At 32.6% G+C, this 72,089-nt stretch overlaps 4 protein-coding genes and 1 long non-coding RNA gene across 7 annotated transcripts in view; 2 read left to right on the forward strand and 3 right to left on the reverse strand.

Moving 5' to 3' along the window:
- Positions 1-2,301: 2,301 nt before the first annotated feature.
- On the reverse strand, positions 2,302-5,970 carry LOC143042203 (uncharacterized). Of its 2 annotated transcripts, none has more exons than XR_012967906.1 (5): positions 5,526-5,766; positions 3,890-3,968; positions 3,333-3,445; positions 2,758-2,854; positions 2,302-2,447 (listed from the first exon to the last, which is right to left on the reverse strand). XR_012967906.1 is itself a non-coding variant. In XM_076214470.1 (5 exons), the coding sequence occupies exons 1-4, from the start codon at positions 5,580-5,582 to the stop codon at positions 2,787-2,789; spliced, it is 303 nt and encodes a 100-aa protein (XP_076070585.1). In that variant the 5' UTR covers positions 5,583-5,970; the 3' UTR covers positions 2,302-2,447; positions 2,758-2,786. The 2 variants fall into 2 exon arrangements, 1 of the variants encoding a protein (XP_076070585.1); XM_076214470.1 differs by having other exon boundaries at positions 3,347-3,445; positions 5,526-5,970.
- An 11,841-nt stretch (positions 5,971-17,811) lies between these two features.
- On the forward strand, positions 17,812-24,369 carry LOC143042204 (uncharacterized). Its single transcript, XR_012967907.1, has 4 exons — positions 17,812-18,493; positions 19,361-19,959; positions 23,091-23,246; positions 23,808-24,369. It is a non-coding gene; the product is annotated as an uncharacterized LOC143042204 (long non-coding RNA).
- A 24,739-nt stretch (positions 24,370-49,108) lies between these two features.
- Positions 49,109-55,681, reverse strand: LOC143042205 (uncharacterized). The gene is made up of 4 exons (XM_076214471.1): positions 55,599-55,681; positions 53,448-54,162; positions 52,356-52,462; positions 49,109-50,273 (listed from the first exon to the last, which is right to left on the reverse strand). The coding sequence occupies exons 1-4, from the start codon at positions 55,656-55,658 to the stop codon at positions 49,887-49,889; spliced, it is 1,269 nt and encodes a 422-aa protein (XP_076070586.1). The 5' UTR covers positions 55,659-55,681; the 3' UTR covers positions 49,109-49,886.
- Positions 55,682-60,928: 5,247 nt separating this feature from the next.
- LOC143042206 (uncharacterized) lies at positions 60,929-65,775 on the reverse strand. The gene is made up of 3 exons (XM_076214472.1): positions 65,269-65,775; positions 64,177-64,283; positions 60,929-62,093 (listed from the first exon to the last, which is right to left on the reverse strand). Exons 1-3 carry the CDS (start codon positions 65,618-65,620, stop codon positions 61,707-61,709), a joined length of 846 nt encoding a protein of 281 aa, XP_076070587.1. The 5' UTR covers positions 65,621-65,775; the 3' UTR covers positions 60,929-61,706.
- A 3,870-nt stretch (positions 65,776-69,645) lies between these two features.
- Positions 69,646-72,089, forward strand: part of LOC143042207 (uncharacterized) — a 175,917-nt gene continuing 173,473 nt past the window's right edge. For both annotated transcript variants that reach the window (XM_076214473.1, XM_076214475.1), the window contains exons 1-2: positions 69,646-69,972; positions 71,810-71,862. In XM_076214473.1, the coding sequence (XP_076070588.1) occupies positions 71,839-71,862 (24 nt within the window). In that variant the 5' untranslated portion in view covers positions 69,646-69,972; positions 71,810-71,838. The remainder of the gene's footprint in view (positions 69,973-71,809; positions 71,863-72,089) is intronic.

Below are 72,089 nucleotides of genomic sequence, written 5' to 3' on the forward strand. Positions count from 1 at the left end.
TCCTATTCTATGTTTTAGCCGGAAATAACGGCACGGTGACCCTACAATTGCTAACTTTGACTACACTGTGTCTAACACTTGATGGAGAGTTGTCTCATTGGTATTCCTACCACATTTAAAAAGATATTCCCTCTCACATTTGACAAATTCATTAGGATAATCTAAACATTGAATTTGAACTGAAGTTGCCTTGTAAGTTTCTTATATTGACCTATATCCTTTTTCTCTCTTGCTGGATAGTTTTATACTAGTCATTTGGGGGTACTGTGTGGTCTACTGATCAGTTAAATGGCTCAAAATCTCCTTACGCTATTTTACACTGAGATTTTACATTTTCGTACTTAATATATTAAAACCGAAAATTTATCATCTGATCGTCTTCAAGAAATAATAATTATTTATTTTTATTTTGACGAACATTTTGAAGAGCCTTGAATACTACAGGAACATTAGTCCGAGATTACTCTGACGTCCATCGGCTGTTTTGCCAGACAAGCTGGGGCTGATGACGTAATCTCGGACTACAGGAACATGTAGTTAGATAATCTGTTCCCTGACCCAGATAACTATATAATAGAAATTATTTATTCTTATCGCTGTCTGCATCTGTCATCAATCGGTGTCGATAAATAGACAACACGTTAAAAATAAAAAAGGGAAAATAAATAATTCCCGTTTTGGTTAAGTTTTCATATTTCCAACTCAATGAGTGCTGAAACATTGTGTATAAGATTTTTTTCATATAGAAATGCGTATTGATGTCACGGTTCAAAAGGAAAATTAAATATAAAAATTATCATCAATGCAAACAAAATTATCAAGTTATCCTTTTATATGTACGAGAGTTGTGATACTCAAATACGATTACTTTAATTTACATCTCCTCTTTACAACTGTCTTCTTAAAGAATACTGGCGCTGTTTGTCATATGCGGTTCCTGTATGTCTTGACTTTCAGAGTATTGTCTAGTACTATACGACACAAGTATAATACCACAGAGTATCGCCACTTTTAGGTTATAGCTCTTTTTGCTAAAGAGTATTAATTTTTTGGCAAATATATTTTCAAGAGTAGCGATACTCAACTAAGCATTGTTTACCTCCAGTTTTAGAATATTCCGGTAATAAAGTTTTATAGTCCAGGAGAGGCAGTATTTTAGAAGCATTTTTTTTAACATCTACACTTTAAATAATAAAAAAAAATTTGAAGGAGTATCGGTACTCTTTGTAACTGTTTTCTACCTCAAGAGAATCAATATTCTTTTAAACAGGTTACATTGAGTGTGTTGAACATGTTGAGAGTATCGACACTCTTAAAAAACGTTTTCTAACCTGAGAGTATCAACAGCTTTTTTTTACCTTTATTGTTTTTATACCCTTTAAAACAGTTTTCTACCGTAAGAGTATCAATACTCTTTTAAAAAAAAAATTATCTTGAGAGTATCGATACTCATTTAAACAGGTTTCTACTTTCAGAGCATCGATACTCATTTAAACAGGTTTCTACTTTCAGAGCATCGATACTCATTTAATCAGGTTTCTACTTTCAGAGTATCGATACTCATTTAAACAGGTTTCTACTTTGAGAGTATCGATACTCATTTAAACAGGTTTCTATCTGAGAGTATAGCTACTCATTTAAAAAGGTTTCTACCTTGAGAGTATCGATACTCATTTAAAAAGGTTTCTACCTTGAGAGTATTAATACTCCGTGAAATTGTTTGTGACCTAGTTCTGACATTCTTGAACACCGTAAGGTGACCTATAATTGTTCATTTCTGTGTCAATCGGTCTTTTGTAGCGATATTGGTCTCATTGACAATCATACGACATCTTCTTTATATAGATCTGAGCATTAATGAAGTTCAGCTACTAATTGTTTTTTTCGATCCATAGATGAGAATGGAACACACTTACGAGTCTTAAACTTAACCTTGAACTTTGAGGTAGCTAAAAAATGAAAAAGGGCAGCTTTACGTATTTGGTTATCAGGAAGTTGATAAGTGATGGATGTATATAAGGCTCACATAAAACACCATTAAAAATTTCGAAGACCTTGATGTGTGATTTCTGGGAAGAATGCAACAAAAAACAAAAAAAACAAACATTATTATTAAAAGAATTAACCAGAAGAAACAAAAGTTGAGGAGCATTGAATTTTTTTAAGTGCATGACAGTGTAAAAATTGATGAAATGCGGCTTGACATCACATTTTTTAAATTAATTGAGAGAAGTTTCTGAAATAAATGAAACTCATGTTCTCCTCCTTTTGGAACAGGGGAATACAAATATATAACAGAAGTTTATAAATATATACACATTTTTTAATTAACATTTTATATGGATTTTGACTGCAAAAGTATCATCTTTTTCCAGTCTTCTTCTTTTTTCTGTCCTTTTGCTTTAGAACTCTCTCTACTCCATCGAATACAAGTTTTACAAAGTATCCTGTAAAAAAATATACATTAGAATTATGATTATTATATAAGTTATTTAGATTCTTTTAATTGATAACGTTACTGAATCAAAGAAAATTGAAAGAAGAATTTCATTCTATAATCTACGATATTGGACTTTAACGGCTATGCTGGTGAAAAAAAGTGTTTATTTAATTTTCAACCTTAAACTAAAATCGTTTGTATTCTAATTTCTAATTTTTTTTTACTTAAAATATCGATCAAAGGTATATTGATACTGTTGGTGATGTATTGTTTGCTGTCTAGAGCTAAAAGTTGATTGTATTGAAGACATCACCTACCTTTACTCCTTTTCTGTATGATATCAGCTTCATACCACTTCTGGTCCTGTTTCCAAAAGCATAAAACTTTTTCTCATTCCTTGTACTCCGTGTTTTCCTAATAAAACAACACAAAAACAACATAGTTAATTGCCAAGCAACTGACTTCTATGTAAAAGGTATTACTTGGTTTTTTTTTCTTTCATAAAGTAAACCCCAAAATGTCTATAAAATATATAAACCAAGTATTTTTCACAACATAAAACGTATTAATTATAAGAAAAAGTTGTGGGTATCCAATATTCTGCACAGTTAGCGTGAGATTATAAAAAAGCATAACGGCATAATGAGAGAACTGATATTTATCAACCAAATATATAGTGTAAAAGACTAAACAAGAAGTAATTCATTGTAATCTTTATTTTACAGAGTATAACAACATGTTAACATATGATTAGAACAGAAATAAACGTTGTGATTATATGCATATCAAACATGATAGTAGGTGATGATTATTTTAAGTGATATCCAGTATAATATAGTGATTCGTTTGTAAATTAAGCAAGACCGAGTCAACACAAAACCTTCAAATATACCTCATTCGTCTGACCTTTCCTTTTCCCATCATATTTGTCTGTTTTATTTTCTGTACAGAGTTTTTTTCTTGGGGATGGATTAAGATCCACAGATATATTACTGGCACAAAAATCTGAAAAGAAATTATTTATAGTACTTGTTTCCAATATGAATTGCAAAGGAAGAAAATGCTTGAAAAAATTCTCAGAGATACATGAAGTATGACTTTAATAAACCATAGACATATTGAACATACAATTTCCTCACAGATGAACGACTTAAACCATAGTTATAGTGAACATGTAATTTCCTCAGAGATAACATGACTTTAATAATTAAACAATTATAGGCATATTGAACATACATGTATGATTTGATAAAAGATATAGAGACATAAACCGCATGCAATGACATATGAAACATATATCTTTTTCAGAGATAGAATTACTCAACCATGCATAGACATATTGAATATTCAATTATACTTGATATATACATGTTTGTACACCAAATCTTCTTTCGTCATAATTAAGGAAATAACATGACACGTAAGAGTACAAAAAAATGCAATTCATACCTGTCACGGATGCCAACTTCCGTTTGTTTATGTCTTCTTTCAATTCTTTGTTTTCTTTGAAGATTTTACCTAATTTCTTCTACAAAAGATAATTAAATATACATATTAGTTTACTCAAGTCTTACGAGAAAAGGAAATACTGTATTTTCAGAGAAAAATCTTTAAAGTTAAATTGTTTCTCATTATTTGAGCACGCTTAAAAAAAACCATTCATTGTTCGAGTTCAATGCGTGCAATGGAAACTATATTCTTTAATTGAATGATAATCAGGCAGCTGCATAAAAATAAAAAAAAACTTATTTGAGACTGGACTGGCTACAACATGTGCCTATTGCAATTCCAGTGTTAAAAGATAGGTTAAGCAGCAATTATTGTTTAGTGATTATATCTCAATTATGATTGGTTCCTAGAACTGTAATACTGTTTGGAGATTTGTCTAGCTATAAGTCTAGAAGTTGGCAAATTTGTTTATACTTTTTTTTATTATTAATTATCCTTTCTTTGAAAATACTGTCGAATGCTGATAAAACGGATGTCGACAAATAAATCGTACGCTATATATATAAACGGACATGAAACGGATATAGACGGACGTCTAACGGATAAGAACGGACGTCTAACAGACATGAATGGATTGAAAAATAGGTATCCTTTGGACAACCATTCGAGCTATCCGTTTAGGTGTGACCGAAGTTTAAGATTTGAAATTTCAACTATGAAAAAAAAGTTTAATGCCTATTATTTTTTTTTCAACATCACTAAAACGCTTTCGTAGAAATGATCCTTGGTTATTTACTTTTTGAATATTTTCTTTAAATATTAACTATGATAATTGATACCAGTGGACTATCGGATTTATCCAATCGACATAGTTAAATTGTCAATTTTAAAGTCTGATCCTCGGCGAGGACTTTACAATTTATAATTAACTATCGAGACTATCTCAGTCTGCTAAAAAAAATTATACAATACATATTATGCAAACGCGCAAACCCATATAAAATCCGACATTCTAATTAAAACTTTTAATAAAGAGAACTTTGAAAAATATCCTTTTAGTTCTAAAATAAAAAGTAACATTCAACAGCCTAAAATAGTCGAAAAGTTTTTTAACATGTAGCCGCATACATTTGTTCTAGTGTATCGTTTGTGCATACATAGTTTCAATAAATAGTCTGATTAAAATTTCTGAAATAAACAGGCAAAATTAGCATTTCGCTATTTTTTGCTCATTTTGCCAAAGCCAATAAATAGCCCACTGACAAACTTTTAACATATATTTATTCAATATTTATACAAATCAAATACTATTAATAGTATTTGCCATTATCTTCAATGAATTCACAAAATCAGCAAATAATCGATAATTTTCGTGTATCTTTCACATTTCATTCCCTATCATATGATAACTTATTAGAAAATTGGTTGCAGGTACGCGCAGACACTGCCTTATAAATGCTTGCGTACATTCTGGGATATATTCCTTTAGTTTGTTATTTGAACTAAAAGATACATTTTTTAAAACAGAATTTATAAAATTTGCGGTAATTTCGAAATTTCAATAACTATGCAATAATAAGTATATTAATATTTTCACATGAAAACATATTTTGCATTTATGAAATAATCAACTTACCTTGATACAGTTAACATTGTTCGATTTTTCTAAACCAATGATTTCTTCGTCTGGCATTCCATTTCTTGTCAAGAGAGTTAAACCGTTCTTCCTGTCAAACGACGGGACTGCGGTCAATATGAAAACTACAACTTATGTACAACCTGACGAAAACATTCAGATCTCATAGTACTTCACTCTTATCATCTTTGCATCAAGATTAATACAACTGACTGACCCCAGATGCAGGACAATGGTTATCTGATTAAACAATCTACATTACGTAAATTGTTCCTGCTGCTATCGTAATGTCAAGTGGATCGGATTAGCTTTCGAAAAATATCCCCATAGTGCATAGTCGGCTGGCCTTAATATCACGTTTATCTATTTTGGGGACTGCATCTTCATCTTGCGTGTTGATCACCTACTCTATTTTTTCTTGCAAATTATTATAATATTTCAAAAAAGTGCAGACATAGTTGAGTCAAGTGAAATTTAGTAAAACAAAATATTATTTTTTATTTAGGATCTAAATTTGTACTCCTGGTACGGGATTTTCTCCCTATGTTGGAGACTTATTGTATGGTGGCCTTTGGCTATCTTCTCTTTGGTTCAGTTGTTGTTGACATTTGACCATTGTTAAATATAATTATTATAAAATGTATCAATAAAGATACCCTCCCCCCAACAAAATCTAAATAGAGGTTTAAAAGGTGCATGCTGATACCCAATTGACCTATATAGATATAGGAAGATGTGGTATGAGTGCCAATGAGACAACTCTGCATCCGAATAACAACTTAAAAAGGAAATCCATTAAAGGTCAAGGTATACGTACGACCTTCAACACGGAGCCTAGGCTCAAACCCAACAGTAAGATAGAAAAGGCCCCAAAAATTACTAACGTAAAACCATTCAAACAGGAAAAACAATATCGGACCCGAAGCCGAGCTTCAGATGCGTACAATAATCTATACTAGAATATCGAAATAGACGCCACACTAAACTTACATTTTAAAATGAAAAAAAAAAATCTGTCTCAGATTATTTTTTAAACCACTCGATGTATTACATCTATGAATCAAACAACTTTTCATGAACATGGCACACCATACAATTTACGTGACTGTTTAAACACACAATATGCAATGCAGAGTTCGAGAACATAATTATATGAGATGAAATAAACACGTGAATAGACTTTTTGAAATCTAACCGGGGGTCAAATTTCCAAAGTAAAAATTGCTTTAGTAAAAGGTTGAATGGTATAGTTTGTTCGTTTAGAGAATAATGAGCAGTAACAGATGGCTGCGTTAAGGAGTGATATTATTTACTGCCAGTAATAGTATTTAGTAATAATTTAAACCCATATACAAAAATGTATGTCAAGCAAACACAAATACAAACATTTCTAAAACTACAAATATAAACGTACAAAATATAGTTATAAATGATACTGTAATATTTGATGGACATGGACCTCATTTTTTGTAAAGATTGCTTTATAAAGTCACCAAAATCTGTCAAAGCTCAGATTAAGGATTTATACTTCTTATGTTCCTTGTCACAGATTTACTTGTGTTAGAGCTGTTGTCGGATCGAGTTGTTGTCGCTTTGACACATTCCCCACTTCCTTTCTCAATTTTATTATCATATTCGAGTGTCGTTAGCAACGAATTTATGACACAATCACATCTGATTTGATTTGATTTGTCTTTCTTCTGGTTCAACTGAACGTTTTCTTGATAAACTACAAGACTTCTATACATATATGTATTAGATTCACATTTATGACATTCTGAAGCCTCCGTTTGATTTTTAGAACAAGGGAGTTGAGGAGGGCTAGGATGAAATTTGAAAATAAAAGCAAAGACAGGAGTTTTGAGTAAAAAAAATAAAGCCCAGCTTACATACATGTACATTTATATGTACATTATATGTTATTCAGATCTCAGGCAGGGTATATATATATACTGTGACATTCCCGGCGGAGAGGTCGTCTCAGGGGATATAGGCCCTAATAATGCAGTCCTATGAGGCCACAATCGCACTAAGATTTATGAAATAAATGCAAATTTTGATCATCGTAGTACGATCGTGTAGATCGTGTAGATCGCAGTAAGGTCGTATCACGACGTGGTGAGGTCTTCAAGATCGCGATGAGCGTGTCCAACTTTCAATTGTGGTGCGGTCGTGGCGTAAGCAAGTCGTAGTATACTAGTCAACAACAACAAAAACGAAACACGAATTATGTGTCGATTTATCATTCAACTTTGCGCAAAACTAATTTGCACCCTATGATCGTTTACACGGAATTTAAATACTTTCCAACAAGTTTTGATTTTCATTATCAAGTGTGCATGCATTGCAAATGAAAGCTTTTTAAAATACTAGTAGTGTATCTCAATTTTGTTTTCTATTTAATACTTTTTGATAAAATTTATTCCAAAGTCGTGTATCGTTTCTTTTGACCCGGCCAAGTCCACCTGTATTTTTGTCCATCTGATAAAGCTTTTTTCAACTGATTTTTATAGTTCGTTCTTATGTTGTACTGTTATACCACTGTCCGAGGAGGTAAGGGGAGGGTTGGGATCCCGCTAACATGTTTAACCCCGCCACATTATTTATGTATGTGCCTGTCCCAAGTCATGAGCCTGTAGATTCAGTGGTTTGTTTATGTGTTACATATTTGTTTTTCGTTCATTTTTTTACATAAATAAGACCCTTATTTTTTTCGTTTGAATTGTTTTACATTGTCTTATCGAGGCCTTTTGTAGCTGACTATGCGGTATGGGTTTTGCTCATTGTTGAAGGCCGTACGGTAACTATAGTTGTTAATGTCTGTGTCATTTTGGTCTTTTGTGGATAGTTGTCTCATTGGCAATCATACCACATCTCCTTTTTTGTAGTATGGAGGCGTAGTGAGAGCGCTCTAATGTTGTAGTAAGATCGCATAGGTCGCTGTACTATCGCAGTCACAGCGTAACGAAAGCGTGATTCTACTCGGAGATACTGCACTACGGTCTCATAGCGATTTATTACGACCTCACTACGACCCCGCGACCAAACTACGCTTTCACTACGACTATACCACGTTTACACCACGCTGTTCAAGACCGTAGTACGATTCTAGCACGCCCTTGTCGTACTCACCACGCTCTTCTTACGACCTGACTACATTCATACTACGACATCATTCGCATTGTCATTTTTATATAAAATATATTATATATCTTTAAGGTTTGCTTGTCTGTATGTAATTCTTGTCCATTTGCTCTAACAGCTCAACCATGCGTCTCGTTTGAATGGTTTTACACTAGCAATTTTTTGGGCCATTTATAGCTTGCTGTTCGGTGTGATCCATGGCTCCGTGTTGAAGGCCGTACCTTTGCCTATAATGGTTTACTTTTATAAATTGTTACTTGGATGGAGAGTTGTCTCATTAGCTTTCATACCACAGTTTTCTATATCTGTTGACACATCTGTGTCATCTCTGCTATTGTTCACTAACATATCGTCACTATAGTTCACCATACGGCCTTCTCTGAGAAGTTTGGGGAAAGTTATATCTATTAATGGTTATTGAAAGTCACTCTAAAGGGAGATATACTTAGTCTAGTATTTGATAATAAATTTCCCCCAATACTTTTCAATATTTTTATCATTCACAACAGAAAATACATTCATCCAACTTCCGTTTGTACTATTATTTGAACTATAGTAGTGCAAATAAAGCTTAGAGAAGGGGAGTTGTTTGTGACTTCATTGAACTTTATATAGATAAAGATAATAGATATAAGAAGAGGTGGTAAGAGTGTCAATATCCAATTCACAATTTGTAAAAGTAAACCAATATAGGTCACAGTACGGTCTTCAATTCGGAAGCTATTATGGGCCCCAAAATAACTAGTGTAAACCCGTTCAAACAGGAAAACAAAAATTTAATCTATAAAAAAAACGCGAGAAACTAGAAAAACTTATGAACCATATGCAAACGACTTCGGACACTGTTTGTTTTAACCTCATTGACTTTAACCACACATTCTTTCTATTTCAGCACACTGTTTTTTTATTCTTTGAAAAGAAGTAAATTAAATTACATATAAGAATATTTTCCCGTAATATAAAATGTTGAAACTTAGAATTTGTATCTGAACAAATCATCCGAGCGGATTGAGGCATACACAAGTAGATAAGTACTAAAGTGTAGTTGCTGCAGGTAATATATATGTTCCAGATCATATGAGTATTTGGACTGTACGCGTACGGTCCGGACCGTATACGTATACTCATACGGTCCGACCATACGCATACGGTCGGACCGTATGAGTATACGCATACGGTCCAGTACGATCTTACCATACATGTTATTTGATCATATATGGGTTAAATTGGAACACTCTTTATTTTTAGTTTTACAAATTGTTATTGATAATTTATTACAATTAGATAGATTAAATGAACAAACGAACAATTGAAATTAGGTATTTGTTTAATTGTATATCTGAATCCTATGTTGTTACTCTCGCACAAGGTGACACAATTCAAGTAACGTAATATTTTCAGCATTTTCACGGTCTGGAACATATTTTTTATATGACAATTCAAAAAGGGTACACCATTACCATGAAATACAATAAAATGAACAAATGTTAGATATTTCGGATAACAGATATCCTTCTTCGGTAATACCACGATATATAGATATAGGAAGATGTGGTGTGAGTGCCAATATATATAAATATGTTGGCCACAATTACGTTTATTGTTTTCTGTTTAGTTATAAATATATTAAGATCCTTTTTGTTACATCTCGTGATCAATTTTTATTTGGCTATCGCCAATGGCAGTCAGAAGGGTTAAAGAACATCAGTTGTTAGACCTGTTAGTCAAATGCATTTTGTTTAAATATGTACTTTTTCACTTTTTTGGTCTTTTGGAAAATGTTGTTTGTGCTGTATTTAGACCCTTCTACAACGAAATTTGTTTTACATGCACACGTATTAAAGTTGCGGTTTTTATCCAACGTAATCATAGGTTTGAACGTAGTTTTCAGTTTAGATTTATATATGAGACATCTGAATCAAGTGTTAGACACTTCTGCTGAATAATCATATGACATGTACTGATTTACAGTACTCATCAATTTAGTTATATTCTTGCATGTTTGAAATATAGAATCCCCCCATATGAAGTATCGAGCATTTAAATACCCCCTTTCTATTCCCAAAAAATTAATCCCCCCTTTTTTCAGGTAACAAAGTATCAGTCCTTAGTAACAGATTCATCATTAATTTTTCTGTACACGTTTTGCTTCAGTCATGAGTTATGGCAGGGTAGATAACGGTAAAGTGTATGACATCAATTAATGCGTAGTATTAGTCCAAGCCGCGGGACATGTGGTTGAAATGAATATGCTAGTGCCAATCCCTTCTAAATCTACAAAGGTTCCGTTATCTATCAAAGAGATCATATCGATACTGACACATTTACAGGGAGAAACAACTATAACTAATGCGTTTAAGGATTGGTGAACCCTCAATGTTATATACATGTATGTGCATGTTAAAGGCATTTTCTAAGTTTTTGTAAAATGTTTTATTTACATAATTGCTATTTGTTCTAGACATTTTACAAAACGCTGTTTTATGTATGATAATTACTGAATATTAAAACTTGCAATTTACCATATATATAAATTTGTTGACAGATTTATTATACAATAATTTTCCTGATGTTTTTTATAAGCGCATTGTTTGAAATCTGATTAAACACTCCATCACATTAATTTTGGAGAAACCTGTTTCAAAAACGGTCTTGTACATGTATGGCCAATAACGGGAATTTGTTTGGATGTGAATGTTCGAAGTCTCATTCTTTCTGAATTGGGACATAACATATATTGCCGCATGTTAGTAAAGTGCAACAGTATATGCACGCTAAGAAATCATTAACCTTTCTACAGATGGAATTGTCTGATCCTATCCAAAATACCTTCATTTCAAGCGGCAGTCGGAATTCCTGTACTTTGTCCATATATAATGTAAATAAAATTGAGAATGGCAATGGGAAATGTGTCAAAGAGACAACAATCCGACCATAGAAAAAACAACAGCAGAAGGTCACCGACAGGTCTTCAATGTAGCGAGAAATTATAAAGCCTTTCATAGACCAAAATAGATGTTATCGCCTATATCATAATATCATTTGCAATTTATTTATTCTGCTAATCATGGGAGTCATAATTGACAAATTCAACTATTCTTATTCTTATTCTATGTCTCATTAGATCATATAAATCATACTTCAAGCATCATGCATCTGTATAAATTATCATATATATGAGATTCTTCTTGAACGAAATCAGAATAAAGACAGTAAAATCGTAGTGAGGTCGTACTTGGGACGGCAAGCGCCGGTATAGTAGCAGCCTACTTCCTCTTCGTAGTACGGTCATGGTATGGTCTTCATGATCATGGTGAGCGTGACCTTTTAACATGTTAAAAACATCATGGTGTGGTATAGTGGCGAAACTCCGGTCGTACAGTAGAACGTGCCGAGAGCGTAGTGGGGTCTGGGTAGTATCACAAAGTTGCTGTACCATCGTAGCGAGAGACGGTAGTGAAAGTTCGATTCTAGTCGGAGAGATTGCATTCTGGTCTCACAGCGACGTTACTACGACCATCACGTTATCCATGTAACCCAGCACTGCTTCTACTACGACAATACCAAGTTCATACTATGCTGTTCAAGACCATAGCACGATTCTAGCACGTTCATGTCGTCTTCTTTACGCTGGTCTTACGACCTGACTACGACAATACCATGACCATTTCGAGCTCTAGACATGTTCATTTTCATTGTCAAATAAACATATAAAAGCTTTCCATGTTGTGTTAAGATATAGGAAGATGTGGCATGAGTGCCAATGAGACAACTCTCCATTCAAGTCACAATTTATAAAAGTAAATAATTATAAGTCAAGGTACGGTCTTCACGGTGCCTAGGCCCACATCGAACAGTAGGCTATAAAGGATCTCAAACACTACTATTGTAAAACAATTCAAATGGGAAACCCAATTGTGTAATCTATAGGATAAACGAGTAACGAGAATAGTTATGAAACATATAAAAGACGACAACCACAGAACATCAGATTCCTGACTAGGAAAGGTGCAAACAACAGCAGCGGGATTAAACGTTTTAATGGTACCAAATCTTCTCCCTTTTCTGAAACAGTAGTATAACATCCCATCATAGAAAGACAAATCATATGTGTTTGACTATATATGCAATTTAGAACTAGTGTCCATATTTCCAACACCTCAACTATGCATGCATGCATGACACATCTATGTTAAACCAAGGTTGGATTGGTTGATCCGACATCTTTACTGAATCAGGACTCCTGTCAGAGGTTACTTCGCTATACATTTTGTACCTCTTACCCTACCACTACGTCAACGAGTTGTGATAGATTTTAATGGCATGTATGCCTGTGTTATTTTCGAGAACTCTACGTATTAATTATGACAATTACAAGGAATGGACCAGTATTTATATGAAATATGATGTTGACATTACATTATGTACCTGCATGGTATTGCTAAAAGCGTAGAAAGATCGCGAGATGAACGTGATCAGATCGAAGAATGATCATGGTAAAAGTGTGCTAGCTATTATCGCAGAAAAAGCTGGATGAGATTGTTTTGCAATCGGATAAATCGTGGTGTGGTAGTATTGAGAACGTGATAAGTGTAGTAAGAACGTGATAATAGAAGTGAGGTCGTAGAATAAGCGTGGCGAAAACGTAGTTTAATCGTAATTAATAGGATCGTTGTAGAAACGTAATGAGGACGTATTAGCAGTGAAAATAACGTAAATCAACATTTTCTTCCCGTTCATACCGTCCATACAGCGACCTCGCTATGATTTGAATTTACCTTAGATCGCGAAGAGCGAATTGTGCGATCGTGGTCTATAGTTTGACTAGGGCATTAGGTCGTAGAGAAATATTTTCCCCCGATTGCACAAAGTTTCTAATGCGATTCTTCTGTGCCAATGCCGATCTTAATACGTCTTTACTTCGTCCTTTCTGCGAGATTAGAGATTGTCCGTTTCATTTCTGCATGCATGTGAACATAATTCTGCATTAAATTTTATTTTTACTAGGGTCTCACATAAGTTCCTGGATTACGAAAATATCATTTAATATACAGATTGCGAAAATGTCACGCCCCATCGTACGCGTAAAAATGAAGTGTTTGTAGATTTCGAAAAAAAAACAAGTTCACTACGGAAGGTTAACTTTCCCCTATTCACCAATCTTCGCAGTTTCTCGTTTATAGTTTTTAATTTAAAAAATTTACAGACTTAAAACCAAGAAATTGCTTCTTACATACAAAGTGACATATACATCGACATGAAAAGCTTTGAAAACGTAGTTTGAGAAGACCTTCGCACTGCAGCGTTATTACCATCGCACTTCCGCGTAGCTATCAACACTATAGCCGTCACAATGCCACCATCGCACTTCAGCGTAATCATAAACGAACTCCAGATTCAAACCATCGCACTTCAGCGTCACCATCGCGGTTTAGAGTCCTACATATCGTCGCTGGGGTTCCAAAATGTTGTAAATTGATTTTTTCAAGAAAAAAATATCTCACAAATAGGCTTTAAAAATTTTTGACAAATAGCATGATTCCACTGTTGTTTTTGAACTTAAACATTTTTTTTTCATGAGCAGTGAAATAAAAAAAAACTTTGACATTTTTGGATTATCAGAGAACTTAGATTATGTTCACAGAAATAAAAAAAAATGTACAATTATTTCATTCTCAAAGCCATTATACAACGATTTTCAAGTTTTCATACAACATTTTGGAAGCAAACTTTACAAACAACTGACATTGGTAATTTTGTAATATGTCTTATTTAAAATGTTTTGATTGGTCTAACTTCATGCTTTTTTGTAATACCAAAGATTTCCTCCCGTCCTGACCATTGGTGTCACAAAGTATTTTTATCCTAAAAAATCATATACGACATTTTGGAAGGCCAGCGACGACATATGCTACAACTAATGTTGGTCATAACTGAACTTCGAATGTTTTGAGCATGTTCAAAGTTTGTCGTTGATTCCACAATCATGAAAAATTAATTGGTACGTCCTCAATACGATCTCACCATATGCAAAACCACCGCAATCGTTCTACGGCTTCCAAATTTTCATAATTTCTGAGGTTGTAGCAGGATCGTGGTCCTATTGTAGTGTGGTTATCATGTGTCGTTCATGAAGGGCCGATTATAGCTCCTGTTTAATATCAGACACATCGGGTCGTATTCGACAGAATCGAGACGTTGTCGAGACAGATTTTGTAATTGTTGACCATTGAAACGATACACATACTATAGGATTAGAATCGGATAGAGAACGGGATAATCGGTACAAATTAGGATGAAAACGGCTGAGCTTGGACACATCCTATACAACATATTTGATTGCTGTTTTAATAAATGTTTCAATTCACAGGATCTTGCTTAGACGTTTGACAAATTTTGAAATTTTCAATTTGATTTAATATGTACAACTTATGTCAACCGTTCTCTACATAATATACAGTGGAGATAACTTCTAACCCTTTATTAAATCTGTCAGAATCTGTCAGGAGAACTGTTCTAGGACAGTACGTAGAACTGTCAGCCTGACATCTTTTAGTCAGTTCTAGCTAACACAGTTCTAACCTAGAACTGATTTGGTCAGTTCTACCTAGAACTGATTTGGACAGTTTTACCATAGAACAGTTTTAGACAGTTCTAGCTAGAACTGACCAAATACTTCTAGAACAGTTCTAACCTAGAAATGATTTGGTCAGTTCTACCTAGAACTGATTTGGACAGTTCTACCTAGAACTGATCCTGACAGTTCTACCCTAGAACAGTTTAAGACAGCTGTAGCTAGAACTGACCAAATACTTCTAGAACAGTTCTATGGTTAGAATTGATTTCAAATTCTACGGCTAAAATTGATTTATAAATTCTACGGCTAAAATTGATTTATAAATTCTACAGCTAGAATTGATTTATAAGTTTTAAGAACTCTTTGTCTAAATTCGGCAAAATAGCGATTAATATTATATAGAGTTTTGCTATTTTGGCGGTTTTATTTCTGTATTTCAGATTAATAATCGGCAAGAGAACATGTTTGACCCCGCCATATTCGGCATGTATGTGCCTGTTCCAAGTCAGAAGCCTGCAATTCAGTGATGTTCTCTGGTTGAAGCGTTACATAAATTATTTGTTTTACTTTCATTTTTAGGCCGTTGATATTAGGAGGGGGGGACATTATTATTTGAATTGTTTTACACTTGTCATTCCGGGAGACAGGATGGCTCGTTATCACATACCAAAATTATCTGACCTCATTAACCAAATGTAATAACTTGTTTCCCAATACATCTCTTTATCACATTAGCATATATATCCACTTCTCCTAAACCAAAATGACACGTCTTTTGTGTCAAATATATGTTTAAAAGGGAGTTAATCGGAAACGAACCCTCTGTTTTTTTAAATGCGTATTTTATGTAATGGACACCTCAATCATATGTCTAGTATAATCTTCGTGATATTCTAATGAAGACAATTTGGATCGTTATGAATTTAAATATGAAAATACGAAGATGTGCTACTATTGCCAACCTGAACTAATGACACCAAAGGTAAAAATATAGGTTACCGTATATCCTTCAACAATGATCTAAAACCTATACCACATAGTCAGCTTCAAAAGGCCTCGAAATGAAAAAGGCAAAACCTTTCAACCTTGATGCATGTACGATACAATGAATGAAATACAAGTATGATATACAGAAATAAACAACGTGACTGTAAAATACATAAAGTGAGAATGTATAATTAGTAAAGTTAAAAAAAACTTTAAGTATGGCAGCTATCATTGACTTTGAACAGGCACATACAGAATGTTGCGGAATTTTACTTGTTGGCAGGTAATGAACCCTCGCCTTAATAATGAACAGTGGTGTAACAGCACAACACCTACATGTAAAAAAAAATTAAAATTCAGTTGAAATTATCTTATATTCATAGCCTGCAATAAATCAAGCAAGAGCTACTTATATCATGATTAAAATTCATCTTTTTAGTCTTTTTATGAATTTTTTTTTATCAAAAACTACCCCAAAAAATCAAGCTCTCAAAAAGCGAAATGATCAAAGCTAAAACAAATAACTGAACTATTTAATTTTAAAAGAATTTTAGAATTTGAACATTATAATGATTTCAAGTTTGAAAAAATTTCCAAATTTCAAAACATTTAAAAAATTGGGATAATCAAACATAAAAAAAAATAAAATATAGAATTGTTTGGTATTAGAAATGAACACATCCCAGTTTTACGTTGACATTTCTTTCGTTATTTTGAAATCACACATCTAATTAAATTTTACGTGTTTAGTTAAAGTTCGTGTTATGCTATTTCATTTCTTTATCACACTACGGTACCCTGTAAATCTGATTTGTACATTATGTGTCTATCAATAAGTATAATAGGATTATTAAGTAATTTGTTTGAACCAGCATTAACAGTTGGTGGTGACTTTGCAACGTTCATCAAGTTGATTTTTTAAAAGGTGGTATTTCATGGTATTTGTGATCCTTCATTGAAATATTTATATAACATCTCGGTACTAGATACTATTAAATTTAAAGCTCTCGTTCCACAAAACGACCGCATGGATAATAAGTATCTATACTAAAAATTAAAACAATCTCGAGATCTAGAAATGGTGTTTTCAATATAAATGTCGGAAGCAATAGAGTTAATAAATTTGTAATCTTAATTGTATTTATGTTTCTAAAAGAAGATTCTGAATTTATTGTTTCCTTGCCCTTGAAGTTTGGTTCCAAATCAGTTCGTCAAATGATTTTCAGACACGATTTTTTTTTAATTCAAAATATTCATGTGTATCACAGAGCATGAAATAGTGACTTATTCCAGTGGCTCACCCATGCCACTCATCACATAGTAAGTGGACCCCCTCCCCCCCAAGAATCAAGAATTTTTGGTTCTGCATAATATTTGAGATCATGTGAATAATACATAGACGTTAATACATGCATATAATTAAGTGTTTTGAATGCAAATAGTATTATGTTCCATTGAATAATCTTCTTGTGCAAGCAACTGTGTTTGTTGGTGATTTTATCAGATAAAAGGCAATCTGCTGCTTATCATAATCTTTTCTTTATACGTAAAATTGATGAATGTATGATGACAAGTTTATGAAGCAGTTTTGTGAAGTATAATGTGACTTCTAATGTAACACGAACATGGATGATACAAGGGTCATGTGACTAAGGTACTGTGTTTCCTCAATGAGGTATACTTTCAAAATGGTGGTTCTTTATTACTCAAACTAAAATTAAAAAATTAAGATTACCATGGAAAATACTGTAAACGATTCAAGCATAACAGAAATTTCAAGTTTTGAAGTGTCTTATAATTCTAAAAATAGTGAAACCTTGGATGTTACTGAACACGAGTGTTCGATTGAAGAAAGATCGGTCTTTGTGCAATCTAGTGAACAAACTATGGCAAACAGTGTGGGTTCATTTCATAGAAGAAATTTTCAGGAGAGTGACTTAGAAACATCAAGTATTTGCGAAAACAGTACTGAAGAATTATCACTTATACAAGATAATATGGAGAGAAGGCACATCCACAAGGTTTCCAGCAGTTTATGATTTTATTGATGATGAACCACCGCCACCCGTAAGAGCACCTGTTTTGTGCGAAGAAGATCTTTTTGAACGGAATTCGGATTCTAATAGTACAGATACTTTGTCCATCATTAGCTCAACACTGCCAACAAGTGGATCTTCCACACAGTCGGAACCTTTTGATTATTTGGAATATGAACATCCTAATTTCAAGAATAGTAAACCAGTTTCAAAGGGACGTAGAGGTTCGTTGCATTATTGATTAAAACCAATTTCTTGGTGTTATACGATTATATTACAAATACAGTTTGTTTTATTATCTTGTTCAATCGTTAAATAGTACGAGAAGTAACTTTTTTTCTGGTTTAACAACTGATTAACTAGATTCAAGTTATAAAAGAATCAATCCGGTATATCTATCAGTTTCAATAACAAACTATTTGATACGTCGTTATTACTTCTTGTATTTTATAAATAATTGACATAAATCTAAAATTAATTTTCAAATTCAAATTCAAATTGAAAGTTTTACTGCCATATAAACTTTACAGCATAACAACAACAAAAACAAATGAAGACAATAATTAAGTAACTCAATATATATATTAATGTAAAAGAAAAAATAGTTTATTTTGAATGTTTTAGTTAATAAAAACAATTCTTTTTATCTTTAAATTGTTTATGGAGTACAATTTTTTTATGAACCATTTCTACATTTTCCCCTTGCTGTCAATCCCTTAAATGTTTTTGTTAACGAATAACATGGGCTTTGCTCACAGTTGAAGGTCGAACGGTATAGTCCTACAGTTGTTAATTTCTGTGTCATTTGGTCTCTTGTGGAGAGTTGTCTCATTGACAATCATACCACCTCTTCCTTTTTATATTTAACGGCTGTATATTCTTCAAACACATGTAAGCATCATATAAAAAAAGAACAAACATGTGTAATATTTCAATTTATTATTGCCGGTTATAGATCACTAAAAGTATTTCATTCGCAACTAATGTTATACAAAAGTCAAATCAATTTTCAAAATAATAATGGTTTCTAGTATGAGTTCTTTAAAAAAAAAAAAAACTATATTAAACAAAGGTTCATTTTACCATTTCAGATAAAACCAACACAACGACTATGATAATGAAAAAAGTAGGTTCTTTGGCATTAAAGAAAGCTACGAAAAAGTGTGGATGCGAAAGAAAATGTACTTCTAAAAAATTCTATGAAAGAAAAGTTATAAAGAAATTGAGAACATTATATTGAACTCTAGACACGGAAGAAAGGGAGCAGTGGTTTTCTGGAAAATTTGAAGACTTTCAACCATCATCTGAAAGTACATGTAATCAAAGGTTTACTTTTCGTATAAATATGGTTTGTCAACAAGCATGGTTACAAGGACATGGTATAACATAGAGTAGCTTTTACAGATACAGGACAAAATGGCAGAATAGTAGCCTAACAAGAAACTCGAAAGCGGGCCAGTCTTTCAGTGAACAAAAGCAAGCAGCTATCCATTGGTTGGGAGAATACATTGCTCAACGTGGAGAAAGGCCACCTCATCAACAAGAAGTCTGGTTGCCTTTTGGAATGCGGAAGACAGAAATCTATATAGCATATAGAAACGAACAGATAATGGATTTCAATAATTTTATGTCTACAACATGTTTTTACGCCATTTGGAGGAAGTTTTATAGTCATTTTAAAATCAGATCAGTAAGTTTTGTTTATGATACATTTTGATTGAGATTAATTCATTTTCATAATTTTATTCTAAAAAGCAGCCCATGCAGTCATTATAAGTACACGTATGTTTTTGAGAAATAAATGACACGAACAAAATTTATGAATAATCATGTACTTATACATGTTGTATATATCTTTATTCTCAACTGTCCATGTTTTTGACAAAATTTTTATAATTTTAATCATGTGTTCTTTTTTACGATGGAATAAGCTTTTATATGCAAAAGATCTTCCGAGAATAAGTCTTTAATTGTGTAGTTTGTCTCCGTACAATTTTTCCAAAAGACGAAAGTACAAACATTTCTAGCTTAGAGACAATATATGTCTATATAAATATAGAAACGTTTTTAGTGGTTAATTGTTTCTGTAATATTTTTAAACAGTGTGCATTTTATATAAAAAAAACACATTTATTTCAGACAAATCTTTTTACAAGGATGAGGCAATAAAAATTGATGCAAAACTCTTAAACAATGATAAAACACAACACTTTTCAAACCCTTTTAAAATAAAGGGCATGGACATTTTTACCTAGGAATAATAATGGCCCGAGAACACAGTTATTTCGTAGTGCATTTCTTTTAGACAATAAATTCAAATTAAAAAAATCGCACCTGCTCTTTCTCAAAAAGATTTTTACAGTGTAGTGTACTACCAGTGAGACAAATAATATCAAAATTATAGAAACTTCTACCAGCTCTAACTCAAAATATTGACAATTCTGTGTTAAGGGGGTGTAAAATTCAGTTTGACAGCTTCAGACGTGATAAAATTTGACCTTTTAGAACTGGACCAATTCACTACTTAACATAAAGATTCAGCACCAAAATTTGTTTGACATGTAATAACATACCCCTACTTAATATTTCATGCATTTAATAGCAAGAACTTCATTGGGAAAGTGTATCAAATAAAACATGCAAGTTATACACTGTTTACACTAGGGACTATATTCCTAATGACATGGACATGATTTTCTAGGAAAATTAGACTGGGAATATGACTTTTATTAAAAATCAAAATGCACATCTCTTAAATAATTATAGAACATTTGAAGTTCCATTGTTCATATGTAAATGATTTGATTCATAAATATTTTTATGATAAAAAAAGGACATGGACGTTTTTATCTAGGAATACGATGAACTTGAATTCCTAGGAAAATTATTATTTATAATTAGTCTGGGGACGTAAATTACTAGTCAGTTCTGTAACCATGGACTTTTTATACTAGTAATAATGCAAGGGTTGGAATTTTTTTGTATTATTATAAGTTGTAGTAATTTTAACAAAACAAAAGATCATCTGAATGTGTTATTTAGGCAGCAACCATTTGATTTTCGGGGGGGGGGGGGGGCTATGTTTTTTTTCTGGACATATTTACAGTGACTTGACTGTAAGTGTTGCTGTCCACCAATTGCAATTCATTCAAAATTTTGACCAAATTGCAATTTGTTTTATTAAACCAAATTGTTCAACTGGTCAGAAATTTGAACCAACTGTTGTAGAAAACCACAGTCAAGACTGAAAGTGCAAGGTGATAAAATAAAACATACTTACAATCCTATAAGACTTTAACTCCACTTTATTGATGGTATTTTTAAATCAGTCTATCAATCTGTATAGTTATATTATAGCCATTACCATACTAAAGGTGAACTGTTTTATTTTTAATTGCTATAAAAATGTCCAAACTAAGCTTTTATATAGTTTTTCTTTCGAAAAGTATTATATATTCATAAGAATCACACATTATGTGAATAAAAACATTTCATATTCAGTAAAATATTTGTGAAATTGCAATATGTTTGTAGGAAGGGGAGATAATCTTTTTTGGTTTCAAAAAATCTTTATTCAAAAGAATAGTATTTTAGGTTATCTCCACAAGGAAACTTATCAATAGCATATTGTTATTTCACACATATTTTACTGAATATATGATGTATTATTTTAAATGATATATGATTCTTATAAATATAAAATCCTTTTCAAAAGAAAAACTATATAAAAGCTTAGTTTGGACATTTTTATAGCAAGTAAAAATAAAAAGGATTTTATATTTATAAGAATCATATAGCATTTAAAATAATACATCATATATTCAGTAAAATATGTGTGAAATAACAATATGCTATTGATAAGTTTCCTTGTGGAGATAACCTAAAATACTATTCTTTTGAATAAAGATTTTTTGAAACCAAAAAAGATTATCTCCCCTTCCTACAAACATATTGCAATTTCACAAATATTTTACTGAATATGAAATGTTTTTATTCACATAATGTGTGATTCTTATGAATATAGAATACTTTTCGAAAGAAAAACTATATAAAAGCTTAGTTTGGACATTTTTATAGCAATTAAAAATAAAACAGTTCACCTTTAGTATGGTAATGGCTATAATATAACTATACAGATTGATACACTGATTTAGTAATACCATCAATAAAGTGGAGTTAAAGTCTTATAGGATTGTAAGTATATTTTATTTTATCACCTTGCACTTTCACTTTTTGACTGAACAATTTGTTCAATATTCTGACCAGTTGAACAATTTGATTTTATAAAACAAATTGCAATTTGGTTAATATTTTGAATGAGTTGCAATTGGTGGATAGCAACACTAACAGTCAAGTCACTGTAACATATATATAGAACAATCTATTTTTTTCGCGACAAGTCGAAAACAATTTTTTCCTTTCAATTTTATCATTACATATAGTGGCAGCTGAGGGTGAAACAAACAATTTTTTTTTCTCAGAATCAAAAACAAATTATTTTTTTCTCCAAAAACTGGAAACAAACTTTTTTTTCCAAAAAAAAACATAGCCCCCCAGAAAATCAAATGGTTGCTGCCTTATATACTCATAGTTATTGTAGTATATATTATAAAATCACGACATTAAAGGACAGGATATCAAAATAAGACAAAATTGTATGTTATTTTATGATGATTTTTCAACAAAGATATTTTTTTAAAACTCGTCATGGTAAAAAATGATTGAAGGAAAACAATCATGTATTGTATTTTTATATTTGAGCTGAACTTGAATTGTCTTAGGTCAGATAGAAAAGCATGTAAACATGTTTTTATTTTGCAGGACCTTGCTTCAACCATTCCAATGAAAACACACGTAACTGGTGCCATTAACCATGGCACACATCAAAAATTTGTTTTCACTGTTATTTATCAGTATAAACATGATTCCAATCTGACGTTGAACATCTTGATGAAGTTATTGTGGGAGGCTTCAAAGGTAAATATTAATTTGTAACAGATGTTGACATACACTAAGTTTATTTGTGGATTGTAATTGACACAGTTTCCATCAGAATAACACGTAAATCTGTATGTATAGTGAGGCATTCTTAATGTCCAGTGGCAATTATTACGTGCATACTGAGGGCGAGAAAATCTTTAAAAAATATACAATAGGTATATGCTATATGAGTAAGCACGACATGTATAGTTCGGAAAATTTAAAGCAACTCTAGAAAACTATAGTAGATAGACCAGAAAGTTTACCTTTCAACAGACCTCTGAAAGAGTGGTTGTGATGGTAAAAAAAGTTGCATGTATATCGGGTATATGATCGGGTTTAAATTTCATGTTCCTAAAGGCATTGTAATTATGCACCGTTCTATTATTTTTTTATTCAAATTGATATATACAGATAAAGATTCAATTTAAGACAGTTTTACTGTGAAGCAGTTTTCAGTTTCTCAGACAGTATTATACAATGCAAGTCATTGCAGGACGCAACATCTGCAAATATTTTGATAACATTTTGTCCAAAAAATAACATTTATTTTTTCAGATTATTGTCAATAATTGAGGGTGAGGGCACGTACACACGATCTAAAGGAATCAGTATTGGTGGACCTTTTAATCCAGATATGGAAATCAGTCTTGAGGAACTTTATTATCCATCTTCGAACATATGTGTTGTGAAACTTTTTTTTATTCATAAAACATTGCAGAAAATATTATTGAAAACACATCTTAAAAGTAGAATATCAAAATCTGGCATCAATCGTACTTGGATTGACGGCAGAGATCGACGATTACTATCGGCAATTATTTCTAACGTGCAGTTGTCAAACAGATACAATATTGTATAATGATGTATAATATTTTATTTCTCTTCTCTTCGTTAGGTTTGTTTTTGTTTTTATCATGTTATTTGATAGGTCTCCGTTAAATTATACACACTAATTCTATCAGATTAACTTATTAATATCAAAGCAAACATGATTAAAAGTTTATACATTGTAATGTTTACACACAAAATACAAGATATAATATTTAATCTTTATTTCAAAATAGCGTTCATAATGATCAAGCAATAAAATATGTACTTATATACAACAATGAATTTATTTGTTTTTTTTCCTAATATTTTGCATGCATAAAAAGTGGAATCATACAGAATGAAGGTTAAATATTGGAGCGTGTGGCATAGTTGATCTAGTTATAATATATTTGAGACATAAAAAATGTGGTGCATACTGAATAACGCGCGTTATTTCTTATAATTTCCATTTTAAACCGTAGAAAACAATGAAAAAACGTTGATGACGTCACGGGCACATGACTAAATTATGTTTATGAGTTCATAACAAAATAACGTCAGCCAATCAGATGACGCTTTACACCCAAAATTAAATTATTCCTTATTGGAGATGATGATCACTAAACGGGGACTCTATTAAAAAAGTTGAAAATCCAAGACACTAAAATAGCGATCTTGTCTAAAGTTGTATTTTTCTCAATTAATAAGGTAGTACTTTTACACGCATCAATGCTCGACTCTTTTTGAATGATGTTCAAAGAATCGAAATAGAACTCTCTCCAGTCAATGTTTACATAATAATATATATTCTATTGTTTTGATAGTCATTGAGACCCTTTTAACCGGAGCAACACGACAGGTGCCACATGTGGAATAAATCTGCTTATCCTTCCGGAGCACCTGAGATACCTCCTGTTTTTGATGGGGTTCATGTTACTTAGTATATAAAAATTATGAACTTCATTTATATTCTTGTTTTTACCACATAGAAAGAAGCAATACATTTGAATGTGTTGCTGTCCGTCTCACGCCGTTACATTTTGGTTGCATTTTTTCTCGGGAACTTTACTCAATCCATCATGATGCTATACGCTGTCATGCTTTAAAAGATTTAATGTTCAAAGTTCAACTTTTGCGACTTTTTAGTGTACTCCATTCGTATCTATGGACCGAAGGCAGCAATAAATATCTCGGATAGTCTTATATTAGTCCTTATTTTTTTCAAAATCTTTCCATGGTTTTTTTTAAAACGTAAAATAGATAAAATAATATCGATACTCTCATAATACCCAAGGTAGAAACATGTTTAAAAAGAGTATCGATACTCTCATCATACTCAAAGTAGGAACACGTGTTAAAAGAGTATCGATACTCTAATCATACTATGTGTTAAAAGAGTATCGATACTCTAATCATACTATGTGTTAAAAGAGTATCGATACTCTGAATATGCTCATGGTAGAAACCTTTTAAAAGTGTATGGATATCCAAAGTAGAAAGCTGTTTAAAAGAGTATCGATACTCTCGAGGTAAATACCATTTTTCAAAGAGTATCGATACTCTCAATATACTTATGGTATAAAACCTATTTCAAAGAGTATCGATACTCTCAATATATTCATGGTATAAAACGATACTCTCAATATATTCATGGTATAAAACCTATTTCAAAGAGTATCGATACTCTCGAGGTGGATAACTGTTTAAAAGAGTATCGATACTCTCGAGGTGGATAACTGTTTAAAAGAGTATCGATACTCTCAAGGTAGAAAATCTTTTAAAAGCATATTGATTCTCTCAAGTTAGAAATCTATTTCCAAAAGTATCAATACTCTAATTATGCTCATTGTAGAAACCTGTTTTGAAGAATTTCGAATCTCTTAAATTAGAAAACAGTTACAAAGAGTATCGATACTCTGTCAAAAAAAAACTCTAGTCTAGATGCTAAAAAATGGTTCTAGAAAAATAATCACAGGAGTTTTCTAACGTTGGAGGTAGGTAACGCTTTTTCGAGTATTGCTATTTTTGAAAAATGTGAGCAGTATTGATACTCTTTAGTAAAAAGAGCTATAATTAGGGTAGTAGTACTTTGTGGTATTATACATGGTACTTATAGTACTAGGCCGTGCTCTTGAAGTCAAGAAATAAAAGAACACCATACAACAAAGAGTGTCAATACTCTTTAGATTAGACTGTTATAGAAGTAAACATACGATTTAAGGTGGAAAAAAAATCTGTTTCATACAAATTGAAGTAACTATCTTTGAGTATCAAAACTCTCTTCCAAATAAAATGAGAAGAATCTAACGAATTTATGATTATTTTTGTATTTAATGTCCTTATTGTACAAATTAATGTACATATTCTTCATGTAAAAAGTTAATATCAAAACCGGACCAAAATGGGAATTATTTATTTTCCCTTTTTTATTTTTAACGTGTTAGACATAGTCATTTGATATCTTAATGCTGACCCTGTTATTAAGTCTGTTAAAATTGCATGCATTATTAATTATAAGGTTATCGATCGTTATTAAAGCGGCACATTTAATTCGTTATAATTTCATTGCTCGAAGTATCATTTCTTACATCTGCATAGTCAAATGTACCTTTTTAAAAATATATTTCAGATTTAGATTTCAGTTTTAGTTTTTTTCTTCATATTTTTAAATATCTACGTATTCACATTTTAATAACAAAAAGGATCCAGATGTACCTAAAACAATCTGATTTGTTATTTTAATCAAGGAGATTATATGACATCCTTGTTTAATAAAAAGGAAATAATGTTGCAATATTTAAACAAAGAAAATAACTGCATTTCATTTTGCGATTTTAATGAAAAATATGTAATATGTATTGTTATTTTATATTAACGCCAGACGCACGTTTCGTCTATAAAAGACTCATCAGTGACGCTCGAATTAAAAATGGTTAAAAAAGCCAAATAGAGTACGAAGTTGAAGAGCATTGAGGACCAATAATTCCTAAAAGTTTTGACAAATACAGCTATAAAGATAATCTATTCCTGAGGTAGAAAGAAAGACTTCCTTTTAATTTCAGTATGAGAAAAAAGAATAGCCTGCTTTGTACATCACGTACATCTTCCCTAGACTCGTAATCTTAAATGAAATGCTAGTAATACTACTGTTGTATTAGATTTTAGTTTTGACAAATCTCGTTTCCGAATATAAATCGCATCATTTACATGGAATCTTATCTCATATCTAAACACAGCTGGTTTCAACGTTTGACACTAATTAAAATAACTACGCATATATGTAAGGTAGATATTTGCAGCTTGTAGTTGCGAGCAAGGAAGTATTCAAATGCTCATTAAAGTAGCTAGCTACATTATAAATTTCGCATCATATGAACACATCTCTATAGCAACTTTAAGGTGATAATGCTTATGCAACAGGTCAATTAATTAGCTATAGCGCATGTATATGAAAGGTGGCCATAGAAAGAACACGTCAGATGTATTTCGAATAACATCCGGTGTTCCGAAAGTCTACGGACATCGTCCAATATATTATACTGCGTAAACCCTCAGGGGTTTACGCAACAAGGTGCTTTCTTTAAAAAAAGAAAAGTAACACGTGAACCTAAGACAGCTGACTGATAACCAACAGATTGTTGCTGAATTTTTGTTTGCTTTTGAATTGAAAAAAATAGTGTACATTCTTGCATAATTCAATTGAAAGCAGTGTTGAATAGTTAAGAATAATGTATAATTTTATACAGCTACTATTTGAATATACATTTTTAAGCTCGACGATTTCATTTATTACTTGGAAATGTACATAATTTTTTTCATAATCCTATTGCAAATCCCAGTTTCTATAAACCGGATGTATAATACAAATTGCACAGGTCAATTACAATATAAATGTAAGCACTTAGTTTACTTTTTAATCTGGATGCCTTCATATTTTCATTCGTTATTAAAGTTGTATGTACTAATGGTAGATGTTGTATAGATAAATTTAAAGTCCACTTACCATGTTAAGTGAAACCCTGTAGCATGCAAATTATAAGAAGGTTTCGAATATTTTTCTCAGTTGAGAGTAGTACACCAGCTTCATTTGAACCTCTGATATATTAATAGAGACTTGTTTTGGTCTCATAATAAAACGTCTCAAACTTTTCTGATTTTACTTAAATCAATCATAATACTCTGGAGTGAAACCTGGTTTTGGGGAATTATACCTTATTTTCAAAAGTTAAATGAATACCTGAACATACTTTAAAACGGACATATAAAAAGACATGTAAATATACAAAGATACCAGAATTATTATGTTGTACGCCAGGCGCGCGTTAAGTCTACAAAGAATCACCAGTGACACTCAAATAAAAATAGTTAAAAATTCCAAATGTATTACGAAGTTAAGTTCCTATTATTAAGGATATATTCCTTTGGTAAAAAATCCGTGGCGTTTCGAAAATGTCAAAGTGTTTAAAAGGCTTCATCACATATATTAATCTAATAGTTGAATTCGGATGTCAAACTACCAAACTCAAGTGTTTTGAAACCGATAGTCTGCGTGCATGTGAACAGGGTGAGGTATACTGTGAATGAATTAAGACGTTATTGAACTTTTTTTCCCGAAAATAACTTTAACATTATATCAATAAACACAAATATCAAGTATTTAGGATGGACATTTTATTGATTAAATGAATCGCTTTTTAAAGATTATGAGTATATAGCTATACAAAATATAATATTTAGCTAATTATGAGTACGCATCCCTACTCATTGGTGCTCATATATACGTTACAAATGATTTTCATAAATGTAATGATTATGACTGATCAAACATGTGAGACATAATGCACGTATACAATTACAATTTTGATTATATTCTATAATTATTAGGAATAAATTCAGTCTCAGTTAAACCTTAACAATGAATATTCTCTTAGTCTGGAAGTATTAAAGATTAAAATCATATATTTTTTGACAGAAAAATCCTTTTGTTTGATTATTTTTCTGCTGTACGACCAATGTATATCCGACTTTAGAATACATATTTTTAACAGAAATATCGTTTCCTAATTTTCTTCATGCTTTTCGACATTTTCTCATCTCATGCTATGATTTGAATACTGAATCTCAAATGTTAAACGATCAGACATAATCAGTTTATTATGGGTCATTGTATGTCAATACACTATTCCCAGGTTCTTTAATACTTCGCGTTGTTCGCGTAAGGGGGGGGGGGGGGGGGGTCTCAAAGCATGAATTATATAGTTGCGTTATCATTATACATACATGATATTTAATAAACAATCACATTATCAAAAACGCAAATGTTTTGTGAAAAGGCTAATGATTCTTATATTTAAAAGATTTTTTAACTGTAGCTTAGTCTTTGTTGTTTTTCTTTCGAATTTACTTTGATTATTGAAATATACAATGTCACGATGTAGCCTAGCCATAGAGGGCCTGTATCAAATACGTATATATAGCTTCCTGTATAAATGATCGATGAGGTTTCGATAATTTTATTCTGACTTCCGGCCAAGAGATATCGAGTGGTCAATAGACACACCCAAAACTCGCCAATATATAAACGTGAACCCCTGCAAAACACCACAAACCAGCTAGCGTAACGTGAATAAAATATCCAAGCCGAATCTGCTTGATATTTATTATCGTCTCCTCGGAGACGATATTAAAAATTGAACGATGGATAGTCAGTGCGTGAATGCTTCTTACTATCTGATTGGAAGATATTACGAGACGTGAATAATCAAAGTTTATTGATTGGTTAGGACAATCCAAACCTAGTAAATGTCCTTCAATCCCGTAGAGTATCGGATTTGTCCTCTCTATTTTAGCAATTAGATTTTGCCTGGTCATTAATCATGCATATTCATAATATCAATACACAGGCAACTTTTATCTATAAATAGCCGAATCTTCTGGAGTTTCGTAAACAACAATGTTAAACGATATATACTACTTCATAACGTGTGACCTCATGTGTGTTGTAAAATTTGTTGATTGATGCACGTGGCTATTCTAGTAAATGAATTATAATCTACAAAGCGAGAACACTTTCCATTTTCATCAGCTAAGAGACGGCTAGCCCTTTTTGAAAAGCTAATACTTGTTATCGTATACTCTTTGATATGACACCAGACCATGCGTATTCAAATGAAAACCATAAGCACTGACCAGAGGCGGATTAAGAGTGTTTTTCAGCCCCCTTTTATATAGGGAATTACTGAAGCATGACTGGAGTGGGCCCTCTCCCAGGCAGTTAGTGCCCCCCTCCCCCATTTACAAAAATTTCTGTATCCGCCACTGCTGACATGTACATGTATGTGATATCCAAAGCTGTTTTAAAACGAATGTATATATATTATTGGTATGCCATGCGCGTAGCTACGTTTACGTCAAATCGCCCGGGCGTACACTTGAATTCTGAAAATATTTTTTTTTTATCTAAATATTATAAGAAAAACTGGTCAAAAGCACATCAGCCGTGTGCTTCTCTCTTCAATGGATTGTAATTTTCAATAGAAAGGGAATAAATTTACTTTAATCAAATAGTTCATTTCATATAGTTGTTCCAATTTGCTGTAAACGTCTGAATCTACTGTGAATTCTGCGTACTTTTCTTATATTTAAAGCAATTCATTATCTGCTGAGATTCGATATGCAGTTTGCATTGTTGTCGAGCATGTGACTTATGCCGCAAAAGCGAGACATACTTCTTTCTTAACGAATATTCATAAATCCCGCTAAAAAATTCAGAACGAGGCTATATTCGGTAAACATTTCAACAAGCATGGCCGCCACGAGTGACGACGAGAAAGAGTTCCTTGTAATATCTAAGATTGGCAAAGGTAGTGACCAACATTGTTGCGTCCCTAGCTGTAACAGCAATGGTCGTCGCCATCAAGTTTCATTCCACAGATTTCCTCAGGCTGGTGCAAGGAGAAACTCGTGGATTCAGGCAATCAGAAGAGACCCTGGACCACTATTCAATGTAAGTATACTTGATTGATGACAACTAGTTTATTAAATGATTAAATCATCGTTTGATACGGTGCTTTTTGTCCGCAATTCGCTTTTTGTCCGCTTTTGCTTTTTGTCCGATAATTTTGCTTTTTGTCCGAAACTTTTGCTTTTTGTCCGTTGCTTTTTGTCCGTTTTGCCTTTTGTCCGATTATTTTGCTTTTTGTCCGAAACTTTTGCTTTTTGTCCGTTGCTTTTTGTCCGTTTTGCCTTTTGTCCGATTATTTTGCTTTTTGTCCGAAACTTTTGCTTTTTGTCCGTTGCTTTTTGTCCGTTTTGCTTTTTGTCCGATAATTTTGCTTTATGTCCGATATAAAATGTGTATATTTTTGGCAGGTTTCATTTTGAACTTCAAAATACCATGTCCTTTTAGGAGTTAAATACAGACCATACTCACATTATAAATGATTTGTACATGAAATTTCATGTCTTTTACAATATATCGCATTACCTCTAAAATGGCTCGAAGCACTAATATCCTAGACCCGTAGGACAGAGGGCAAGGGGAATACTCTTGTATATCCCTAAGTCTAAAAAACAACTATTGAAAGCTGGCTAAACTAAGACATACTCCAGGTAGGCCATTATACCAGAAGAAGAGGTAGTCAAACCCTTATAAATGGCTTATAGCACTTATGTCCTGGATCTACACGAGTTTATCAGCAACGAATTAAAAGGGGCATGAGTTTCGCCGGTATATCACGAAGTAAAAATAAACCTCAATATTGCCAGCTCTTCAAACTAAGAGATTCTCCACGTTGGCCATTATACCAGAGGTATAGGTAGGCAGTGCCTCTTAAATGGTCCATGGGCCATGGCACTTATGTCCTTGACCCGTACGAGTTGGTCAGAAGAGGGTAAGGGGAATACTCTAGTATATCACACAGTCCACCAAAAATAGTGACGGCTGCCCAAACTAAGACATTTTTAGGTGCGCCCTTATACTAGATGTTGGAGTAGTCATTCTCTTAAAAATGGCTCATAGCACTTATGCTATAGACCCGAACGAGTTTGTCAACAATGAGTTAAAAGGGGGATGAATTAGCCCGGTATATAACGAAGTTGAAATAAACTGTTGCCCGCTGGCTAAACTAAGAAATTATCCACGCGGGCCATAATATGAGAGGTAGAGGAAGGGATTGCCTCTATAAAATGACCATGAGCACGTATGACCTAGACCCGTAAGAGTTAGTCAGCAAAGTGTAAGGTTGGTACCCTAGTATATAATAAAGTCGAACTAAACTATTGCTGGATGGCTAAGAGATTCTCCGCGTGGGCCATGATACCAGAGGTAGAGGTTGTCATTGCCTCTAAAATGGCCTAAATCACTTATTCCCTAGAGAAGTACGCGGTATCATCAAAGGGTTTAAAAGGGAGTTGGAACCTCTGTTTACAAAGAAGTCGAAATAAATTATTGCCGGCTTGCTTAAGTACGAGATTCTCCAAGTTGGCCATTAATCCTAGGTTAAATGTGTGCATTGCCTTTTAAATGGCTGATAAAACTAACGCCCTAGACCTGTATGAGTTTGTCAGCAAAAGGTTAAAGGGGGGATGCGATGCCTCTTTTTACAACGAAAATATAAATTAAGCCGACTGGCCTAACTCACGGCCGACACTCGGCTAACCGAGAGATAGTCGGTTAATCTATATTGAGTATGCGGCTATATCGGCGGTTGGTCTGTTAATCGGGTTGGTTATACGTCTGTTAAGAGTAAAACGCACAATTTTAATATTGAAATCTATTTAATATACAGATTTTAGGTACATTATAAGAATCAAATCAAAAAAAGAAAAGTGTCTGACAAAATGATATATATCATAGAACATTTTCCAACTGTAAAAACATTTCATAGTCTGCGCAGTTTTCAGTAAAACTAAAAGGCGTCGCGCAAGTATGTAGTATATATGCTTATACGCATAGCAATTTTTGTAATGAAAGGCGAAAAAAACAATTTTAGATATCATTTAAAGGACACAAAATCGTACTTTGGTTCTAAAATATAAATTGAAATTAGTAAATATTTCATAATTGTAATATAACGTCAGTAATACCACGTTTTAGTGAACATTATGGGAATAAAGTCTGTTAATGGGTTGGACAATTGAAATTGTGTCAGTTAAGAGTTATTTAGCCACGACAATAGTTGTGCTACCTTTATATTTTCCCTTTGAAAAAGTTAAGAATGAGATGCTCTTGAGTAAAAAAAAATGACAATACGCTAGTAAGAACATTTTTATTTTGACTTCCTTTGCATTTTATTAAGGAGTGTGTCACTTCAATATATGGATATGGATTGCCTGCTGGAATATGCATGAATCTATTATTAACGTTTTCCTCAGCCTTAATTTTTGTGTCTGTTCAAAGTAGCACGTTCTCAAATCCGTCCGAAAGTGTCTTTCTAATACAACACAGGGTACATATAACGTGTTGTCGTTCTCATATGCACATGATATTTGTCACTGGACGTTAAACTCTAAATCGTCAACATCATTCGATTGGTTCTTTTCTTCTATTACTGAATCATCTGTTGTTTACAAATCAGTCTAAAGAAGTAAATGGAAAGGAGCGAATGCAGCTACATTTGGTTATCTTAAGTTTTAATTCATTTTATTCCGTTTAGTTCCTTTCTACATAAGTGCAGAGGAGAACTGCAGTTGTCCGCATGTAAACTTTCAGCATTTATTACCAATATGAGTACATAGCAATCCGTTACTGTTTCAACACCCAGGGAAGTTTCATGTCTTTATTCTCAAACAGTTATTATTTTTTTCTATCTTTTTTTTATTAATGCATCACTTCCTACTCTCCTTATCTATTATTCTATATTTTCTGTGTTTCCATCCAGATTCTCGTGTATACAATGAGGGTCCGGATTGGGGGTGTTGTTTATTTCTATATTCTTTAAATTGTCTGTTACTTTTCTCTTAGACGTCGCACGATAATGGTGTCACCTAATGTTACACACTCAAAGACGTAAGCCAAAATAAAAACGTTGGAATGCATGTTGTTTCTTTTTACCATAAAATTTAAAGGATTGATTTTTTTTCCTTAGAAAGGATTGAATTTTTTTCTTAGATAAAACATGTTAAGCTATAGTTTTATTAACAAATTAAAAATAAAAAAGTAACTTGAATTGAAACCATTTGTTTTTTATACATTTTAATTATAAAGGCAATCGATTTCTTTTTTTATGGATAAACTATGCACTGCAAATGCACTCATTTTTGCACTCCAGAATGTCAAGGCGAAAGGACTACGGCATATCTAGCATGGCAGTTCTGCACAAATATATGCAAGGGAATTAGCGGGAACAATTATTATAGCTGGTTTTTTTTCTATTAATTTGTATCATAGCGGATCCAACTATCATAGTCCGGAAAACACTTCAGTTCCGCGAGGAAATCTCTCTCCCTAACCTCCTCTATGAATCGGTAGAGCTTTAACATTAAAATATTTGATTTTAAAGTTTTCTTATTAAGCAACAAAATATAATAGCCGTTTTCCAAATCGTCTGTGAAAACCGCAATAATGATAATTAGACGTTCCGTTCTGTATATTTTATTAAATAACGTCAAAATCGTATGTGGGGACATTGTATCGGACATTTTAGTTTTATCTGATATCTCGTATATTAGTTTTAATTTATGGGAATTTAATATCAAAATAGAGATAATTTTTTGTACTTTTATCCATTATAAAAAAATTTATGTAGCGAATGGCACTGTATTAAATAAACATCATGAAAAAACAGAAAACGTAACCCTACGTTTAATTTGGTTTGAAGGGGACAAAATGTCGGACATTGCTATTCAACTAGAATAAAAAGAATTTGTTTTAAAAAATCCTGATTATTGCATGAGGCGAAAGTGTGATCTTTGTACAAAATACTAGTATAAGATTTGTTTACTTTCGACAAGGGGATTGCTCTGGAATTCCATTTTTTGGTACAATTTAAAAAAAATTACGGCAACGTTTCGTGCATGGGACACATAATTTGTATCATCTTGATCCCTTTTTTTCATATTTCCGTCTTTTCGAGAGAAAAAAATCGACATTACGTCATCGCCCAATTATGAATTGCTTGTTCTAGACAAACTTTTATATCGTTTGGTCAAAAAAATTATATGTTTTTTACGGTATTCAGAATTTCACAAAACTAAAAGTGTAACGCGGGACAAGGAAATCATATTGCAAAATTAAGGTTTTATTGAGTTTTGATTAATGAAAATGGTCTGTTACATAGACAAAATTGCAATAATCTGAAAGAAGATTTTAAAAGCTTTAAAATGATATACAACTCTTTATAATGTCAATTTTTATGTTTAAAAATTAATAAGATGAATGTGTCTTGTCCGTGATTTCACCAAAGTAACACCAGTAGCGTGCGACGTTTCTCTGAAGATACATTTTATTTTATCTTAATCATTATTATTTTTTTATTCTTTATATATTCTAGCATCCCAATATATTTTACTTACTGATGTTTAGTTACATTACGACGTTTATCTCTGATTTATATACTGGTTAATACCAATTTAGATACAAATTAGTGTCATTCATGACAACCTAAACAGAATCCACATGATGTATGCGACCATTCTTGGATGAAATCAATATGTATAGATTATAACATGCCCTTTTCTATATTAGCCCTGGTATCATCCCGAGACTCCCATATCGGCCTCGAGGCTTTATCCGAGGGCCGATATGGATCGAGGGATGATACCAGGGCAAATATGGAAAACATGTTATAATCTTTAAGCTTTTTATCACATATTTAAGTGTTGCAGAAAAGAGGGGAAAAAAGTTCAATTATAACAATTTAATGAAACATAAAAGGTAAATCTTAAAAATGTATCCGTATCCATAACAAATATGTGATAAGATATAAAAAAAAACACATAGCTGAGAGGGTGATGGAGCAGATTGGGTCCCGAGAAAACATTGTCAACCGCGGCGAAGCCAAGGTTGACAATGTTTTTTCGAGGGATACCGATCTGCTCTATCACCCTCTCAGCTATGTGATATTTGATTTATTATAATGAATGTCCTATCATCATTTTCTATAACAGATGAGTTTTATTATAAAGTATTTTCTATGTAGTCACGTACTTGACAGCGTAACGGGTATTTGAAAAATCATCAGAAGTGAAGTAAATAGACAATAGTAGTGCATTGACTTGACATATAAACGATACAAGGATTTGGCCCGAAACGGGAAAAAAAGCTCTGCTATCAAGAAAAAAAATATTTTCAATTGTTGTTATTTTGTTATTGTTATTTATTTTATTTAAATTTTGGGTAAATACCCCTTTCAAAAGGCCTCATATCTGGCTGAGAAATATACATCACAATGAACATGATGAAATGTACATCACCAGTTGAAACCCATCGATGGTGAACGAATGCGTTTAATATCAACAATAAGCATAACACACAATGATTTATAGGTTTTAAAGTAAAAATATTAACAAGTGAAATACGTTTTTCCAACAATTGTAAAATAAATAAGTTTGAGTCGTTCCACGCTTCGTTGTATAGAAAATTAGAACTTTAAGCATTGTCTATAAAATAACTTGATGTAGATTCAATTCATTGTCGTTTAAATGCCGATTTTTGATTGGTCTAGCCGAGAGGGTGACATTCCAAAAAAATTGTCACCCGCTCAGCCCTGTGATAGAGTAAATTAAAACCTTCGTATTAGGCAATCAAAATATGGCATTTTAACATGATGTATAATAATACTTTAATATTACACTTTTTATATCAGTTTTCAATATTCATGGCCTAAATTCATTGTTCATGTCAGTGTTTCCGTATATATTATGTTTCATTGCTCATGTGTTGTTTCCGTATATTTTAGCCACTCGTCTTGAGCCTACCCATTTTATCCGATAACACCCCATACAGCAATAAAATTATACTTTTATTGCCATTCGTAACTCTTAACAGACCAATTAACAGACCGGGTTTTATACATCCGACCCATTAACAGACCAGGTTTTAAATAAAGATTGATTTATGTCACCAAAATACAGATTTTTGTGTAGATTTTTCACACAATGATATTAATTTGGTTGACAAACATAATGCCTGTCTTTGTTCGATGTTCAAAATATCGCATGCAAGTAAATTCAACCAACGTGTCTTTTTGTGTACATTTTGTGTGTGTAAAATGTGTATAAATTTATTGATGAGTAACACGCCTTTTCATTTTATAGATCGTACATCGAAGCTAGAAAAATAATAATTACACCACTGGATTCGGTACATTGAATTGTTTTGTTAGACATGAATAATTTATATGATAAACATATATTTAAAAAGTTATACAATGAAACATGCAGAATTTCCAATGATTTCCTCGATAACACCTGATTAACAGACTTTAGCCAACCCGATTAACAGACCCACCGCCGATATAGCCACATACTCAATATAGATTAACCGACCAATCTCTCGGTTAGCCGAGTGTCGGCCGTGTAACTAAGAGATTCTATACGCGGGGTATTATATCAGAGGATGAGGTAGGCATTACCTCTAACATAGCCATAACACGTATGTCCCAGACCCGTGTAAGTTAATCAGCAAAGGGTAAGGGGGGTACCTAAGTATATCACAAAGTCGAAATAAACTATTGCTGGCTGGCTAAACGAAGAGATTCTCCACATGGGCCATGATACCAGAGGTAGAAGTGGCCATAGCCTCAAAAATGGCCACTTATGCCGTAGACCCGTACCAGTGCTTCAGCAAAGTGTTAAAAGGGGGAGGTGGTATCTATGTTTACAACGAAGTCGAAATGAATTATTGCCGGCTGGCCAAACAAAGAAATTCTCAACATAGGCCATTATAACAAAGGTAGTGGTGGACATTGCATCTAAAATGGCCCATACTTCTTATTCCATTGATCTGTACGAGTTTGTCAGCAAAGGGTAAGGAGGGTACCCTGGTATATAACAAAGTAGAAATAAACTATTGCCGGATGGCCAAAAATAAAAGATGATCCACGTTTATCATGATACCAGAGGTAGAGGTGGGCCTTGCCTTTAAAATGGTTTATAGCACTTATGCCAGCAAACGGAAAGGAGGGTATTCTAGTATATCGCAAAGTCGTTATGAAATATTGCCGGCTGTTCAAACTACGAGATTCACCACATGGGCCATGCTACCAGAGGTATAGGTGGTCATTGCCTTTAAAAAAGCCTATAGCACTTATATGGCATATACCCGTACGAGTTTGTCAGTAAAGAGCTAAAATGAGGAGGTGGTACCTCTGTTCACATTAAAGTCAAAATAACTGTAGCCGGTAGGCCAAACTCCGGGATTCTCTACGTGGATCATTATACCAGAGGTAGAGGTTTATTTCGACTTCGTTGTAAACAAAGGTAACACCTTTTATTTTTAACCCCTTGCAGGCAAAATCGTACAGGTCTTTGGAATTAGTGTTATATGCCATTTTAAAGGCAACTACCATATCTATCTCTGGTAAAATGGCCTACGTGGAGAACCTCTTAGTTTGGCCAGCCGGCAATACTTTATTTCGACTTTGTTGTAAACAGAGGTACCATCTTCCCCTTTTGATTCATTATTGTCAAACTCGTACGGGTCTAGGGCATAAGTGCTATAAGAAATTTGTATGGCAATGCCCTCCTCTATCTCTGGTAAAATGGCCTACGTGGAGAATCTTTTAGTTTGGCAATTATTAAAGTGTATTTCGACTTCGTTGCAAACAGAGGTACCACCTTACCCTTTTAATTCATTGTTGTCAAACTCGTACGGGTCTTGGGCCTAAGTGATCTGTGCCTTTTTTTAAGGCAATGCCTACTTCTACCTCTGGCATCATACCCCACGTGGAGAATCTCTTGGCCAGCCGGCAATTGTTTATTTCGACTTTTTTATATACCAAGGTACTTCCCTAACCCTTTGCTGACTTACTCGCTGGCTTATCCCTTATTGTAAGTAAGTAAGTTCAATAAATATAAGACTATATACCAGGTCTTTCTGACAACCAATTACAAACAAATTGGGGTTTATCTAATGAGGCTTTTCCCAGGATGCAATTGCTCGTAGACTGTATACAGTTGATCAAATAATCCACAAATTCCGCAAAAGGATCTTTTAATTATAGGCCATGTCCATTTAGACATTAAGCAACAAAAGCCCAGCATGACCGATGCATTTGTCTTTAACATCTCCGATATTGATTCCGCGTGGCCTTCCAATTGACATGAGTGTCCATTGGTGTTCATTGTTAAACCTTTGGAGCTATATCAGTTTGTGTGGAAATTAAGAGCACGATGACCTTCCCTTGGTGATAACAACATGACCAACAACCATATCGTGTGTTACCAAAAGCCGTCAGCGATAGTCACACCGACAATTTGCTACCTTCGTGGACAAAAGCCTGGCTTTTCGCTGGATCCTAATTAACATCTAGTGTTGTCACTACCATTTGCTGTAGAGATTTAGTTGCACAACATAACAGAAACATTCTTTGTAAATACTCTATGTTGATATTTTGACATTTGGATGGTTCATATACCAATTGTAGCCGAAAAATGATAATGAAACATTTCTGTTTAATATCGATCTATTGTTGGAATTGTAAATTTTCATATTCAATTTTTGTTTGTTTAAAGATGACCATTTTAAATAAAGATTTTAATTTTTTAAAAAGCAAGTGTTAGACTTGTGCTTTTATTGCCACTCAGTTCATATAACCTGTCATTTTAGTCGAGCCTGTAACTTTTGTTGCAGAAAGCTCGACATATGAATAGTGATCCGGCGGCGGCGGCGGCGGCGGCGTAAGTTAACTTCTGAAAAGCTTAATATTTTAGAAGGTGGAAGAATTGGATGCTTCATACTCTGTATATAGATGCCTCATGTTACGAAGTTTCTGTCAGTCACATGTCCAATGTCCTTGACCTCATTTTCATGGTTCAGTGATCACTTGAAAAAAAAGTTCAGAATTTTTGTAATGTTGAATTCTCTCTTATTATAAGTAATAGGATAACTATATTTGGTATGTGCGTACCTTGCAAGGTACTCATGCCCGTCAGACAGTTTTCACTTGACCTCGACTTCATTTCGTGGATCAGTGAACAAAGGTTAGAATAAGTTTTGGTGGTCAAGTCCACATCTCAGATACTATAAGCAACAGGGCTAGTATATTCGGTGTATGGAAGGACTGTAAGGTGTACATTTCCAACTGGCAGGTGTCATCTGACCTTGACCTCATTTTCACGGTTCAGTGGTTATAGTTAAATTTTTCTGTCTTGGTCTGTTTTTCTCATACTTTATGCAATGAGTCTACAATATTTGTTGTATGGAATGATTGTAAGGTGTACATGTCTAGCGGGAAGATATCATCTGACCTTGACCTCATTTTCATGGTTCAGTGGTCAAAGTTCAGTTTTTGAGTTTTGGTCTTTTTATCTAATATTATATGCCAAAGGTCACTATATTTGGTGCATGAAAATATCTTATGATCTATATATAAGTCTCCCAGGTTTTATTTGACCATGACCTCAATTTCACGGTTCATTGCACAGTGTTAAGTTTTTGTGTTTTGGTCTGTTTTTCTTAAACTATAAGTAATAGGTCAAGTATATTTGTTGTATCGAAGAATTGTTAGCTGTTCATGTCTGCCTGGTATGGTTCGTCTGACCTTTACCTCATTTTCATAATTCATTTGGTCTTTGTTTAGCTATCTTGGTTAATGTTAAGTTTATGTGGCAGTTGTAATAAATCTTTATACTTAGGGCTATCAACATAATATTAATGATGAGTAAAGTAGGCGAGACATTTCAGTGTGTGCACTCTTGTTTAAATGTGCTTATTTATCCGAGTCCTGGACTGCATTCCAGTGGCTTTCATTCGTTTACTTTTGTGTAAATTTTATACAGATCAGTATTTTTTCAAATGTTTTACCAACATTTTAGCTGCATGTAACATCTTGAACACTCAGAACAGCAAAACAAAATTTAGATTTCAGAAATAAATAGCCTTTAGTCATCGACGAATAGCCGATGATTTCAAGAGTTGTTTCCGTTAAAGGATGATTCCTTTTTTTTTGTGCAATACTTGCTCTTTCGGAGGCTCGAGGGTAATTTCAGCAAAAATTTTATCATTTTTGTTTTCATTACAAATTTTATTTATTACACTATTAGTTATAACTTTATGAATTGGCTCAAAATCAACCCAAAAAATCGAATGATTTTGGCCTCAGATTTATTTTTCAAATATTTATATCACTGTAAAAGCTCCAAATTGTCTCCCTTTAGTGCAATAATGACATTTTGTTTTGGCATTAGAATTAAAATGTCTTTTTCAACTCATCGGTGACCTATAGATATTTTTCAAATATGCTTTACGTAAACTAAACAGTTGTAAAATTAAATCGATTTCTGTAATTTAGTTCTTTTTTTATTTCGATATATATATCTCTCTATTTCTCCTATTAGTTCAACTTAAAAAAAAGTACCTTAACAAAAATGGTTGCTTCTTTCGAGGGCAGATTGTGAGCTTAAGTGAACTATAACCCCATGTTTTTATTTGATTTTTCTATTTAGTATATGATAAAAGTTCATCTATAGAAAAACAAGCAAAATCCTACATGTATATTTAAAAAATAATGGATTAATACCCTCCAGTCCCCTTAACGACAAAAAAAATAAATAGAACATTACGTTTAAGTATCACCTACAGTATTTTACAACCTCCATTGGTGATACATTATATGTATTTCTGCTGTTGTTTTATATAAGTTATTGTCCTGAATAAACATCTTTATGCGTTTTTGCGTTTTTGCGTTTCAGTTTTTATTGTGAAATTTCTTCAATCAGCCAAGACAAACTTTAAATTTCGCCTTAACGATGTTTTCGCGAGAAAATCCATGTATTATTATCGAATTACTACATTTAATCATTGTCTAGTGCCCTAAAATGAGATTTTCCGAGACGCTGGGTTTGAAATGGGATACCCTATTTAATTAAAACAATATTTGCAATCTTTTCAAAAAGATGCAGATGGGAATTTTCGTTCCTTATGAAAGTGTTCGCAAGGAGTTAAATTATAAACTCCTTATAGGATTATCAAAAAGCAACTATTAAGGACCCCCTTGGAATAAAGATCTTCCAAGACAACGTGTTCGAGAGTTTGAGTTTAATACATGACTTTTTAAAACTTAATGGACGGAGCAGGATTATCTTATTCTTCCAGTTAACCATACATCATCACAGTTGCATTGGTTCTTGTTGCTCAGATTTTAAATTTCAATGATTTCGTCTGAGACCACAATTGTCGTCCCTTGATTTTCGTTATTAGTCCCTAGTGATAACAGTGGGTTACTTGCCAATAATTTTTATACCCCTTCCAAATTTATTTCTCCTTGTTTAATGCCTCACATTGTAAGTAGGGGGGGGGGGGGGTGAAATTACACTGTAAAAAAATTTGGGTCCAGAATTTTACAGGAAAGTAGTGATTTGGTCCAGCTGAAAAAGGTTAAAAATTAGCACTTCGGAAGCTGTCAAAAGATTTCAAGACACCCTAAACACAAAATTGTCCATATTTTGAGTTAGACGCGATGAAGTTTTCTATAATTTTGATATAATTTGTCCCAAAATTAGTACAACACACTGTAAAAGTTTCATTGAGAAAGCGCAGGTGGGATTTTTTAAATTTTCATTTATGTTCTAAAAGAAATGCACTACGAATTAATTGTGTTCTCGGACCATTTGTTTTGTGGACTGTTGTGTATCTTGTTGTTTTTCATTCAGCTGCGGCTTTGTTGGTTTGTTTCAACCCTTTTTAGTGTGATTATCCTTTGGTACACTTTGCCTCTCTCTTATATATGATATCGCAATAATTATATATATGTAAGCGTTCATATACATTTATATGGATACAATATTGAATTAAAATAGATATAATAATTAGATGAGTGAAAAAAAGAAAATGAAGTAATAATTGTACGTGTGAGGAGTTGGCATTCTTATAAAAAAAGAAGATGTGGTATTATTGCAAATGAGACAACTATCCACAAAAGACCAAAATGACACAGACATTAACAGCATTAGGTCACCGTACGGCCTTCAACAATGAGGAAAGCCCATACAGCATAGTCAGCTATAAAAGGCCCCGATAAGACAATGTAAAACAATTCAAACGAGAAAACTAACGGCCTTATTTATGTCAAAAAAATAAATGAAAAAACAAATATGTAACACATAAACAAACGACAACCACTGAATATACAGGCTCCTGACTTGGTACAGGCACATACATAAATAATGTGGCGAGGTTAAAGTCTTTTACACTAGAAATATTTTAGATCTTGTTATATAGACTAATTCTTATTCATTCTGGTCGTAAGTTAGTCTGTCATTCTCAAACGTGTGAGCAATGGTGTACGTACACCAATTTGTAGAATACATGGGATATTCAAAGACTTAAACGAACGTTAAGTCTCAGAGGCATGACTTTTTATTAGTTGTTAGTGGCTTTGAAATAGCTGTCAGATAACTGCGAGTACTCTCAGATCTGTTCATTGTGACTTTTTGTGTCGGGATGTATAAGTACCCGGCCACGTCCACTTGTATTTGTGTCTATCTGATGAGTTAAGCCTTTTTCAACTGATTTTTATAGTTCGTTCTTATATTGTACTGTTATACCACTGTCCCAGGTTAGGGGGAGGGTTATATCCCGCTAATATGTTTAACTCCGGCACATTATTTAAATCTGTGCCTGTCCCAAGTCAGGAGCCTGTAATTCAGTGGTTGTCGCTTGTTTATGTGTTACATATTTGTTTTTCGTTCATTTTTTTACTTAAATAAGGCCGTTTGTTTTCTCGTTTGAATTGTTTTACATTGTCTTATCGGGGCCTTTATAGCTGACTATGCGGTATGGGCTTTGCTCATTGTTGAAGGTCGTACGGTGACCTATAGTTGTTAATGTTTGTGTCATTTTGGTCTTTTGTGGATAGTTGTCTCATTGGCAATCATACCACATCTTCTTTTTTATATGCTCGAACCTTTAGAATAGTTTAGAAATTTATCAAATCAAATAATCCTTGAGTGATGGTTTCGTTATTGAAATTCTAAATTGATGTTTAACCGCGCTAAATATTATATATGATAATCATACGAATAAGTCAGGAACGGAGTTTCAATCTGTAATTCAATAGTTGTTGTTTGTTTCTGTATTTGTTTGTCGTATAGTGTTTTGTAAATCAATGGTTTTCTCGTTTGAATAGTTTTATCATTATGTTAAATGGTGTCGGCGTTTGCTACATGTGGAAGTGCACACATTTACGACACGTTATTGCTTAAACGCACAGTTTCTTCTTCCCGCTAATAATATATAGTCACCATTTGCACTTATATGCGAATGGCCGATTGACAGTCGCTCCAAAATATTTTGCAACATTTCAGTTAAAAAAAAACTTTTTTAAGTCTGGTAATATTTTCGTCATATTTCCAACAACTTTATTTTTCTTAAACATTACAAATATTACAAATATAACAAACAAACAAACTTCATTTTTTGGAACACTATCACAAAGTTTACATAATACATGTGTAGCTATTTATTTAGATAAACTGTATTAATCCATACATTTCGGAATTATTTAGCAACTATATCCAAATGACGAGGAAGTTCGAGGTTATTCAAGTAATAAGATTAAGGAAACTTTGGTTAACACAACAGCATTTTCAACAAAGTAGTTTATTTTTGTTTGACAAACTAGAAAAGAGGGGGAAAAGTAATAAAATGGTTACTTAAGCATTTACTTAATTTCTATCACGAAATAAATGCGTTTAATATTTTAGATACAGATACAATATAGTGCATTCGTAAATGTAAAACACTTTTTAATAGAAAATTTAAAAGAGATACATCAACAGTGTTTATTTTAGAATTGCTCAAGTCTGTAGGGCTTATTCCAGATTGTCCCACTTTTTTTAAAATTAAGAGCTCATATTGTCCCACATGAAAAGTTCTGACTGGTCCACATTATTTTATGAGGCGAAATGTTCTTATCCCTTGTTAGATTGTCTCTATGGTTTTGTTTCAGATATATAAGCCAAAATCTACATTTTATGCGATGCTCTTCTTTTAGACATTGCGGCCATCTTAATTATTGGGCGGGGTCATCGGATACTTTTTTGAAACTAAATACCCTAAGGATGATTTTGGCCATGTTTGCTTTAATTTTGCCAGTAGTTTCAGAAGAGAAGATTTTTGTAAAAATTAATGACGACGACAAATAATGAGAAAATGAGAAAAGCTCACTTAGTCCTATGGTCCAGGTGAGCTAAAAAGCAAAACGGACAAAAAGCAACGGACAAAAAGCAAAAGTGTCGGACAAAAAGCAAAATTATCGGACAAAAAGCAAAACGGACAAAAAGCAACGGACAAAAAGCAAAAGTATCGGACAAAAAGCAAAATTATCGGACAAAAAGCAAAACGGACAAAAAGCAACGGACAAAAAGCAAAAGTATCGGACAAAAAGCAAAATAATCGGACAAAAAGCAAAAGCGGACAAAAAGCAAATCGCGGACAAAAAGCACCGTATCAATCGTTGTTTAACCAACAGAATCTTCAAAACTATTTGTTACCGATATATCACCACATACACGGTGTTTTTTCTTCCTCATTAAATAAAAAACAAGAAAGGATTGATATAAATATTGTTATTTTTTTGTGGACAGAAGTTGTACTCGTTTGTTGACATATTTTCGTCCTACGTTTACATGTACTTTTATTTCATCTATTTTTATCGCACATCTGGTTTCAATTTTAACACATATTAGTATACCAGTATTCTCATTTTCCTTAACAATTAGATATAAGATATTTGATTTATATATTTTTTTATTTTAATTTATCATAATAAGAATTATTATTATTATTAATAATGCAACTTTAATACTTTTTGAGGATTGCCATTTTACCCATCAGCAGTTTACAATTTATAGATGCTGGATCATCACCTTACCCGGCCCAGCCTTGTGACGATTGATGCTGGAACATCTTAATAAAAATACGAAAATTATTCTCAAAATGGTTTTTGTTTGTCAAACTTTTGCCAATATTGCTGGTTAATATTGACATTAAATATGAGTTTGCAATCAAAGATCACTTTGGATAATTTGAAAGACAACTTCATGCAGCTGGACTGTTTGATGTGGAAATTGATCAAGCCTGTACTGTAGGTCCAGTCAACAATATCTCATGCATAAAATAGTAATGTATATATATGTATGCAGTCATATTGCTTTTAAAACATTTTTATTTTATTTATATGTATTGCATTTTATAACTAATTATTTACATTGAATGGATTTTATGAAGATTAATTTGAATTAATTATTATTTTTGTATAGACGATGCAGAGTTTCCCCAACTGATTTATTTATTCAATTATCTTTTTTTGTTGAATTATATTTTCATCGCAATCAAACGATGACAGCACATAATTCAGAATTATATGTCTCAATGCTCAATATTTATTTTGTGATAATCAGCATCCTTGTTTTTTTTCTGTGGTTTGTCACACTCATCGATATGGTGCTCCTTATTTAATTACCCAAATTTGAGTACCGACTTTATTAAATGTGGATCATCATATTTTTTTTTAAACATGAAAACAATCTTTCACATACATCTGCATGTATGTAATATAAATGAAATTGGATGTGGGAAGGTGATAACAACCAGTCATTTGTCCCTAAACAAATACATGTTTATTTTATATACTAAAAGCAACTGTTCATTTTTAGATCAATGCATCCACATTTGTGTGTTCCTTGCACTTTACAAAAGAGGACTTCAAGTGGACACCAGTTAGGAAAACTCTGACAGCAGATGCTGTACCAACAGTGTTTAGTTGGACAAGAGATTTCACCCCAAGAAGAGCTCTTTTTAAACACATCACACCAAACAAGAAGACTAAGCTGCAGTCAGAGCATGAGATGATGGATAGTATTGTAAGTGAACTTGTTATACATTTTATACAATGTATAAGTTATAATTTGTAAAGACATAAAATAAAAAGTACATGAAATGAGCAACAGAAATTTTTATATTGTCACACATACATGTACCGGTACATGTATTTCAGTTGCTTTTACTTAAACATGTTTTAAACTTTACATGCTCCAGGATACACTATTAGTGTATCTTGGATTGCGAGTTGTCTCATTGACACTCATATCATATCTTTTTACTTGTATATAAATGTATATCATTATGTACTAAAACATAGCATTGACTAAATATATATAGGAAGCATGAACATGTACATGTACTTCATAGTCAAATGTAAATCAGTACTTAAATCTTGAATTTATAAATTTTATTTCAGCAAATATGTATAATATGTATTCCATTGTTAATAAAGTCATTTTACAAATCATACAATATTTTGAATTTCTCATCTGGATGAATGTCATTGCCAGGCTTTAAGTACAATGTATAACTGATGTTTGTACTGTTTACTAATTATAAGACCAGACAGCCAGTTACATGTAGATTGTTAATTTCAGTCATTAATTCTTATTTCAGTCAGAGGAGGTTAACCAGGAAGAAGATATTGAAGAATCTGAAGAACATTTGGGGGATACTAGGTATGATTAATCAATTAATTAGAGCCCTACCATCAATAGTAGTGCCTAGAGCAATATAAATGTATCTGACATTTCAGTTACATAATTTCTAATATTGACATTAGGACTATTTGTATAATTTTAAAATTGCAAAGGAACTTGAATGTTTTTAACCAAATTTAAGAATCGGTGCAAATTTTTTTTTGTAGTATTTTGTTTTAATACACAATTGTAAATATCAGCTCTGGGTTTTCTCATATTTTGCTGTTGCATTGATTAAATAATTTGAATAATGTAAATTTCAGTGGTGTGGTAGCTGAAAACATAGAGAAAGAACTAGAGAGAAAGTTGAAAGAGAGAGATGAAGAGATTAAACAGTTAAAGGAGAAGTTAAGAATAGAACGTTTTGGGGTGTGCAGATTTTCTAATGATAATTCAATGATTATGTTTTTTACTGGTTTTTCCACTTATACTTTGTTCTTGGCTTTCTTTAATTACATTCAACCAGCTGCTAATTCTATGACCAGCTATTATTATAAAGCCACTGACACTGTTAATTTGTCTGTTTCCAGACAAAGGACTATGGTTTTAATAGACGAGTTGTTTATGTTTCTGTGCAGACTAAAGTGTGGTTTATTTGAGCAAGATTTAGCTTGTAGATTTAATGTTCATGTTTCAACTGTTAGTAGAAAATTAATAACCTGGTCAAATTTTTTGTACTTTGTACTGGGTAGTATAAATATATGGCCAACAAGGAATCAGATTCAGAACAAAATGCCTCAGGTTTTTAAAACTTTGTATCCTACTACTAGAGTAATTATTGACTGTACTGAGATACCAACTGAGAGACCATCATCTTTGGCTCTCAATTCTAAGTTTTATTCTACTTATAAGAGTACCCATACTTTTAAAAGTCTTGTTGGTATTGCACCACACGGTGCCCTTATTTTTATTTCTTCATTGTATACTGGTAGTATGTCTGATGTTGAGATAACAAAGCTTTGTGGTTTAGTTGAACTTTTAGAGGAAGGTGATTCCATTATGGCTGATAAAGGTTTTGTATTAAATAATGTTTTATCTGGAACTGGCATAACTGTCAATACACCCCCATTCCTTATGAATAAGGGTCAGTTCACTAAGCAGGAGGTAGAGGAAACTCAAACTATTGCTCGCCTTAGGATACATGTTGAAAGGCACATTAGAAGAGTAAAAGAATTTCACCTTTTTGACAGACCTATACCTCTGAGTATGATTGGTTCAATCAATCAAATTTGGACTGTTGCTAATATTCTGACACTTTTCAGAGGTCCACTTGTAAAGCAGTGGCAGTGAATATTAGATTTGTCAATAGATAAAGTGATTGAACAGAAACATCATAGATACTTATACATGTATCACAAGTGTTAGGTCTTTATTTTTTAATGCCAAGATAATCACATTGTATTTTTAGGGAAATAGAAAGCTTCTCAATGATCAAAATTAATGTTTGTCAAACTACATTGTAATGTTTTATTCAAGGTAAACTTGTAAAGAAAGTGTTTGGTTACAGCTAATTTCCTAATGCTTGTAGAGTAAAACTTTGGAAGGCTTGCTTGCTCTGTTTGTATAAACATTAATTCACGCTTTGTAATTAACATTGACTTCTTCAAACAATATATATAGGCATAGTTAAACCTGTATATATATATTATACCTAAATTTGATTGAATGTTATCCCAATTACAATTGTACAATATACATCTACAAACAAAGCAAGCAAGCTAACCCAAGTCTTGCTCTACATGCAGTAGGAAATTAGCTGTAAATTTTTTATTAATGTTTATAATTTTGTCAAAGTTAAGGGTCAAAGTAAATATTTTGTCAAATTTAATAAAAATTAAAGGAGCAGGAATTTATTTTAGTCTAGGTACCACAGAAAGGCCAAATAAAACAATAGGTGTGTTTCATATTTCCCAACCTACCTGAAATTTTAAGCTAAATAATCATGATACTAGTGTATCTTAAAAGTTTTTTTTCACATTTTTTATAAGCACTGATAAAGTCGCAATCTCTCTCGGACTAAATGTAGAAATTAAGTGTAAAATAAAAATAATTCCCTAGCTTCCTACCCAATTTTTTCAAATATGTAAAAGGAAACACACATATTATTTTATTTGGCCTAATGAATATTTATAATACTGATTAATCCAAAAAATAATTAAAATAAAATAAGTCAAGTTTTGTCTTCATTCTTCCCCACTCTTCATCATCAAATTCTATGGTCTCCAGATGTTGCTCATCAGCCCTCCAAACATAAAAATGGCACCACTTAAGACCAGTGACAGCAAGTTGCATAATCACTTGTTGATAATAATTATGATTTTTCTTTAATGTCAGGTTACCATCATCATCCTTTCTTAAGTACAAACAATCAACCAGCGGCTTCACTGGACATTTGATCTCAAGCAGTCCGTATGGTGGCAACATGGCTGGATTGTACAATTTTCTGTCCGGACTTGCTGCCAACCAAGGTGAGAATGGGCTGACAATTATTCCGCTGGGGAAAATGTTCACATTTTCATTCTGTAACTAGATAAGTTAATTGAATTAACTATGACAATTTCTGATTGATGAAGGGTTTTAGTAAATTTTTAATAAATAGAAATTGGTCTTTGACTATGAAATGCTTATTTATTAAAAGCATTAGACAAAAACTATATTGTTTTTTTAGTAAAAGGAAATAAACGAATCTCATATTATTTTCTCATTGAGAAGACACATTCTAAACAATTTTTTTTATATAAAAAAACATGATTTGAACTGGCTAAAAATCAAATAATGTGATGTAATAATAGTTGGAAAAATCATTTTTGTTGAGCCTGCGACTTTTGTTACAGAAAGCACGACATATTGATAGTGATTCAGCAGCGATAGGTAGCAATACACAGTAAGGAAAAAAACTTAAAATTGACACTCATAATTTTTAAACACCCTCTTTCCCCTTCTGTTTTACAAATAATGCTTAATATTTGTGTTATGGATGCATATATTTATAGAAAGAGAATCTTCCATGTGAACATGTCACAAAAGTCTCCAAAATTTGGTCCACAGGAAAATTTTCAATCAATTACAGTGATACCTTTCCGGGAACCATAGGTTTTTATCTATCAAGTGGTTCAAAAAAAATCATGCATTTTCTGTTCGTTTTTCCATAAAATTGAATTGAAAAGATCCAGCGTAAAATCCAGTAATAAACACTACAATAATTTAGGGACCTATGGGCGGTATGGAAAGGAAAATACGGACTACCAAACAGATAAATGGCCTTTAAAACATGCTAAAAAACTATATAAATGTTCATACAAACCCACTAAGAAGGATATATTATTCTTCAATCATCTAAAAACCTATTTTATTACACAAAAACTTTCACATTTAAAAAATTCACCATGGCCATAATGCGAAACTTAAACTTCTAACTGTGTATTGCTACCTTAACTAACATGCCCATTGTCCTTTACCTAATTTTCAAGGTTCAGTGACTACTTGAAAATCAAGTTGAGATTTTGTGTATAAATGTTAATTTCTCTCTTATTATGAGTAATAGGATAACTATATTTGGTATGTTCGTAGCTTGCGATGTCCTCATGCTGGTCAGACAGTTTTCACTTGACTTTAACCTCAATCTATGGATCAGTGAACAAGGTTAAGTTAAGGTGGTCAAGTCCATACATTAGATACTATAAGCAATAGGTCTAGTATATTTGGTGTATGGAAGGACTGTAAGCCTTAAGGTGTACATGTCCAACTGGCAAGTGTCATCTGACCTTCACCTCATTTTCATGGTTCAGTGGTCATAAATTAGTTTTTGAGTTTTGGTCTTTTTTTTGGGCACTACATGCAAAAATTGGAATAGGTAAACTATACTTGGTGTAAAGAAATATTTTATGATGTGCGTGTTAGTCTCACAGGTTTTATTATACGACCGCAAAAATTGAAAATTTTTTAGTCGTATATTGGTATAACGTTGGAGTCGTCGTCATCCGAATACTTTTAGTTTTCGCACTCTAACTTAAGTAAATATGAATAGATTCTTAATTTTTGGTCTCGTTTTTAAATTGGTCTACATTAAGGTCCAAAGGGTCCAAAATTAAACTTAGTTTGATTTTAACAAAAATTGAATCCTTGGGGTTCTTTGATATGCGGAATATAAAAATGTACTTATATTTTTGATTTTTGGCCCAGTTTTCAAGTTGGTCCAAATCAGGGTCCAAAATTAAACTTTGTTTGATTTCCTCAAAAATTGAATAATTGGGGTTCTTTGATATGCCAAATTTAACTGTGTATGTAGATTCTTAATTTTTGGTCCCGTTTTGTAATTGGTCTACATTAAACTCCAAAGGGTCCAAAATTAAACTAAGTTTGATTTTAACAAAAATTGAATTCTTGGGCTCCTTTGATATGCCGAATCTAAACATGTACTTAGATTGGTTCATTGGTCAGCGTTTAGTTTTCATGGTTAAATCTGTTTCTTAGAAACTATAAGAAATATAGGTAAACTGTATATAGTGTATTAAATGATTGTAAGGTATTTTAGGATAATCAACATAATATAAATGGTAAATAAAGAAGGTGAGACATTTCAGTGTGTGCACTCTTGTATACCCTTACTTTGGCATAAGAATCTGCAGCCACTGCCTCAAACGTCAACCCATGACGCATACTCTCTGTCACCACTTTTCTTGTTGTTTTTAGTCTTGCTACTAACGGTTCATTATCTGGAGAGAAAAAATGATAATAAAATATGGATATATCTTAAATGGACTGACTAAAAGGGTAATTAATTTTTACATGAAATAATATTACTAGTACACAAATACATGCATACTGTAGTTTGGTAATTTTCAAGATGCTAAATCAAATGGTTTCAATCTACCTTAAGGTGGTACCTAACACTACAGGGAGATAACTCTGTAAAATCAGCTAAACGTTTTAATTACGGTGTGTTGTTAAGGGGATATTAAACTTCTCAATGATCAAAATAAGTGATTATCAAACTTCTATATAACCAGTGTAATTTTTCTGATAATTTTGTTGGTTCAAATATTTTGAAATTTTGGTCAAAGGGTCAGAGTAAATACTTTGTTAAAATTTTATGAAAATTAAACGAGCCAAATAAATTTTTTGTGAAGGTGTTGGGTACCACCTTCATGACCTTAAATATTGTATGTTTTTATTTATAATGCATTAATAATTTGGTCATTTGAAGTTATATTATTGTTTGTTAATTTTTAGTAGATAACAACCATTCATGTACATTTATCTTAGTTTAACTATTGTTCTAGTTAATAAAATTATCTTATATTTTTCAATTGTCTGTCTTTTATAGGATATAAATGGATATGGAGTTGATGTACATCATAATGTCACAAAATGCAATGAAAAAAACTGAAATGATCAATGACAACGGTTTATATTTCTGTTGAGTTCTTTATTTTAACAGTTGATGTAGAGTCTTCAACAATGAACTTATTTGTTAATGAGCTCCTTTAAATAGGTCAAAAGCAATGAAATTATGTGCAGTCTTTAAATATTTTTTTATGTATAGCTATACAATTATGTCAAATAAGACTAGTATTCTTATTTCACCTCATTGTTAAATTAAATCTATTTTCACAGACAGATGGAGACTATTTATGAAAGGATTATCACAAGTAAGATGCAAAGAATTGAATAACACATATAATTTGGAAGAAAACAAACCAGCTCTCCTCTTGACTATGTCACCAGCAACTGATGCTGTCAACCTGTCTCTACGAACAGCATGCCACCTAGGGTCATTACTCTGGAGTCTTGTCATCACTTCTATGGTCCTTGTCTCATCCATACTGACTTGAATTGCATTGAAGCTAGTAGTTTTATTCCTGTCTAAGGCAACTTGTAGAGTGTTTAGCATGACATTATCTACTGGCAGTATTGGGAAGTCCTCATCTAGGATATTTAATATATAATGGGATGACAGCTTTTGTTGGTAACTTATTGCAGACCCTGTAGGAAATTTACCAAATTTTGTGTCTGTGGTTTGTTGGCTAGTACTGTTGCAGACCGAAAGCATTAAGATACTGCTATCAACTTTGGCAACTGCTTCACATAATTCTGTTACAGGTGAAAAATCTATTTTTGACGGATTGTATAGAGTTGATCGGAGACCACGGGGTTGCCTATACGGAGATTTGGAATTGTATCCACAAACAACAACATCGTCAACTGGGCTGCCTTTCAGTTTCTCACCTCTTGGTATATGCCATGTCTGAGGCAAAGAAGTCTTCAAGATGTCAGATGGAATTGATTTCAGATTAGAAACTTTCATATGTGCCAATGTGTAAAGAAGACCAGTAACATGGCCACATGTACCTGATTTTCCTATTGCACAGGAACAATTGCTGGACTCTAAAGCAGGTCCTTCCACTAAGGATATCTACAAAATGAGAATAAGACACAAATCGTCAATGATAAATGTTCATTTTTTTCTTAAAATAAAAAAGAAGATGAGGTATGATTGCCAATTAGACAACTGTCCACAAAAAACCCAAATGACACAGACATTAACAACTATAGGCACTGTACGGCCTTCAACAATGAGCAAAGCCCATACCGCATATTGAGCTATAAAAGACCACGATATGACAATGTAAAACAATTCAAACAAGAAAACAGTTTTCTTTGTTCATCCATTATATGCATAAAATACCAAAAATGTGTATGTAATATTAAAGATACAACATGAACATGTATACCGATACACAAAGACTTCATCACCATTTATTTATTGATAATGTCAAATGATAAGTACAATGTATAAGTAAATCTAAATTCTATATCTTGTGCTTATATGCCTTCTGTCATTTGGGCTTGTTAGAATAACAAATCAAAATCAGGTAAAAAATATAAGGGATATATGGAGTAATGGCTGTTTTAATAAACTTTATGTGGGATGATACAAATTGTACATAGAAAAATGACAATTACACAATGAGAAGCAGGGGCGGATGCCGGAATTTTCGAAAGGGGGGGTGCTAACCCATGCTAACCCAGGGCAAAGGGGGGGGGGGGGGGGTGCAAAACATATGTCCCGATACAAATGCATTGATCGGCAAAAATAAAGGGGGGGTGCGCACCCCCGGAACACCCCCCCCCCCCCCTGGATCCGCCACTGAGAAGGGCTTTAAATTCTGTTCATCATCTTATCTGATTTGAACTCGTTTGCTTTAGAACTAGAAGGGTGATATTTTCAACAAATTAAAAACCTAAAGGTCACTCATTGATAAATGAACAAAAGTGATGACAAGCAGAAGTCTGATATTCAGTTAACGTATATAACTAACAAGTAGATGATTATATATTTTTTTTTGGACCAATAATTAAAACAAAAAAAATCAAACTGTCAACACAATAAATGCACATCTATATACTCCCCGTTGAGGACTTGAACCTCAATCTCTTACCAGTGGTAAGTGTAATACATTATACTAACAAGGTTTGTAAATATAGATTATGCAGCATTGAACAGTTTAAGAGATGTGATCGCCTTCCTTCAAAGTATCAGTACACATAATGAACCTAACACAAAACATAACAATAGGACCTTATATATCATGTATACAGCAGTAAATAGCTTGCTCTTTTGGAAGAGTTAAGTTCTACATTGAGACTATACACTGCAGCTTATTGTTATTAAACTACATTGTCTTTGATAGAGAATTTTCTCATTGGTGCTCATGCCACTTCTTTATAAAGAATATTGTGGTAGCCTACATGAAAAAAATACACCTTTCAAATGATTCTGTTTTTAAACCTATTTTTGTTTTATTTTAAGACACATTATATATGGTAACAGGGATTCTAATTGTTTACCTCTACTTCATGTGGACTTTCATTCTTTTTTTGGGATCTGTGACATCTTGCTGTTACCATACAACCATTATCCAATTTATGAACTGTAAACAAATTTAAACAGTTTATGAAAGCATGCAAATACAAATGTAACTGAAACTGATGCCACAGTGACCCTCAAGAGTAAACAAATAGTGCTTTAAGATTAACACATAATTGATTGATGTCTGCATTATGTCAAATTGCATAGTTAAATTGAAGATTAAACAACACTATATCAAAAATGGAATTTAATAAATCAGTTTTAATGCACTGAATATTTTTCATAGAAAGGAGTGACTGAAAAATGAAACACAAAGTATGGATGGTACATTGTATCTTATGCCAGACCCTTAGGCCACAAAGGAAATTGATTTTTTAATCAATTCACAATATTTACGGACACATGTGCTTCATGCTTATAAAGGGTTAAAAAAAAGAAGAGACAAATAATTATATACTGTACATGTACATCTGCATAAAAAATGGTGGTTGATTCCTGATCTAATGTCATATCAAGACTGCACTCTGTCTCAAGGATTAACATGATTTGCTCATTGTTGAAGGCCTTACAGTGACCTATAGTTATGAAATTCTGTGTCATTTTGATCTCTTATGGAGAGTTGACTTATTGGCAATCGTACGGTCACTATTTGAGGGATGATTTCCCCAATGGATGCTCCAAAAGTCAAATTCTGAATGAGCAGTTTTAAACAAAACAATTAATTTTACAATGACATGAGGCTTATAAAATAATGAAGAAGCCAAAACCAACATTAACATGTATTTAAAGGCCCCTTGATGGGTTTTTAGGACTATAATGACGGCCATATTGCACGCAAAACCCCCATTGGCATTTTGAAAAATTTGCAGGTACATGTATGATTACATCTGCTTTTTTTAATATGTAGGTGATTTCAAGAAGCTGATGCATATACATGTATATATTTGGAGACAATAATATATGAAAAGAATATTCATCATTCTAGTGAAATTTGAGTTAACATATTGATAATTCATGCTAAAACGTGAAGTAAATTGTCGTATTGCCCCTACTTTGCTCTGGTACGTACTAAGTGTCGCATTTGATAACATCACAGTGGATTTTGACAAGGACATTTAAATAGTTAGTTTACTAAAAAAAAATACAGGGACCCAACGTGCCTACGTAGACAAACAGATCGTTCATTATTTTAAAATTTAGTGTATACTATATTGAAACAACATGAAATTAAGAAGGGTTAAAAATGAGGAATCGGCGCCAAAAGTGTAGAACAAATACCTGAAATATTAAATATGTATTTCTCGCTGAAATACTTATATCCCTTTGATAATTCTTTGTCCCCCTGACTCCTACTTCCCGATTTTACGATAGACTCAACAAAGCCAAAATTGATGGCCGGTAAACAAGTCAAATCCTTCGTAGAAGTATGGTCCGTTAGTTTTTCGCTATCATTTGCCGCCATATTGTTTACTTTAGTGACCGAATATAGCCTCGTTCTGAACATGTTATGAATATTTATGAGCATCTCATTAAGAACGGAGTATAATGACTTCTTTCTTAACGAATATTCATAAATCCCGCTAAAAAATTCAGAACGAGGCTATATTCGGTAAACATTTCAACAAGCATGGCCGCCACGAGTGACGACGAGAAAGAGTTCCTTGTAATATCTAAGATTGGCAAAGGTAGTGACCAACATTGTTGCGTCCCTAGCTGTAACAGCAATGGTCGTCGCCATCAAGTTTCATTCCACAGATTTCCTCAGGCTGGTGCAAGGAGAAACTCGTGGATTCAGGCAATCAGAAGAGACCCTGGACCACTATTCAATGTAAGTATACTTGATTGATGACAACTAGTTTATTAAATGATTAAATCATCGTTGTTTAACCAACAGAATCTTCAAAACTATTTGTTACCGATATATCACCACATACACGGTGTTTTTTCTTCCTCATTAAATAAAAAACAAGAAAGGATTGATATAAATATTGTTATTTTTTTGTGGACAGAAGTTGTACTCGTTTGTTGACATATTTTCGTCCTACGTTTACATGTACTTTTATTTCATCTATTTTTATCGCACATCTGGTTTCAATTTTAACACATATTAGTATACCAGTATTCTCATTTTCCTTAACAATTAGATATAAGATATTTGATTTATATATTTTTTTATTTTAATTTATCATAATAAGAATTATTATTATTATTAATAATGCAACTTTAATACTTTTTGAGGATTGCCATTTTACCCATCAGCAGTTTACAATTTATAGATGCTGGATCATCACCTTACCCGGCCCAGCCTTGTGACGATTGATGCTGGAACATCTTAATAAAAATACGAAAATTATTCTCAAAATGGTTTTTGTTTGTCAAACTTTTGCCAATATTGCTGGTTAATATTGACATTAAATATGAGTTTGCAATCAAAGATCACTTTGGATAATTTGAAAGACAACTTCATGCAGCTGGACTGTTTGATGTGGAAATTGATCAAGCCTGTACTGTAGGTCCAGTCAACAATATCTCATGCATAAAATAGTAATGTATATATATGTATGCAGTCATATTGCTTTTAAAACATTTTTATTTTATTTATATGTATTGCATTTTATAACTAATTATTTACATTGAATGGATTTTATGAAGATTAATTTGAATTAATTATTATTTTTGTATAGACGATGCAGAGTTTCCCCAACTGATTTATTTATTCAATTATCTTTTTTTGTTGAATTATATTTTCATCGCAATCAAACGATGACAGCACATAATTCAGAATTATATGTCTCAATGCTCAATATTTATTTTGTGATAATCAGCATCCTTGTTTTTTTTCTGTGGTTTGTCACACTCATCGATATGGTGCTCCTTATTTAATTACCCAAATTTGAGTACCGACTTTATTAAATGTGGATCATCATATTTTTTTTTAAACATGAAAACAATCTTTCACATACATCTGCATGTATGTAATATAAATGAAATTGGATGTGGGAAGGTGATAACAACCAGTCATTTGTCCCTAAACAAATACATGTTTATTTTATATACTAAAAGCAACTGTTCATTTTTAGATCAATGCATCCACATTTGTGTGTTCCTTGCACTTTACAAAAGAGGACTTCAAGTGGACACCAGTTAGGAAAACTCTGACAGCAGATGCTGTACCAACAGTGTTTAGTTGGACAAGAGATTTCACCCCAAGAAGAGCTCTTTTTAAACACATCACACCAAACAAGAAGACTAAGCTGCAGTCAGAGCATGAGATGATGGATAGTATTGTAAGTGAACTTGTTATACATTTTATACAATGTATAAGTTATAATTTGTAAAGACATAAAATAAAAAGTACATGAAATGAGCAACAGAAATTTTTATATTGTCACACATACATGTACCGGTACATGTATTTCAGTTGCTTTTACTTAAACATGTTTTAAACTTTACATGCTCCAGGATACACTATTAGTGTATCTTGGATTGCGAGTTGTCTCATTGACACTCATATCATATCTTTTTACTTGTATATAAATGTATATCATTATGTACTAAAACATAGCATTGACTAAATATATATAGGAAGCATGAACATGTACATGTACTTCATAGTCAAATGTAAATCAGTACTTAAATCTTGAATTTATAAATTTTATTTCAGCAAATATGTATAATATGTATTCCATTGTTAATAAAGTCATTTTACAAATCATACAATATTTTGAATTTCTCATCTGGATGAATGTCATTGCCAGGCTTTAAGTACAATGTATAACTGATGTTTGTACTGTTTACTAATTATAAGACCAGACAGCCAGTTACATGTAGATTGTTAATTTCAGTCATTAATTCTTATTTCAGTCAGAGGAGGTTAACCAGGAAGAAGATATTGAAGAATCTGAAGAACATTTGGGGGATACTAGGTATGATTAATCAATTAATTAGAGCCCTACCATCAATAGTAGTGCCTAGAGCAATATAAATGTATCTGACATTTCAGTTACATAATTTCTAATATTGACATTAGGACTATTTGTATAATTTTAAAATTGCAAAGGAACTTGAATGTTTTTAACCAAATTTAAGAATCGGTGCAAATTTTTTTTTGTAGTATTTTGTTTTAATACACAATTGTAAATATCAGCTCTGGGTTTTCTCATATTTTGCTGTTGCATTGATTAAATAATTTGAATAATGTAAATTTCAGTGGTGTGGTAGCTGAAAACATAGAGAAAGAACTAGAGAGAAAGTTGAAAGAGAGAGATGAAGAGATTAAACAGTTAAAGGAGAAGTTAAGAATAGAACGTTTTGGGGTGTGCAGATTTTCTAATGATAATTCAATGATTATGTTTTTTACTGGTTTTTCCACTTATACTTTGTTCTTGGCTTTCTTTAATTACATTCAACCAGCTGCTAATTCTATGACCAGCTATTATTATAAAGCCACTGACACTGTTAATTTGTCTGTTTCCAGACAAAGGACTATGGTTTTAATAGACGAGTTGTTTATGTTTCTGTGCAGACTAAAGTGTGGTTTATTTGAGCAAGATTTAGCTTGTAGATTTAATGTTCATGTTTCAACTGTTAGTAGAAAATTAATAACCTGGTCAAATTTTTTGTACTTTGTACTGGGTAGTATAAATATATGGCCAACAAGGAATCAGATTCAGAACAAAATGCCTCAGGTTTTTAAAACTTTGTATCCTACTACTAGAGTAATTATTGACTGTACTGAGATACCAACTGAGAGACCATCATCTTTGGCTCTCAATTCTAAGTTTTATTCTACTTATAAGAGTACCCATACTTTTAAAAGTCTTGTTGGTATTGCACCACACGGTGCCCTTATTTTTATTTCTTCATTGTATACTGGTAGTATGTCTGATGTTGAGATAACAAAGCTTTGTGGTTTAGTTGAACTTTTAGAGGAAGGTGATTCCATTATGGCTGATAAAGGTTTTGTATTAAATAATGTTTTATCTGGAACTGGCATAACTGTCAATACACCCCCATTCCTTATGAATAAGGGTCAGTTCACTAAGCAGGAGGTAGAGGAAACTCAAACTATTGCTCGCCTTAGGATACATGTTGAAAGGCACATTAGAAGAGTAAAAGAATTTCACCTTTTTGACAGACCTATACCTCTGAGTATGATTGGTTCAATCAATCAAATTTGGACTGTTGCTAATATTCTGACACTTTTCAGAGGTCCACTTGTAAAGCAGTGGCAGTGAATATTAGATTTGTCAATAGATAAAGTGATTGAACAGAAACATCATAGATACTTATACATGTATCACAAGTGTTAGGTCTTTATTTTTTAATGCCAAGATAATCACATTGTATTTTTAGGGAAATAGAAAGCTTCTCAATGATCAAAATTAATGTTTGTCAAACTACATTGTAATGTTTTATTCAAGGTAAACTTGTAAAGAAAGTGTTTGGTTACAGCTAATTTCCTAATGCTTGTAGAGTAAAACTTTGGAAGGCTTGCTTGCTCTGTTTGTATAAACATTAATTCACGCTTTGTAATTAACATTGACTTCTTCAAACAATATATATAGGCATAGTTAAACCTGTATATATATATTATACCTAAATTTGATTGAATGTTATCCCAATTACAATTGTACAATATACATCTACAAACAAAGCAAGCAAGCTAACCCAAGTCTTGCTCTACATGCAGTAGGAAATTAGCTGTAAATTTTTTATTAATGTTTATAATTTTGTCAAAGTTAAGGGTCAAAGTAAATATTTTGTCAAATTTAATAAAAATTAAAGGAGCAGGAATTTATTTTAGTCTAGGTACCACAGAAAGGCCAAATAAAACAATAGGTGTGTTTCATATTTCCCAACCTACCTGAAATTTTAAGCTAAATAATCATGATACTAGTGTATCTTAAAAGTTTTTTTTCACATTTTTTATAAGCACTGATAAAGTCGCAATCTCTCTCGGACTAAATGTAGAAATTAAGTGTAAAATAAAAATAATTCCCTAGCTTCCTACCCAATTTTTTCAAATATGTAAAAGGAAACACACATATTATTTTATTTGGCCTAATGAATATTTATAATACTGATTAATCCAAAAAATAATTAAAATAAAATAAGTCAAGTTTTGTCTTCATTCTTCCCCACTCTTCATCATCAAATTCTATGGTCTCCAGATGTTGCTCATCAGCCCTCCAAACATAAAAATGGCACCACTTAAGACCAGTGACAGCAAGTTGCATAATCACTTGTTGATAATAATTATGATTTTTCTTTAATGTCAGGTTACCATCATCATCCTTTCTTAAGTACAAACAATCAACCAGCGGCTTCACTGGACATTTGATCTCAAGCAGTCCGTATGGTGGCAACATGGCTGGATTGTACAATTTTCTGTCCGGACTTGCTGCCAACCAAGGTGAGAATGGGCTGACAATTATTCCGCTGGGGAAAATGTTCACATTTTCATTCTGTAACTAGATAAGTTAATTGAATTAACTATGACAATTTCTGATTGATGAAGGGTTTTAGTAAATTTTTAATAAATAGAAATTGGTCTTTGACTATGAAATGCTTATTTATTAAAAGCATTAGACAAAAACTATATTGTTTTTTTAGTAAAAGGAAATAAACGAATCTCATATTATTTTCTCATTGAGAAGACACATTCTAAACAATTTTTTTTTATATAAAAAAACATGATTTGAACTGGCTAAAAATCAAATAATGTGATGTAATAATAGTTGGAAAAATCATTTTTGTTGAGCCTGCGACTTTTGTTACAGAAAGCACGACATATTGATAGTGATTCAGCAGCGATAGGTAGCAATACACAGTAAGGAAAAAAACTTAAAATTGACACTCATAATTTTTAAACACCCTCTTTCCCCTTCTGTTTTACAAATAATGCTTAATATTTGTGTTATGGATGCATATATTTATAGAAAGAGAATCTTCCATGTGAACATGTCACAAAAGTCTCCAAAATTTGGTCCACAGGAAAATTTTCAATCAATTACAGTGATACCTTTCCGGGAACCATAGGTTTTTATCTATCAAGTGGTTCAAAAAAAATCATGCATTTTCTGTTCGTTTTTCCATAAAATTGAATTGAAAAGATCCAGCGTAAAATCCAGTAATAAACACTACAATAATTTAGGGACCTATGGGCGGTATGGAAAGGAAAATACGGACTACCAAACAGATAAATGGCCTTTAAAACATGCTAAAAAACTATATAAATGTTCATACAAACCCACTAAGAAGGATATATTATTCTTCAATCATCTAAAAACCTATTTTATTACACAAAAACTTTCACATTTAAAAAATTCACCATGGCCATAATGCGAAACTTAAACTTCTAACTGTGTATTGCTACCTTAACTAACATGCCCATTGTCCTTTACCTAATTTTCAAGGTTCAGTGACTACTTGAAAATCAAGTTGAGATTTTGTGTATAAATGTTAATTTCTCTCTTATTATGAGTAATAGGATAACTATATTTGGTATGTTCGTAGCTTGCGATGTCCTCATGCTGGTCAGACAGTTTTCACTTGACTTTAACCTCAATCTATGGATCAGTGAACAAGGTTAAGTTAAGGTGGTCAAGTCCATACATTAGATACTATAAGCAATAGGTCTAGTATATTTGGTGTATGGAAGGACTGTAAGCCTTAAGGTGTACATGTCCAACTGGCAAGTGTCATCTGACCTTCACCTCATTTTCATGGTTCAGTGGTCATAAATTAGTTTTTGAGTTTTGGTCTTTTTTTTGGGCACTACATGCAAAAATTGGAATAGGTAAACTATACTTGGTGTAAAGAAATATTTTATGATGTGCGTGTTAGTCTCACAGGTTTTATTATACGACCGCAAAAATTGAAAATTTTTTAGTCGTATATTGGTATAACGTTGGAGTCGTCGTCATCCGAATACTTTTAGTTTTCGCACTCTAACTTAAGTAAATATGAATAGATTCTTAATTTTTGGTCTCGTTTTTAAATTGGTCTACATTAAGGTCCAAAGGGTCCAAAATTAAACTTAGTTTGATTTTAACAAAAATTGAATCCTTGGGGTTCTTTGATATGCGGAATATAAAAATGTACTTATATTTTTGATTTTTGGCCCAGTTTTCAAGTTGGTCCAAATCAGGGTCCAAAATTAAACTTTGTTTGATTTCCTCAAAAATTGAATAATTGGGGTTCTTTGATATGCCAAATTTAACTGTGTATGTAGATTCTTAATTTTTGGTCCCGTTTTGTAATTGGTCTACATTAAACTCCAAAGGGTCCAAAATTAAACTAAGTTTGATTTTAACAAAAATTGAATTCTTGGGCTCCTTTGATATGCCGAATCTAAACATGTACTTAGATTGGTTCATTGGTCAGCGTTTAGTTTTCATGGTTAAATCTGTTTCTTAGAAACTATAAGAAATATAGGTAAACTGTATATAGTGTATTAAATGATTGTAAGGTATTTTAGGATAATCAACATAATATAAATGGTAAATAAAGAAGGTGAGACATTTCAGTGTGTGCACTCTTGTATACCCTTACTTTGGCATAAGAATCTGCAGCCACTGCCTCAAACGTCAACCCATGACGCATACTCTCTGTCACCACTTTTCTTGTTGTTTTTAGTCTTGCTACTAACGGTTCATTATCTGGAGAGAAAAAATGATAATAAAATATGGATATATCTTAAATGGACTGACTAAAAGGGTAATTAATTTTTACATGAAATAATATTACTAGTACACAAATACATGCATACTGTAGTTTGGTAATTTTCAAGATGCTAAATCAAATGGTTTCAATCTACCTTAAGGTGGTACCTAACACTACAGGGAGATAACTCTGTAAAATCAGCTAAACGTTTTAATTACGGTGTGTTGTTAAGGGGATATTAAACTTCTCAATGATCAAAATAAGTGATTATCAAACTTCTATATAACCAGTGTAATTTTTCTGATAATTTTGTTGGTTCAAATATTTTGAAATTTTGGTCAAAGGGTCAGAGTAAATACTTTGTTAAAATTTTATGAAAATTAAACGAGCCAAATAAATTTTTTGTGAAGGTGTTGGGTACCACCTTCATGACCTTAAATATTGTATGTTTTTATTTATAATGCATTAATAATTTGGTCATTTGAAGTTATATTATTGTTTGTTAATTTTTAGTAGATAACAACCATTCATGTACATTTATCTTAGTTTAACTATTGTTCTAGTTAATAAAATTATCTTATATTTTTCAATTGTCTGTCTTTTATAGGATATAAATGGATATGGAGTTGATGTACATCATAATGTCACAAAATGCAATGAAAAAAACTGAAATGATCAATGACAACGGTTTATATTTCTGTTGAGTTCTTTATTTTAACAGTTGATGTAGAGTCTTCAACAATGAACTTATTTGTTAATGAGCTCCTTTAAATAGGTCAAAAGCAATGAAATTATGTGCAGTCTTTAAATATTTTTTTATGTATAGCTATACAATTATGTCAAATAAGACTAGTATTCTTATTTCACCTCATTGTTAAATTAAATCTATTTTCACAGACAGATGGAGACTATTTATGAAAGGATTATCACAAGTAAGATGCAAAGAATTGAATAACACATATAATTTGGAAGAAAACAAACCAGCTCTCCTCTTGACTATGTCACCAGCAACTGATGCTGTCAACCTGTCTCTACGAACAGCATGCCACCTAGGGTCATTACTCTGGAGTCTTGTCATCACTTCTATGGTCCTTGTCTCATCCATACTGACTTGAATTGCATTGAAGCTAGTAGTTTTATTCCTGTCTAAGGCAACTTGTAGAGTGTTTAGCATGACATTATCTACTGGCAGTATTGGGAAGTCCTCATCTAGGATATTTAATATATAATGGGATGACAGCTTTTGTTGGTAACTTATTGCAGACCCTGTAGGAAATTTACCAAATTTTGTGTCTGTGGTTTGTTGGCTAGTACTGTTGCAGACCGAAAGCATTAAGATACTGCTATCAACTTTGGCAACTGCTTCACATAATTCTGTTACAGGTGAAAAATCTATTTTTGACGGATTGTATAGAGTTGATCGGAGACCACGGGGTTGCCTATACGGAGATTTGGAATTGTATCCACAAACAACAACATCGTCAACTGGGCTGCCTTTCAGTTTCTCATCTCTTGGTATATGCCATGTCTGAGGCAAAGAAGTCTTCAAGATGTCAGATGGAATTGATTTCAGATTAGAAACTTTCATATGTGCCAATGTGTAAAGAAGACCAGTAACATGGCCACATGTACCTGATTTTCCTATTGCACAGGAACAATTGCTGGACTCTAAAGCAGGTCCTTCCACTAAGGATATCTACAAAATGAGAATAAGACACAAATCGTCAATGATAAATGTTCATTTTTTTCTTAAAATAAAAAAGAAGATGAGGTATGATTGCCAATTAGACAACTGTCCACAAAAAACCCAAATGACACAGACATTAACAACTATAGGCACTGTACGGCCTTCAACAATGAGCAAAGCCCATACCGCATATTGAGCTATAAAAGACCACGATATGACAATGTAAAACAATTCAAACAAGAAAACAGTTTTCTTTGTTCATCCATTATATGCATAAAATACCAAAAATGTGTATGTAATATTAAAGATACAACATGAACATGTATACCGATACACAAAGACTTCATCACCATTTATTTATTGATAATGTCAAATGATAAGTACAATGTATAAGTAAATCTAAATTCTATATCTTGTGCTTATATGCCTTCTGTCATTTGGGCTTGTTAGAATAACAAATCAAAATCAGGTAAAAAATATAAGGGATATATGGAGTAATGGCTGTTTTAATAAACTTTATGTGGGATGATACAAATTGTACATAGAAAAATGACAATTACACAATGAGAAGCAGGGGCGGATGCCGGAATTTTCGAAAGGGGGGGTGCTAACCCATGCTAACCCAGGGCAAAGGGGGGGTGCAAAACATATGTCCCGATACAAATGCATTGATCGGCAAAAATAAAGGGGGGTGCGCACCCCCGGAACACCCCCCCCCCCCTGGATCCGCCACTGAGAAGGGCTTTAAATTCTGTTCATCATCTTATCTGATTTGAACTCGTTTGCTTTAGAACTAGAAGGGTGATATTTTCAACAAATTAAAAACCTAAAGGTCACTCATTGATAAATGAACAAAAGTGATGACAAGCAGAAGTCTGATATTCAGTTAACGTATATAACTAACAAGTAGATGATTATATATTTTTTTTTGGACCAATAATTAAAACAAAAAAAATCAAACTGTCAACACAATAAATGCACATCTATATACTCCCCGTTGAGGACTTGAACCTCAATCTCTTACCAGTGGTAAGTGTAATACATTATACTAACAAGGTTTGTAAATATAGATTATGCAGCATTGAACAGTTTAAGAGATGTGATCGCCTTCCTTCAAAGTATCAGTACACATAATGAACCTAACACAAAACATAACAATAGGACCTTATATATCATGTATACAGCAGTAAATAGCTTGCTCTTTTGGAAGAGTTAAGTTCTACATTGAGACTATACACTGCAGCTTATTGTTATTAAACTACATTGTCTTTGATAGAGAATTTTCTCATTGGTGCTCATGCCACTTCTTTATAAAGAATATTGTGGTAGCCTACATGAAAAAAATACACCTTTCAAATGATTCTGTTTTTAAACCTATTTTTGTTTTATTTTAAGACACATTATATATGGTAACAGGGATTCTAATTGTTTACCTCTACTTCATGTGGACTTTCATTCTTTTTTTGGGATCTGTGACATCTTGCTGTTACCATACAACCATTATCCAATTTATGAACTGTAAACAAATTTAAACAGTTTATGAAAGCATGCAAATACAAATGTAACTGAAACTGATGCCACAGTGACCCTCAAGAGTAAACAAATAGTGCTTTAAGATTAACACATAATTGATTGATGTCTGCATTATGTCAAATTGCATAGTTAAATTGAAGATTAAACAACACTATATCAAAAATGGAATTTAATAAATCAGTTTTAATGCACTGAATATTTTTCATAGAAAGGAGTGACTGAAAAATGAAACACAAAGTATGGATGGTACATTGTATCTTATGCCAGACCCTTAGGCCACAAAGGAAATTGATTTTTTAATCAATTCACAATATTTACGGACACATGTGCTTCATGCTTATAAAGGGTTAAAAAAAAGAAGAGACAAATAATTATATACTGTACATGTACATCTGCATAAAAAATGGTGGTTGATTCCTGATCTAATGTCATATCAAGACTGCACTCTGTCTCAAGGATTAACATGATTTGCTCATTGTTGAAGGCCTTACAGTGACCTATAGTTATGAAATTCTGTGTCATTTTGATCTCTTATGGAGAGTTGACTTATTGGCAATCGTACGGTCACTATTTGAGGGATGATTTCCCCAATGGATGCTCCAAAAGTCAAATTCTGAATGAGCAGTTTTAAACAAAACAATTAATTTTACAATGACATGAGGCTTATAAAATAATGAAGAAGCCAAAACCAACATTAACATGTATTTAAAGGCCCCTTGATGGGTTTTTAGGACTATAATGACGGCCATATTGCACGCAAAACCCCCATTGGCATTTTGAAAAATTTGCAGGTACATGTATGATTACATCTGCTTTTTTTAATATGTAGGTGATTTCAAGAAGCTGATGCATATACATGTATATATTTGGAGACAATAATATATGAAAAGAATATTCATCATTCTAGTGAAATTTGAGTTAACATATTGATAATTCATGCTAAAACGTGAAGTAAATTGTCGTATTGCCCCTACTTTGCTCTGGTACGTACTAAGTGTCGCATTTGATAACATCACAGTGGATTTTGACAAGGACATTTAAATAGTTAGTTTACTAAAAAAAAATACAGGGACCCAACGTGCCTACGTAGACAAACAGATCGTTCATTATTTTAAAATTTAGTGTATACTATATTGAAACAACATGAAATTAAGAAGGGTTAAAAATGAGGAATCGGCGCCAAAAGTGTAGAACAAATACCTGAAATATTAAATATGTATTTCTCGCTGAAATACTTATATCCCTTTGATAATTCTTTGTCCCCCTGACTCCTACTTCCCGATTTTACGATAGACTCAACAAAGCCAAAATTGATGGCCGGTAAACAAGTCAAATCCTTCGTTGAAGTATGGTCCGTTAGTTTTTCGCTATCATTTGCCGCCATATTGTTTACTTTAGTGACCGAATATAGCCTCGTTCTGAACATGTTATGAATATTTATGAGCATCTCATTAAGAACGGAGTATAGCGTCGTCATGCAGCGCAGTCATTTATGCGACTTTTCATTTTCATCTGTTGCTACGGATGTTTCTGGTTTTTTTGGAGGAAAATATATTGTTTTTCTTTCTGTTCACAATCAGCTCTTACTTTTTACGTGCCGGTATTATATTATGTATTAAAATTTAATAACTCATGTCTTTTCAGCTCTTATCAGAACATGACATATCTTTAAAAACAATATTCTGCTGAACCACAGGTCATTCATGATGTGAGATATTTTTTTTTTCCCGCTGACATAATCCCACTGTCAATAACTGATACGATTACACCTTGATTATTTTATGTTCATGCAAGGGCGGATACAGCCATTTTAAAAAGGGGGAAACAAAGGGGGGTTCCAACTTACTATATCTCCCCATTCATATGCAATGATCGGCCAAAAAAGGGGGGGGGTTCCAACCCACGGACCCCCCCCCCCCCTTTCTCCCACCTCCGCCAATGACATGTATGGATTTGTTTACGTTTCAAGTCTTTCTTTTAAAAGATTTTCCGAAAATCTAAAATTGCATGAATCACCTGCACTTGACCCTATACATTTAATTCTATTTTAAAACAAATTATTTTAAAGTGTTTTATTTTTAAATAATACTTTCAGAAATTGTCTAAGGATATCATACAGGATCATACAGTCATAGTTTATTTAAGCAAATGCCTTTCTCTTGTATGTATGTCACACTTAAGTTTAAACAAGAATGCGTACTTTAACGTTTGTTAATATTTTGCAGACGTATATTGCAGACGAAATAAAACTTGACATAGATTGAAGCAGTGTAATACAATGCATTCCGTTATGTCATACTTAATCAAATAGATAACGAAGGTAAACATTGCTGTTGTAATTCTAATAGAATATGTGTCACCGTCACGGGAAACCCCACCTTTAGTGCCTCAGTAATTTGACACATAGGTAAACACACCACCATGGCTAGTCAGGCAGTACACTCTTACTATATCACATTGATAAGGTAAGTTTTGGGTATCTTTATACTCATGATATAGCTTTTGCTACCTAAGAGTGGCACATTTCTATACATATGCACGACAAAAATAATAATATTAATTTATTACATATAGGTAATCTAGTGCAGTGTGTGTACACATAATATGTATGACATATTATACCTCAGAGGGCGTCAGTCCGATTGGAAAGAGTTCGAATATTGATCTACTGTAACATTGAGATAACAAAAGGGTTGAAATCAAAATGATAGTTTTCAATATGGAAATGAAGTCTTTTCGAAATCTGGCATAAGTAAAAGATAAATCGTGATAAAAGCTATAAACCCATGCAATTACATTTTTGAAATAACGTCAAAGATGTTGATTTAAGATGCATAAGTTAACGGACCTATTTCACAACCAAAGGATGCATTATTTTGTACAGATGGCATTATGTACATTTTGTACATGCAAGTGAACTTCTCTACATTGAAGTTTTATAAAACATGCTCATATTTTTACACACAGATTGCATCAACATATATATATATATAAATAACACGATTGCAAAGGTATTTTAAATAATAGGAATAAGTGAAAACGAAAACGAAAGCGAAAGCAGAAATGACTTAAATTCGGATATTGTATCTTTTGGCAATCAAAATTACGTATCGAATCGTATGACACTAAGTCTTGTAGGTAAAATAGCGTAGTATTTATCAGAAATTAATTATTCTCTTTTTCAAAGATTCCTAAAGACTATTTTTGTTGACAAAAACTATTGGAGTATGCTAAAAGTATATTTGTCACTATATGAAAGAAATCAATAGTAATGCGTTTTTGCAATTCATACTAGATTTACATGAAGGTATATCATACAATGTATACACATCCACGTTCATTTTTCTTTATAGAGGTTTTTAACTCTTACATTGAACGATCATATATAATAGGGAAACAAATGTACTAAGTGTCAAGTTGAATGGAATTTAACTTCATAAAAAACTACCTTGACCTAAATCTTTAACGTGAAGCGGCCCTGGAGAGACCAACGGACAGATAAACGAACGGTAAGACAGACGAACGGACGCACAGACCAATAAACATAACGCCCCAAAGTTGAGCATAAAATATTAACATTTAGTGCCATTTGAAACAATCAAAAGCGACAGGTCTAGTAATGTTATAAGTAATTAGTTTATTATGAAAATTAGAATCAACCTTGACCAAAACCTCTAACATAAAGCGTGGCAGACGGACGAACGGAGGCACAGACAGAAAAGCACAATGCCATAGGTGGGGCATTGACACACAGACGCGGTAGGGACCTTTATACATCCCTCACTATAACGACGACAACAAAAAAGAAGACACGATGTACACAAATCCATAACAACTAATAAAGACACCATGTATCTTAATGTAGTAAATTTTTATTTATATGATTCTAAATTGGATAAAAAAAAATGACATATGTAAATGGTATTTGAAGAAAAGTTGTTATGTTACATTTACTTTTTCGCTGTTTCTTGGAGCATTATATTTTTTGAATATGGCAACAAAATCCTGCATGTCACCGTAGTTCAGTTCTGTTTACAGATATTAATAAAAATATGGAATTGAAATGGGGAATATAACAAAAACCCGACAAAAGGGAAGATAACAGCCGAAGCCCCCAATGAGTCTCCAACAGAGCGACAAAATCTCGCAAACGGAGGCAGGGCGTTCTCCTGGCACCTAAACAAAATGTACTTGTTTATATACATTCTTATTATAATAGGAACAAAATCAAATAAATAATGGTAGTTAGTATTGAAATGTTGTTTATTGTTCTTAGCTTATATCATATATCTTGTGTTTTAGAATTTAGAATGATGTAACAACGCTTAAACATGTATATATGCAGTCTTTCCCTGGTAAGTTAATTTGTTATGATGAGGGTAATTATAAGTACAATCATTATGGTTTATTGAAACTATAGTTAGGATCAGTTATATCGTTTCCTCAGATTAAATAGAATTATAGTCTATCATAGAACTGTGTTTTAGTCACTGATGCGTCTTTTGTAGACGAAACGCGCGTCTGGCGCAAAGACAAAATTTCAATCACAGAGGTGGATTTAGGGAGAGGCCCGTGCCCACCC

The sequence above is a fragment of the Mytilus galloprovincialis genome, chromosome 8 (genome assembly GCF_965363235.1).
Source record: "Mytilus galloprovincialis chromosome 8, xbMytGall1.hap1.1, whole genome shotgun sequence".
Classification (NCBI taxonomy): domain Eukaryota; kingdom Metazoa; phylum Mollusca; class Bivalvia; order Mytilida; family Mytilidae; genus Mytilus; species Mytilus galloprovincialis.

What these genes read in the sequence shown, in the direction of transcription:
- LOC143042203 (XM_076214470.1), bottom strand. Translation starts at nt 5,582, where the DNA reads ATGCCAGACGAAGAAATCATTGGTTTAGAAAAATCGAACAATGTTAAC. An exon ending in ACAATGTTAACTGTATCAAG is followed by an intron (nt 3,969 to 5,525) that starts GTAAGTTGATTA and finishes TATCTTTTGTAG; the next exon opens with AAGAAATTAGGTAAAATCTT. An exon ending in ATATGATGGGAAAAGGAAAG is followed by an intron (nt 2,855 to 3,346) that starts GTCAGACGAATG and finishes TTGTTTTATTAG; the next exon opens with GAAAACACGGAGTACAAGGA.
- LOC143042205 (XM_076214471.1), bottom strand. Translation starts at nt 55,658, where the DNA reads ATGGTAACAGCAAGATGTCACAGATCCCAAAAAAAGAATGAAAGTCCA. An exon ending in AAAGTCCACATGAAGTAGAG is followed by an intron (nt 54,163 to 55,598) that starts GTAAACAATTAG and finishes CTCATTTTGTAG; the next exon opens with ATATCCTTAGTGGAAGGACC. An exon ending in CTGCAGATTCTTATGCCAAA is followed by an intron (nt 50,274 to 52,355) that starts GTAAGGGTATAC and finishes TAACTTATCTAG; the next exon opens with TTACAGAATGAAAATGTGAA.
- LOC143042206 (XM_076214472.1), bottom strand. Translation starts at nt 65,620, where the DNA reads ATGCTTTCGGTCTGCAACAGTACTAGCCAACAAACCACAGACACAAAA. An exon ending in CATAGTCAAGAGGAGAGCTG is followed by an intron (nt 64,284 to 65,268) that starts GTTTGTTTTCTT and finishes TTTTCTCTCCAG; the next exon opens with ATAATGAACCGTTAGTAGCA. An exon ending in CTGCAGATTCTTATGCCAAA is followed by an intron (nt 62,094 to 64,176) that starts GTAAGGGTATAC and finishes TAACTTATCTAG; the next exon opens with TTACAGAATGAAAATGTGAA.